The sequence below is a fragment of the Mastigoproctus giganteus genome, chromosome 8 (genome assembly GCF_048544385.1).
Source record: "Mastigoproctus giganteus isolate SK-2022 chromosome 8, ASM4854438v1, whole genome shotgun sequence".
Classification (NCBI taxonomy): Eukaryota; Metazoa; Arthropoda; class Arachnida; order Uropygi; family Thelyphonidae; genus Mastigoproctus; species Mastigoproctus giganteus.
In genome coordinates this window covers 61,671,911-61,743,999 of record NC_143582.1, presented here as the reverse complement: position 1 = coordinate 61,743,999, position 72,089 = coordinate 61,671,911, and the positions used below count along the sequence as shown (strand labels likewise).

The 72,089-nt window shown below is 39.2% G+C and overlaps 1 protein-coding gene across 2 annotated transcripts; it reads right to left on the bottom strand.

The window, feature by feature from the left end:
- Positions 1-55,233: 55,233 nt before the first annotated feature.
- On the bottom strand, positions 55,234-69,613 carry LOC150081565 (chondroitin sulfate N-acetylgalactosaminyltransferase 2-like). Of its 2 annotated transcripts, none has more exons than XM_090379406.1 (3): positions 69,522-69,613; positions 59,553-59,646; positions 55,234-57,071 (listed from the first exon to the last, which is right to left on the bottom strand). In XM_090379406.1, exon 3 carries the CDS (start codon positions 57,042-57,044, stop codon positions 55,428-55,430), a length of 1,617 nt encoding a protein of 538 aa, XP_090235532.1. In that variant the 5' UTR covers positions 57,045-57,071; positions 59,553-59,646; positions 69,522-69,613; the 3' UTR covers positions 55,234-55,427. The 2 variants fall into 2 exon arrangements, with proteins under 2 accessions (XP_090235532.1, XP_090235531.1); XM_090379405.1 differs by lacking the exon at positions 69,522-69,613 and adding an exon at positions 62,938-63,196.
- Between the last annotated feature and the right edge of the window lie 2,476 nt (positions 69,614-72,089).

The window sequence follows — 72,089 nt, the reverse complement described above, 5'->3', positions numbered from 1 at the left end:
GGCTGCAGCGAAATAATTTAATACCCCCACTAATATGTATCGCGTGTAAATTGTGTTTGTTTTTGGTTTCATGTAGGGAATATTTTCATTTCTTCTTCACTTTGAGGTCCCCCTTTCCTTCATTCTTTGTACGCCTTGCCTTTCCCACATTTGACTAGACCGTAGTTCAAGGCCGTGTGACTGCTAAATATGGTTAACGATTGTCGAAAAGATTAATCGTGAACTCCTCTGATTGTGCCAGAGTATAACGAGAACATTTATTATTTTTTTTTTTATATGGTTCCTTTCTATTTATTCACAGTAAAGATGGGTGCAGAAGGGCCGGCCCACCCGGAGAGCTAGATGTTTGCCTGGAGGCCTTGGAGAAATATATTTGGCGCCTTCTCAGTATTGAAACTCCACTGCACCCATTTCTGCGCATTAACTTTCCTAAAGAGGTTTTCAGACAGAAGCGCATTTGTAGAAACTGTGGATTCGGTTTTTTCTGGACAGAAACTAACTGTCCAGTGATATCTTGTTGTCAGAATACGCGGTTTCTTTGGTCGAGGTTCAACTATCGCGTGACCAGATTTCTTCCACCAGTACACAATGTGTAAGGGGCACAATATTCAAATCCTCCCTCAGGTTACAAAAATATCTCGCCGTGCCCTGTTCCAGACGGTCTTCAGAATGGTTATGTTCGAAACTCGTGTGAAGCAGAGTTTGCATTTCTCCTCCTGTTAATATTTAACTTGGGCTCTATAGGTCAGGGGTAGAAGTGCAGTAGCACACGCTCTTTGAGTTGACCTGGGTTCAAGCCACTGCTAAATACGAAGGATCTGCCAACCCCCACTGGACCAGCGGGGCAGCTTATGGTCCATTATCCTCAACATGAATTGTTTGAGGAGGCTTCCATCCTGCAGTGGATTAAGAATGGCTGTAATTTTTTTTATATGCAGTTTACAGTTACTTAGAATCACCTAAATCTTGGCGTCCTAATCGGATGCCATCCACTTATGATTAAATCTACCATTTGTTACCAATATGTTATTTTATTATGAGAAGTATTCTAGAATTGGTTCCCGAGGATGATTATAGACGTTCTTCCAGTGATGATAATCAGCGAGGCCTGTGTATGATTAACTAGTTGTAGAGGTCTAAAGCTCTGATGAAACTGATATTCAGGTAGCTGTACAGTTACACAAAAATCCAGTCTTTCTAGGAAATCTAATTCGAGTTTGTTGGTAAACCTGGGATGCTCGTATCTTCATTGTGGTTAGACTGTTGGTAAACTTGGGAATAAGGGTGAGTCTTCTGGGAAGTGTGCGCTGCGTTTTTCGACAAATTAATGGTTACCTTTGTTGGTTATGTGGATTATTTCATTGACCTTTCAAACTGTAGTTCGATTTTTCAAGTTTCCAATGTATATTTTGCTCTTAATCTAGTAAATTTGTAAATACAGTAACTTTTACCCTCAGCAAGTTTCTGACAAGATTTGACAATATTAGTAATAGTGCCGTAGCAGAGTGGTCAATTGCGTGGGTACACGTGCTTTGAGTGACCGTGGTTCGAGCCCGCATTATTACCAAATACGGTGTTGTTGCCTGTATTCTCTATATTGTGAACTCCTCTGGCCGCGTGGTCGTCCCGGAGTATAAACAGAAAAATTATTTATTTTATTTATATCAACGCTGATTTAGCAAAACCTCACGTGCAGTTTCAATGAACAAAATGAGTTCAATTCTGATAGCATTTGCCAACTGTGAAAAGTGTCATAGAAAAGCAAATCCTGATTGTCGCACGTTTCCTTTTAAAAATAAAAGTCAGTCTACTGATGTCAGGGATAAATCCCACATAAAGAGAGAAAAATCTACTCCTTCTGTTCTCAAACCGCTAAATAGCCCCCCCCCCCTTTCTTCTTCAGTGGGAAACAACGTGGATGTTTTCCCTACCCGACAAATGGCTCGAACGGCAAGAATCGTCGGTGGCCAGCGCTGCCACTGCTTGATATACACCCTTCTACGCATCAGTATCTCATTCCAGGGGTATGGATGCAACCATATTCATATAAGATACCAGTCTCAATGTTTTATACCACATTTAGATATAAAGAAGTAATTGTGACAGTGAAGTTTAAAGCCAGCTTAATTGATGTAGCTGAAATGTGATCTTCCAGCACCGGATATCGCTACCTTCGATGATGTCACTAGCTGGTAATTAGTAAACTAAACCCATCTGTTAATTGTCTATTCTGCAGCGATTGTCTTCCACCACATCTGATCCCATCTTCTGATGTTTGCAGAATAGATAATAACCCACGAGAAACCTCTTTCATATCCGTGACATGATCACATTACTATTATTACTGTCTGTGCTTAAATTCAAATAGCCTTGACACCATGGAGGAGAAGAGACTCATCACTTCTCCAACTTTGGTGGAATCCCATAAATGTTTACAGGTCGCCAAGTGCTAGTAGGATGTAACCGAATCCTCGTAAAGTGGACATACACAATATTCGGTCTATATACATTGTTCAAAACTCTTCTCATCTTCCTGTGGCTAAGGTATGGTGGAACACGATTGGTTCATGCAGATTCGACAATAAGCAGTCTGTTCAGAGGCAGGGAAAAATCTCTAGCATCACGCAAAATAGGATCCTATATTTCAGAGCAAAGAGATATCTTCAACTGAAACCAGGTATCGACATGTGTATATGTAAAGGGCGACATCCGAATAATTTGTTCAAATCCGTCTGGATTCTCTGTGAAGAACAGAATCACTGCAAAAGGGCAAGAAATCTGGCTACCCAGAAGCATTGGTCACCTGGAGAGATGAGATGATTCTGTCCACATCACGAGATGTTGAGCTAGTCCCAGCAGAGCACATACCGTCTCAAAAGAGACTCAAAAAAAAAAAAAATATATATATATATATACATACACACACGCCATAAGATCGGTCTATGGTAAAATTCTTATATTCACAAACCGTCGAAGTAGTCAAGTTAATTTTAATACAGTTATTGTTTAACCAAGTTCATAAATTACCCAACATTCCTTGGAAGTCTTTAATAAGTACTCGTTTTGCCATCCACGATAACTGTAAGGTCATACCGATGTCCTTTAAGATCAGTCTAATATACGAACCATCGAAGAAAATTTGCTAATTTTGATACCGTTATGCTTAACAAATTCGTGAGCAACGTAAGACTGCATAGAATTCCTTGAGTGTCCTCTGACACAGTGTGATAGTGTTACGACCAAGCGCCATATGTACGCTGCGAAGAAATACGGTATATTTTTTTGTGTTTCTTGTTCTTTTTTGCGATCTCCAGGGTTCCCCTCATATACCGCTGTATCATCTGTACTAGGTAAATTCCAAAGCCGGCTGTAAGTGTAATGTAGATTTTCAAGTGTTATGTTTGTTGTGTGCCAACAAGGTGTCTGCTGCCCCCTGCCTCCCAACCTTAGCCATATGGAGGCGCGCCCCAAAACTATGCAGGACGGGTCTCGCACCGGAAAATTCTAGAGAAGTCAAAAAGAAACATTGAACAGAAGAGGAAATAGTTGGTGAAGAGTGGGGTAAAATGGAGAGTAGACAGACAGGTAGGAGAAGAAAGAAGGAGACATCCCCAAGAAAAGTAGAAGTTACAAAATCAGTGAAGGAAAATAAAAGCAAAGAACATCTGGACAGTGGTGTCCGTTAATCTCAATCCCGATGGGGTCAACATAAGGGTCCCACCTCAGGCTACCAAGGTCAGCTGTTCTCTAAGAGGGTTGTCTATCTTCCCGCCCTGAGCTGAGAATCAGAACCAGCAAAGATCCCAACCCAGCTGGATAAGCAGGAGAGAGTTCCCACCTGTGAAGATAGGGGTCAGCAGTTGAGAAGTCCAGGTGATCTGAAATGGATCAAAATTTCAGTCCAGTGTGTCATTATTGATGGTAAAATCCAGGTCAGCATCTCTTTGGATCAATGTTTGTAATGGAGTCTGCCGGATGGTAAGCACAATTAAAATGGACAGCGAAGGCTGTCTATGTGGGTATCGGAGGTTGTCAGATGTAATCCAGTTCAGGTGGGTCTCTTCGGATAGTGTTTGTCACATCCGTGAGGAGTAGGCAGGTATATCTTCTGTAAAGACACAGAATATCCAGGGTTATGTGGTGTAGTTCAGTATCGGATGACTTCTTTTGAAGACTTTGTTGGCACAGTGTGAGAAAGCATTGTACATTTCTCTGGAGTCTAACAAAGAGATGCTTCTTGAAGTGAATAAACTTCAGTTAGCAACTGAAGTGGTTGCCGAAGATCAGCATAGTGTGGACATCCCCGTTTCCTGGGAACCACGTGTGCAATAGAGGTTTTGAGAGAGCTGGACAGCCGACCGGGCTAGCCGGGTGGGTCAAGTGCTTGCCTGGCAACCCAAAGTTCGCAGGTTCGAATCCCGCCTCAGGCTTGGATCAGAGTAGAAAATGCAAAAACCTTGGGAGGTGCCATATGGCCACAGAAGCCGATGCGCCAGCAACTAACAAAAAAAAAAAAAAAAAAAAAGGTAGAAGCAATGCAGCTTGGCATTCAGGCTACCGTGTCCTGTGAAGATATACGTCGAATACAGTTTTGGGTTGAAACAGGAGCAGAACTGTTTATCAAGCTCCTTGACTGAAGGGATGAAGTGAAATGTGGTTCTACTAAGTAGACCGTTGTTACAGTTCTGCTGCCAAATTTGGACAAACTGGGCACGGATCCTCCTCATTTCAGTGGCCAGTGCGACAGTCAGGTCCAAAGAGACACCATTGATTTGTGCTGGATTTCCAATTATCAGGTGTCATTTGAGATATGAATGCATGATCTCTTGGTGGATGGGCAATTTTCCACAAATAAATAATAAATAAATAAATATTCATTTATTGCAAATACAGCAAGCCCATCACAGCACATGGCTAGGGGCAGGTAAAAATATAACGGGAATGAATAAAATAATCGAGTATATGTACATAGCAGATTTTATATAGATATTAACAATGCCTAGGAATTTTAGTTATGAATTTAAAAATTGCAGAACAGTTATGAATTTAAAAAAGCTTGCAGCGCCGGGGTGGAGACACTTCTGCTGGCTCTAAACACCGTTAGGAGGATTATCCTCTGTGCTTGAGTTAGCTTTTTCTGAATAGACTTGTTCTCAGTGCAGTGTTCCCATGCGCCAGCACCAAAGGCCAGAATAGAGGTTCGCATTAGACCCACAGAGTACGGGGTTTAAGACCGCAGTCCCTCCGCGTGATTCTAGCCATCTTTCCAGTTATATTCTTGAATTTTTTTCTTTATGAAGTCACAATGCGGTATGAAAGGGTTGTTGTCATCAGGACTACTCCTAGGTATTTGTATATTCCTGTGTATTTGATCTGGGCATGTCTGCATTTTACAGTTGGTGGTCGCCTGGTGTTCATTGTACTCTTGCTGGGCATTTTTCGGGTCTTGATGGTGGTGGGGACTGTTAGTTTGTTTACTTCACACCACTCTGAAAGATCATCCAAGATGCTGTTGGCAGCAGTCTCAAGTTGAAATCTGGAGTTTCCATACACTACAATGGCAGGATCATCAGCGTAAGCCAGCTTGACAGTATTGATGTGGGTTCTTTTCAGAAATACAGTACTACTGTAAATGCCAGAAAAGTGTTCTATGCTGAATGAGTAATATTGTGTTGGGCTCGGTTGTTGTGTTCTGGCTTTTGGCCGCAGCGCCCCTGATGTGACACGACGTTGCGCGTACACATCGCTAGGAGGTAAGCCAAGTTGTCCATTATTCTCTGACTGGTGTCTGCCAGGGTCGCTTGAGCTTCCTGGACGAAGACCAAGCCAAAAGAGGAGAGTGAAAGGGGAAGAATAAAGTGAGAGGATGTTGATGACGGCATCTCCATAATTATCGGTAGGACATTGACTCCTCCAGGCGAAAGGAATATTCCCAGGGAGAGGGAAGAAAAGCAACCAGAGAGGGTGCTTGGTCTGGTCGCCTGTTGGTATTGGAGTAATCTTAAACCACTGGATCCTACTCAATCCGAGGACATGGTTAGCAGAATCCTACCCAGAGTATATCCGGGTTTAGTGCGGTCAGGTGAAATCCTACCCAGTCAGGTGGCTGGGTTAGCAAGAGGATACTACCCTGGATGTTTCAGGGTTAGCAATTCATGTAGGTGCAAGCAGAAGCAAAAAGACGCTGCAAATCCTAGTTAGACATAATAATAGAAGAGTCATGTCCGGTTTCAGTCAATCCAGGCTCAGTGGGCAAAAGGTTTAGGTGAAGATGCCTAGTTGATCCTCAGGTTGGGAAAAAGGTGCAGAGGGCGACATTAATCGCAGACATTAAGCAGATGTAGACTAAATGACGCCAGTCTTCTGTTTGGCTGCAGTGGCAGTAGAGAACTGCAGTAATGATTAAAGATAACGTTTTGTTGATGGGACCACGTCCTGTTAACAGGAAGGTGGTATATAGACCAGGAGAGAACCATATTGGAGGCATGAGATAGACAATTGCTATTTCTGATATAAACGTCTTTGTGATGTCTGGCTGCAGTGGATCCCTCGGTGGAGTTGGTCCATCGTGCCAGCCAGATTTGGTTAGTTTGCTAGAGAGAATCTGACAGTCATGTTTTGCCGTTCAATATAACTGATAGTCTAAATGATGTTCCACTCACACAGGTGCCTATGGTGGACTATTTCTTTGTCCTTGATTCACTTTCTACGAATGAGCTAAAAGATGGTTTTTATTCTGTAGGAGCAACAGCTCACTTCCAGGAGAGAGAGAACTGAAACTTCATTCTGAGCTTCACCCTAAAATCATCGAAGACAGCACAGTTAAACAGCAAGTGACTCCAATCTTCTGTATTACCGCAACGGCAGAGATGTAAGCCAAGCAGATGGAGTTTTTGATTGAGGGAGCCATGTCCAGTTACCAGAAAGGAAGTTTCCATAGCTCATACTACTGGTTACCTGGCGGCGATCAGTTAATGAGCACCAATCTGCATGGGTAGCACAGTGGTATTGTCACCGGCCTTCCACACAGGATGGAGAAGGCCCGGGATCGAATCCGGGAATGCCGCGAGGAACTTTAATGGGCTTCTTTCACTCCGTGGCTGAGTTAGTCCGTCTAAGGCGTAGATAGCAAGGTTCCCCCACCCGGAAAATGAAATTTTCGTCCAGAAAAACAGGCAAATCGACTAGACAACACACACAATGCACTTGGGCAGTTGAAGCGACTTTCTAGGTGACCCTAATATAAAATAGTTAGTTAATAAGCATTAGGTTTTAACTGATTTAGAAAGTAAGAAGCTCACACTGGACAGGAATTTTCTTTTGGCAGCTCCAAGTGGGGTGGTGTCCCATGTGGTCTGACAGATACTAATTAGTTGGTTAAAACATATGGATTTCTCTTTGAGATCTTCAAAATTTCGTTAAATTGGGATTTGTGGTATTGCCGAAACTTAGCAGAGGCCTAATAAATCTGTTTGTTTTATGTAACTTAATGACACCAAAATATACGCAAATCGATCAACAAATCAGTGTGCAGGTTACTATCAATCTTTCCATCCATTATTTTAATCTTTTTTTATTTATTCTCAGCATATCCCGATTTTCATCCTTTAAGATTGCAATTCGTGAAGATAAAAGTATCCGTTTTAATTTCTGGAAAGGGAGTTGCAACAGTTTCCGAAGCTACATGACATCTACCAACTGAGCAGTTAGCGCAGAGAGAATGAATAAATTAGAGCAGATATAAGTTGATCGGTAAAAGTACTGCAGAGATGGTTAGGCTGAGTAATAATCTTTACTACTTCTCAGAAACAGTTTCTGTGAAATATTCTCCACCAGAAATCTAGTTGTAACATAATTCAAATGTAATTATGGTGACTATCAATCAGCTACACAAAAAATAGGTCACGAACTTGAATCTTCTTTTAAAAAAAAACAAGACTAATGATTTTAAATTTGAATAATCTATATATTTAATACGAAAGCCGTTTTCTTTTGACAGTCAGTGTGAACCGATCGGGCTGGAAGTGGTCTCAAACTGAAGATATTTCTTCCTAGGTGTGCAGAAAGCTGTTAAAATTTAAAAATGCCGAATAGTTTATTTTACTGAACGAACCAGTTTTGTACTACAAACGTGAATAGTTCAACATTCACTTCATAGATGGAGCTACAGAAAGATGTTAACTGTTAAACAAACAGCTGTCTAAGTTGATGAGGCATTTTTTTTTTCTGATTAATAATTTACACCTTAACTATTTAACTGATTAACAAGGGTACGTTCGTACAATCGTGTCCTTTGCTCCTAAAAATAAATAAATAATAAAAACTCTGCTACCAATTGCGAAATTTAAACGGGTGCAATTAGCTGTAGTCATTGTGTACGATAGGCCTAACCAATTTGGTGGCAAATTGAAGATATTTCTTCCTGCAGAAACATGGGAAAATAAAATTCTTTATTCACATAATGATCAAAGTTGAACTCTTATGCTGGCTGATTCAAAATTAGCACAATCGGAATATCAGTAATTAAAATGCATTAATTCTTTTGTAAAAAGAAATGTAACATCTTTTCATCACTCAAATGAAGAATAAACATTTCTGGAGGGAGCAAGGAACTACCCTCTCCCGGGCGGGGGTAGCTCCCATAGGAGAATCTTGAAAGTCCAATACCCCTTAAAAGGGGCGTTGGATTTTCAAGAAACGCGAAGTGTAATGGTCTGTAACGTCGTGTGTGTGCCCGATCGTCGATTTTAGGTTTGTGAGGGGAAACCGGAGTACCCGGAGAAAACCTCACTCCACGGCCTGAGATCGACTAACTCAGCACCGAGTGGAAGAAGGCAAGAAAACTTCCTGAATACCTTCTGCTGGATTCGAACCCAGACCCTTCCACTCGGCGAACAAGCACGCTACAACTGTGCTACCGTGGACCGCACGAACAGTGAGTGCAAGTCAAGTTATATCCGCTACAGTTCCCCTTGATATTGAGTTCATTATAGGAGTATTCATCTTGCACTGCTACAAGCAAGTTAAAATAACCGAAAAATATCATTAATTAAATATATTTTATTTTTATTTATTAAATTGTTGCATTATCACAGATTTCAAATAGCATATACAGGGTCAGCTGAAATATTTTCTTACGTATTTCGTGGATAGAAAAAATTCTAAAACTGATTTTGATATTTAATTGGGGGGGGGGGAACAGACTGAAAATAAAATATTGTTACTTCTCAAGCTCAAAAAAAAAAAAAAATATTATAACACCTCTCGTGGGGTAGGGGGTGTATTCCCAATATGTTCTTGTTTAAAAATCGGAAAAGTGGACGAATCATTAATGCGAAACATTTGTATTATTACTTCCCTTTTCCGGGTGGTATTAGTGTAAAGTATTTGATGTCTAATGGCATCAGCGGTTCCCCCATCCCCGCGTTGTAAACTCTGTGAAGGCCAGAGATTCCTGGATGGCATTAGTAGACCCGAAGTTCGGCAAAGGAACGAAGCACTGGCGAATGCTGCGTTCCACCGCATACCACAAATGTTCGATGGGGTTGATGTTGGGGGAATTTGGCAGCCAAGGGAGTACATGATCCTAGAACTATTCCTGCACAATTCGGGCCTTTTGATACGGGCCGTTATCTTGTTTAAAGCGTCCAATGCCATCTCGATACACATTCATCATCACGTAGGACAGAACTTGCTCCGAAACAATGATGAGGTAGGAACTGGAGGCGAGGGTGTGTTCAGTGGAGATGAGAGAGGGGGGGGGTGTCCAATGATGTTCATGAAAACAATGAAGATGAGCATGCTCCGCTGGATGAAATTCAGTTTAAACCTCAATTTGAATTGGTGGCTCGGTGAAACCAAGCTCCTGCCCATAGGTGACTATGGGCAGGAGCTTGGTTTCACCGAGCCCTCAATTAGTCGGTAGCATGCGGATTTGAGGCAGTCTTATCCTGCTTTTTGATAAGACGGGGCAAACAGAGGGAAGGATGCCCTCAAGGACACATTTATTGAACAGCCAGAGCAGGTAGAGAGGTCTTAATTTTAACAGCTGGAGAATTATCATCATTAGCCATATGGTGCAAGGAAGCCTGAGGCTTTTGCTGCACCAACCGAAAAAAAAATTCTGAGTAACCCAGAGAGAGAGAACAAGGGTCAGAAGTAGAAGGGAATCACCAAGGAAGAGAAGAATGATGATATCCAGCTCAGGACCCTGGATGTGCTAAGCCTATACTCACCAAATGTGAGCCCCTGGGGATTAAACACATGTTCAATCATGTCTGTTCCTGGACATTTCTTCGTGTTGATATTCTTGACCACCCAAGTCAGTTCTTCTAAAGTAAATGGCTCGGTACGTTTTTCAGTGGTGTAATTGTTTTTTCCTCCCGAATTGCCATATGCTCTGGAGAAGGTTGTCCATAAGGAATAAGTTATTGAGAGTAACCGAATCTGTGCAGTCAGAAGTTTCGGTGATAACAGTGCCTAGGACATCAGCGGTCAATGTGATTTTCCCGAGCTACCTTGTACATAAAACACGATGGGTTTTGCTGTTGGATTTTTTTACAAAAATGGTCCCAGTTTCTCTCTTTCTCATTGCAATTGTTTTTTAAAGGTGTAATTGTTGACAATGCAGTCATTATATATTAGCACAACGTCAACAGCACCCAGTCACGTTGTTGTTGGTATAAACGTCAAGCACGATGAACTGATTTGTGAAGACTTTAGGGCGGATGGTCTTCTCCTTTGCTGATTTATAACAGGCATTTCTAAGAGACTGTTAAATAAGGTCAGCTGTCCGGATGGTTTAGCGGCTAGTCATTACTGAGGGAGACATCAAAAGATTCCCAATCAACAGTTTTTATGCAGAACCTGACGAATTCTGTTTTTCTAGACGGGATGCTGTAGTTGATTGGTACAGCGATACCGAACACAATGGCTCTGTGGTCGCTGAGTACCCAATCTGTTACCCAGCCGTTTAGGATTTAAAATGAAGTCCTCAAAAAGATCTTGGGCATCAAAAACAGCATTGAACAAGAAATAGGACTTTGCATTGATGTCCGAACTAATGAGGATATTCATAGAAAGTTCAGTGAGATCGGCAATATGGCTGCCTTCTACGATAGTCGCGCTGCTTTTATTTCTGTGAAAAGTGTTCAAATAATGTGTTTTAAGGTTAGGTAAATTAGTGAAAAGTGTTCTCATACCGCAAGCTTCTACAGAGAATCACCTGGGTGAGTTTTTTTTTTGCTGTTTATTAGAGAGTATTTTTGAAATCTCGTGCGTTATTTATTTGGATGCTTTGTCTATGGGTCAGATCACCACGCCGCCATAGACAGATCACCAGAAAGGCTGGATATATAACGATCTGAGCCACGTACGAGGTTTCTATTGACTGCAGAGGGTGTCATTTTGGGTAGAGACAGTGTCGCAACAAACTGTGAAGATTTAGTGCATTTCGACGGGCGAACATATGAAAAGGTGTTTCCCCCCCCTTCCTGCCATAAACTTAACATAGATGAACTACAACTTTGCAATTATTGTGCCTACGACAAAATAAATGTTTTCTACGTTTTCAGCGCCCCCGAAAACCTAAAGGGAAGTAACCCCTTCTCCCTACGCATGTTCCTGCAATTGGGTTCCCCTCCTCACGTGACTGTGGGGATATCCAAACCTTTGCAGCCGGAGTACTCTTCACGTAATCATCCTAAAAACTTGTGGCAACCACCAAATAGTGTCATTTCCCTACCTCTATAAGGGAACACCAATTCAATTTTGGTAATCCAAACTACATCCAATAAGGGAACACCAATTCAATTTTGGTAATCCAAACTACATCCAAATATGAAGGATGATAACACACAAAAATCACCAGTGGACACCCAGATGAAGACCGGCGTTGACCCTACCATTGGGGAAACGCAGGAGGAAAAGGAGAAGACTAGGCTAGTACGGATCGCTGATAAGAGGAAAAATAAAAAAAAAAACTGTCCCCAAAAGTAGTGAGCGGAAAACACGAAGTTAAATGGACCACTGGACGCCACCGTCATTGACATCACCGAGGATCCCAAAAAGCCGGAGCCTCCTTGTACATAACTTTACCAGAGGGCCCGGTACTTGATAAAATTCTAATAGTCAGAACTGAACTAGAAGACCTAACGAAGGATCAGAATAGACACTATTCGGCTTTTAGAGGCCAAGTAGTGTCCCTGTGGAGAAAACTAGAAACTGTTCTGTAACAGGCCAACCTTGAATGTGAAAGAGCCAATACTAAGCTTCAGGTCTACCTTGAAAGCGGAGCAAATCAAATGCAACAACGTGCTCCTACCTTTACTTTTGTAGACGCGCTGAGGAACACAACCAAGCAAAAACAAACAATACCAAAACCCGCAACGACTACGAGGAGAACACCCCTGAGCCTTCTTAGACAAGCAAACAGATTAAGGGTCAGCCATAACTAACTTGACCAGTGATCTGAAAACAACAAAAATCAAATCTATTCGAAAGGCCAGGAACGTCTGGGTCATCATCGAGACCTCAATAACAGCAGAAATTGAGTGCAAACTCCAAGAAGGTTAGTGAGTCATTGAAGTCTGAAGTAAAGGAGGGCAGCGGATTTAGAGAAAGGTGGGATGGTAATATAGACACAAGTTGCAGAGATCCAGGAGAATAACCACATCTAAATTTCTGTTTAAAATGATGATGCATGTTTTAGGATCCTGGGTCACCGGTCGCACCAATCGAGCATAAATGAAATAGCCCAATCCGGTCCTTCGAGAGATAGGCTTTTGGATGGAGATGGCGTCAACAGACGTTTGTTCTGCAGCCACCCGAATCTCATTCGCAAACTGTCCACTGATTTGAAGAACTTTGAGGTTCATTTGAATGCAGGAAAAAATGAGAGTGAAATCCGTCATAACATGGTTTTTTCTGATTCATCTCAAAATACTAGAGAGTTGTTTCAGTTACTCTCCATCAACCGTTCTGAGCCATATCATTTCCAGTGCAGGTTGTATCTCTCACCGAGTGCTATGAAGCCCTCTTGCGCCTCTTACATTTGACACAGAGGGGCTGCTCCTCTTTGTGTGGGCACTCTGCAACGATATGACTACTACGGACATAGTGACCGCAAGTTGGAGAGCTGTGAGTGCAATGTTGTGTGGTGTGCCCGTATCTTAGGCAAAAAAATCATTTAGTTATTATTGTAAATGGTCTAAACTTTTGGGACCCACAACCGAGGAACACCCAATGAAGGGGAAAATACTTCTTTATAGATCTTTGCTGCGAAGCTAACAACCATGTGATTAGTTGAGGATGAGGTTGACTTGTCGTTAAACTGGACCATAGCCCGCCTTCACTTTCTCGTACGAAAATCTTAAATTAATGAGATTCTTATTGTAAAGGTCCTCTAAGAAGTTCTCACTTGGGAAGTCTTTGGGGACGCTGTAGAAGAGAATTGCTGGATCTGATCTTTTTGGAGCCGATGCGGCGACGCCAGCAGCAGAGGAGAAGGAGATGGTATTGAGATCTAGCTTAGTCGCAAGTTTTCCAAGATGACTCCGAATTCCTTATAATAATGAAAGATTTTATTTTAACCGTTTTGAATTCTCCTTTGAGTGTTTTAGAGACAAGCTCCTTCACCTCATGGCTGGTTTTGAGTGTGATGGTGTCATTGGCTCTCAAGAGAAGGACATTCTGTGATGATTATATTTTAAGGATGAGTTGAAGACTGTTTGGTTATGAGGCTGTGACAAGTTTGTTAGCATCAGAAGAAGGTGTGGAGACGCCTTTCTTCAGGGCATCTGCAAATAATAGAGTGGAATTTAGTATATATGAATATGTAGGTGGGTCTAATTGTGAAAGTAAAGTGTAAAGTGTGTTGATGTCTAACGGCATCATGGGTTTCCCTCATCTTTTCCCAGGATTGTCGCCCTGGATCTTATCTCATTGTTGACGGTACGTAGCTTATTGGTGTCAATCAGCAGCGCCAAGGAAATTGTCTCCAGGTTTGACCACAAGTCCTGGACGTAGTTCTTCGCTGTTTCTATGAATCTGTTTGCATCGCAATTAAGAAAAGATGTCAGTTCTTTATGCAACTTAGATGATTGGGTGAAGGAGTGTAGCATCCACAAGATTTCTTTTCTGCATTCCTGGAATAAGAAGAAATACCCAGCCAGGAGGAGGAAATAAGACCAGAAGCACATGCGCGGCAGAGGTACAAGGAATAGGATTAGCTGGTATGGCAGGAAAACTGGAGAAGTAGGAGAAGGATCCTTGGATGCAGCAAGGTTGTTACCAGGAGAGTCACCATCATGACATCCAGCAGGTCTTTCCACTGTTTCAATAGGCTTTAGCTTAATTTGTTGGTCTTCAGAAGCGGCAGTCTCATACCAAGAGGATTGGAGCTAGAACCAGGTATCAGCAATAAAGAGATATGCAGAAGCTGCGCTGCTTGGCAAAATTAACAGAACAAAATGTTTCTCATGAATATTTTATTGTGAACAGTGTCGCCGTAGGCGAATATTTCATATACTAGGCATCCTGGCATGCAAATTCCGAGTATGGCAAGGTTTTTCTTTCCATAAACTCGTGGTTTGAAGTCTGGTTAAAATAGGAAAGCCGACCAGAGGGAACATGAATTGTATGGATATATTATACATGAGTGGATAAGATTGTTCTCGGGTAGCTCTAATATGACAGTTTTTAATGACCTCGCCACTGTTTCCGTTTGACAGAAACCAAGGTACAACAACTCAATGAAGCGGTAAATTCCCTCTGTTATATGAAGCATGCCAAAAAATGATACTTGGCATGCTTGATCTGAAGCTATTTCATAATTTTATCATGAAGTGCTTTGTCCCTACATTCTAAATGCTTTTCTCTCCATCTCCTCCACTCGTGTATTTCTTGCCCAATAGAATGAACACGCGATAATTCTACTGTCAAAAGTCCAAGAGTCAACACGCTTGAAAGGCTTTAGACCTATTCCAATTTCTTCTACCCTTCTAAGGCTCCCATAAAAGTCCCTCCTTCACAGTGACAAATAGATTAATTATAGCAAGCCTCTTTGCTTTTCAAACACGCATTCTTCAACTCTTTGAAACAAAATCTGAAGCTATTTCATAGTTCGATATCGAAGTTGCTCTCAACAGTCTGGACACCACAGCCTTCTCGAACTACTGATGTCCTCTTTCAGGATAAATGGGCATTTCTCTACTTCTTTATTGATGAATAAGAGATCGCCTCGCAATCACGGAGTTCCAGTATACCTGGCAAATCACTGCAAGAGTACTACAGGGTTATTGTTATTAATATATTTAGGAGAAATCCTGTTCATCTTGTATAATGCAATAATACTTCTTACTTTACTCACAAATGATAATGCTTTAGATAAAGAATAAATGTTGCGATCATTTATTTTTCATTCTTTGAAGAAAATGAATACATATCACCTGATGAAAGTTTTCTTTTAAGACTAACCCAAGAAGATATCATATGCTTGTTACGCTGTAGCCATACATGGTCATCCTTCAAGCCTATCGTTCTGGGAAAATAATAGAAATAAACGAAATTAATAACCCTAGACTCTGCGAACTCACTATTCTTAAAAACTTAAGATTCTCGCGCACACTGGAATACCAATGCAGCTCATAACGAACTACCCCATTACGTGATTACTCCAAATGGAACTAACTTTCAAAAACCACCAGCAGAAGACAACAGAGCTATGGCGGCAGGAATAATTTACTCCCCACACTTACAGGAAACTCGTGGGCAGACACCTCATCGGTACAGAACCACAGCTGTTGAATATGGATGTTTGCGCAGCTTGTCACTCGATACAAAAAGACATCGCCCTAAATGGAACTACTGACGTAACGTACTGTTGACTCAATAACTGAATGTGTCAGGAAATGAAACTGTGGTGAGGAAAGGAAAGAGAATTTAACTTTAGCTAAAAAGCGAACGAGTAAAAAGAAAAAAAGTGCAATAATATTGCTGTCGAACTCCCTCTCTTTTCAGTTGAAACAAAATTTACAATCACCAGGTTGTTTGCAATGGCAAATGAAGCTTATTTTACTCAAAAGCCAATAGAGAGGGAAAGAAAGCTGTTTCTGACCATATGAATACGTATGTTCTATGTTATTAAGGGTATATTGTTGGTTCCTTTGTGATGTACTTCTGCATTCATCCATTTTTTTCCACGAGAGTTAAATATACGAAGGAATAACAGCCTTCTTCGAAGAAATTTAACAATACTGGTGATTACAGCATTCACCTCGATGCTTCTGAAACATTAATCAGTGTCACGAGGAAAAATACTTCTTCCTTTCACGAGAAGAGTGTTGAAAATCCGCGAATAGCGCTAACTACATGACCTTGAGTTAGATAAATAGCCCTTATTTGCTTATCCGAAGCTTGTGATTTACAATCTCAATATCGTCGGGACCACTTAATAAACAGGAACTCTTACTCTCCGTAATTCGTCCTGTCTCTCCAAAACGAATAGCGGGTTCTATTTATCACCTACTTCGGAGCATCGCGAGACAACTCTCCAGAAGAGACCCAGATGTTTCTTAAGTGGTACAACGTTTTGTTCTTAGTAGTTGGGAACATTACCGTTCCCTGGTGGGCGGTTGATCGCATTTTGCACCTCAATCTACTTAAATCAGAACTCTCGTTAATGTTGGTGACGTCAGTTCCTGTAATGGAGAAACTGAGGATGTCGGGGAACTTCGATGTTTTCAAATAGAGATATACGATCACGGGGTTTGCTGTTAAAATTAGGAAACCTGGCGAAGTTTGGGTTTATTATAAAAATGCTCACGTATAGTGGCGCTGGCTTCATTTTTGTCTTTCAAGGATGGGAAATGAATAAAAGTATTACGTACTGACCAAAGTAAGTTGAAAAATATTTCCCGTATGGACGAGAATTCTTTTTTGGGCTCCCTTTTATATTGTGGCTGAAGTACTTTGTCATGAGCTGTGGGAGGGGTGTTTTACTGTTTATTTTACCTGTGCCTTAGAATTTCCATCAGTGGCATTTGTTGTTATATTAGTATAACCTCCCCTCAAGGTTCACAATATACCCCCAACTTCTTTATCAGAATTTCCACAAGATGAGGGATTTTTCCATATGTGTCTGTGTGTGAGCAATGACCCGAAATTAGTAATTTATTACCCAAAGCTGTTGACAACTTTTTACATAATACGTAATTGATTTAAAATTAAATTTAAATTAATCTTTTAATACATAATGCACGCTATCATTTCCATAAAATTTCTCTCAATTAACGATATCAACTCTCTCTACACCCGCAAACACTAATTTAATCTTAATCACTTCCTCCTATTTCTCCCAATCGGCAATATCCGTTCTCTTTACAACTTCAACCAATAAACCAACTCAATACTAAACATTTGCCTACATTTCTGGTAATTTATTCAACTTCAACTTTACCCTGAAATAATCTACAGTTTTATCTAAGCACCTTTTTCAATAGAACACAGTTCAGAGGGCTTACGTTCCTTCTCTTTCACTGTGGGGATCTTTCTGTGGATTCCTTCCGGTGGTCTCTCTTCTTAGTTGAAGTCTGCCATATAGCTCTTCTACTACTGGCTTATTTCGGGAACAGTTCTTTGATGATACTGAAGGAAATTACGACAGCAGTAGAAGACGCCAGGGGCATTTACTGATTGGCCTGTTACTCAGCTTCCGGATTAACTTCTAGCACAGGAGCATGCTCGATGACAGATAAGCTAAACTTTTCTTAATAACCTTCCTGCTTAAGGAGTAACTGGACAAGGCAGGCACCATTTTACTTTACTTTACTTTCTTCGATTCTCTCCTAACACTCAACTTCTCCTCCCCCCCGCCACACGCCACAAAAATAGTCTCGGTAGTGCACAGTGGAACTCTACCAGACTGAATCTCGAACTGAACTACAACTCAACAACCCTTTTTTCTTGGCGAAAATCTTATCTATTTTATCCTCATTTTCTTATCTCCTCCCATCAAATTTAAATCAGACCCACCACGTGTTATTGTTTAAACTCGTTCGAGTTTCGCTGATGACGTGAAGAATTTTTGTGTCCTTTTCACAACGTGGTTGAATTAATCGGTCTCAAGAGAGAGAAACACGGTTTTTTCTACCCTGAAACTCGACTTTTTCATCCAGAAAATCGATCGCAGAACACGCGCAATTTACAGACAGTATATACGGAGCAATATGTCCTTAATTGCTGATGCGCCTAAAACCCTATTGCAACAGCTACAATTGACTCGGCATCCATAAAATAATCTTCCCAAAAAGATCCAAATTTTTGCTTTTTTAGTTTCGTACAATTTGTTATTTGTACGATTTAGTATTATCTCGGATGGTATGAATTCCAGACGGATCGTAATCATCATGACTTCATTGGCCAGATGCCTTCAGCTGGCATTTTTGAAGCTAGTGCACCTTCATATTGGTACCCCAATATCAGTTTCTGAATGTTATACTTGAGCAATGGTATGAGCTAAGTTGCGACGCCAGATGGAACTCAAATACACCGATAGCAGGCCATAGAAGAAGCTTAGGATGCATAAAATGTATAATCACAAATGAGAAAAAGGTGGTGCACCTTTTGTTCCTTTCCTGAGGATTTTAATATCTTAGAACAATCCCCGTGTTTGTTTTGTTTTGGTGTGAATGGTGTGTAAAAGATGCACAAGAATGTGTCAAACTCACTATGACATCATTTTTGTGACAAAATCCGATAGACTACTAGGGAAATTGCTGTATGAATTCCAAACTTTTAGGGATAAAAATCTCTCGTTTATTTATCATTGAGATCCATATGTTCTTAGCGAATACACATCTATGCCTAAAAAAGAAAGCTTATAGATAAGGTCTTTATGGCAAAAATATAAGACAAAATCGTCTTCTTAGACGTCCCAACGCAGAAGGCAGGACATTATATCAGATTTCGGGCTTCCTGAATTGAAACTGTTCTGTAAAAGTACCTAAACGATAGCCTAAGACTTTCTCGATCAATTGACCAAGTCCAATAATAACATTCATCATAGAAAAATCCTCATCTTATATCATCCACATATTCAACTCAACTTGAAAATGCTCACCTTCTGTATAATCAACCCTTTATCCTGCAAAATACTGTTTTTACTTTTCTAAATAAATCGCTGTTCCATTTGAGCTGTTCTCCTTATTCAGTTAGTAATTTCAGTGTAGTAGCCCGACAGCTACTCCACTTATTAGTGGTCATTTATCACATTTACCTGAACTACTACTGCGGTTTTTTTTTGGTTCCTCTCTTTCCCTGGAAACCTGTTATTTTGTCTGCCCACGCATCTCCTCTTTGAGTAAAGACAAGTTAACGACCCCAGCGTTAAAGGAAAACTCGTTAAAGATCCACTAGTAGATGAGGGCAATCCCCCCTTCCCTCATGGTAGGGCAAGTAATACAGGTGAATGTCGAGAGTTAAACTGTATAAATCCATATAAACGGGACCATTATGGTTCATTGATATAATACTGTGGAATCTTATGAATTGTGTGTACTAGAATCAAATGAAGAGCGACCAGAATGCAAAAAAACAATGGCCATCAGTCCTCAGAGCGATTTAAATAACATACCTCGCATGTAATGGTTAAAATTATCATTTTCAAAGTTATATAACGCAATAAATGTATTTTTAAAAGTAAAACTCTCTTTAGGCTTCGCAAAAATTAAAACATTGAAGCCACTTGTGAATAATCACCCACAAAGCGATGGTTGGTTGAATTAATAAAGCGTCATTTGTTGTATAGAAAAAAATAAAGTATTACGTCAAGCATCTCTTCAATTTTTATTAGAAATAAATAAAGAACCTTCTGTGGTGTTTAATTAAAAAAAAACCTCCTTCTCTTTGCCATTTCAGAGTTGAAAAGAGAGCAGCGTGAGATTGTTGGACAGATTCTCCTCAGAGAGAGTCCACTGCGATCCGTGGAAAATAAAAGCGATTGTGAGTGATCCGATGGAGTTTACAATTGCCATTATAGTCAGATTTCTTTGACTGAGGGAGGGCATCAGATATATTGCCGTTTTATTGCTCGTGATTAAAGAAAGCAGAAAGATTTAAAGGAGATTGCGGACTCAATCAAATTCAATTTTTTTTCACGCTCTGCGCAGGAAGGGAAAATGAGGTAATATAGTTGGAATTAGCTCGGGCAGAAGAAAATCCAATTTAGAAAGAAGACGACTGGATTAGGGGAACAAAACAACCGTATCAATGTGGACGAAGAATGATTACCCCCCTTTTTACTCGAATGTATATTTCATGCGCTTTAATTTCTCAAGTGCGCTTTTCTTTAGGATGCCGTTGGAGGAGTCTCCCAATTTTAATTTACTTCTCTCTGGATGGAGGACTTATTAATCCTACCGTGGCAAATACTAAACAAAAACTGTCCTACGGTCCGAAAGAAATTGATATCGATTTTTGGTATTATTTTTTATTACTCTCGGCGAGTAAACGAGATTACTTTAAATGACGCAGCGCGAGATTAATTTTCAATTACTTAGATAAAAAAGATCGATATTTTAACGCTCCCAAAATGAAAAACAAAAATTTTAATAGTATATTCAGTACGTTTCCTCCCATCACGTGACATCTTTATAATAAAATCGAGGGAAAAAAACTTGAGATGCACCCACGGTGATGTGATTACGAGGTACTTCTATCAGAAAAGGCACTGAGGGGCTTCGGTGGAGGAAAAGAAGTTCTAACCTTTCGCTAACTTTGTATGTGTGGGTCTCTTGGGATGGTCATGCTGTTATCCATTTGGAAAAGCAATTCCAGCAGTGGAGAAATAAAGTCCTTGTAGTTGTTTGGTGTGCACTGATTGAGTAAAAGGCAATTCTCTGTTCAAGTGAAAGGGGAAAGAAGTCTAAAGGCACCATAAACGTTCAAAAGAAGAAAAGCTGCTAAAGCAAACACTGAGTTTATTACAGTTACAAACACCCGGATGGACGTGGAGCTCAAAAAAAAAAATCAAAAGTGTAGGCCCTGAAAGAAGCGAAAACACTTGATGCAAGAAAAGGATACGTAAGAGAGAGGAGCATCGTATTTGATCATATCACCCTATTGGGGACTTTTTTTCCTTAAACCAAGTAGTCGTTTCCTCTTCCAAGACATTCCCAGTTTTACAGAAATGCCGGTGTCCTATTTGTCCCCACGTTTACGGCAGATGGTGTGCGCGAGAGGTTAGACAGTCTCCCGGCGATAAGGCGATAAAATTGCACTAAAGAATCGATATTGAACTCAAACCTACAAGCGGCTGGAGACCGTTCTACGAAGAGGGGAGAGTTACGTAGGGTGGGGGAAGTGGAAAGTAAAATGAGATTAAAGTAAATATTATATTCGAAGGAGAACTTTTTGTTGAGAATTCTGATACACCCGTTGCTTTAGAATTTACTTTTTTTTTCTCTTCCAAGAGGAAGTGTTCAGAGGTTGCTGAAAAGTTTGCGAAAATGGAATCTAAGAGCTTTTTAACATTAAAAATCTGCTCGTTTTTGCAGCTCAAGTAAAAAGGCAATATTTTAAGTTTCTTTCAGTTCCAGAATAAAAAAGTAAACCAGAATTTAAAAGAAAAACGTATATCCCAAAAGAACAAGATGATGTCGAGAGAATAAATCAGTTCATAACTTAAAATATTCCTTAATTTTATAATAAAATCAGAAGCAAAACGATCATAAACTGCCATTTTGAATACTCGGTGGCAGCCATTTTGTTTAGAGTCAATTGTTGCTAATGGAACAGTTAAAGTCCTAATCCAATAAATATATTTTTTGTGTGCCCTCTGTAACATTAAAAACATTTAACCAGTTTCCTAATTAATGGGAAACTGAAGAGAAAAATGTACTTTCCTTCTATTTTATCCTCTTCGCTCAACTTTCATTTGCCTAGTGCTATCAGTTTTCGATATCTGCTTTGCGTGCCTCCCTTTGCAAATGCTAAATACTTCCAACACATCATTGAAAGAACTCAGCGATGAATGCTTAGATGCTGCCTGCAGTTTCCAGTAGTTTAGTGCAGCAGGAGGGAAAAAAAGCTATTTAACTTAGTCCGTGGGCTAATTAAATACAAAAGACACAAAGCTGCTCTGCAAAGAACCGATAACTGGCTCATTAGAATTTCAAATTAGAAAACCAAGAACTTCGAGAAAGTCTTATGAACATACAAACGCGATTTGAAATTTAAATTTTCCATTTTAAAATATCACGAAGACGTAATGAAGGGTTCCGGATTCTAATCGAATTCCAGTTACTGTAAAAGGGCCTTCGATTCGTCGTTCGCCCAATGATTTCTGCAAAAAGAAATGAAAGGCGCAGATCGAAGATTGATGCAAGATGAATATAAAATTCGGCTGTCTATGAAAATAAACACTCAGAATTATCGAAGAAAAATTTACCGTCTTGTGATGAGAGGCTCGTAAGAAGTCAATAATATTTATCGGTACTCGGTTCAAATCGCGTGAACCGGGTCAGTGCAATCGGATGCACTGAGACAACATGAATCTTTACACGGCACACTACTATCCATCTCTTGGAAAGTTTTTTTTAAGTTTAATCCGTTTTTGGATTTTGTCTCCTCGTGAAAGTGCATGCAGTGGTTCTTGAATAAACGCTTTCCAATATTTTTTTGGCCAGTGTGTGTTTTATCACTAAGATTTAAATACATTAACACGAAGACCAGCCCTTTTCACATTACGAAGCAATTACTTCTGAGGATTGCACCCTGCACTTAAAGAGTATTGACGCTTAGGAATTTCAATCTTATCGCACTAAGTTCGAACGTCTTATATGTTTGTTACAAAATATTTCGACCAATACAACCAACTGTGCGTGTGTACATCCCCTTTATGCAGACCCTTAGTGTCTGGTGCTTTGGAATGTGTTCAAGCATATCCAATTAGTCTGTTGAACATTTCGCCTGTGGGAAACTCCTCTTTCAAATATTACTTTGAATTGTTTGTTAAACATCTTCTTTTGTACCAAAATATTTAAATATAATGAAAGTGAGATTTGTAAAAAGTGTTTCTCAGTACTTGTTAAACTCAAATCGGTACATTCATCGACATGGTGATTAACCTGCACATAGATTATACCCACTCAACTGATTTTTGTTGATATTAACTTATTATGAAATATTTTTGTTTATAAAGTTGAACAAAATTCTAAAATTAGAATATATTCATGTAGAAGGAAAAACGAGCTTTCCTCTTCTAAACATTTATCCTGAAATGACTCAAATAAATCATGCATCTGTGTTTTCTTTTTAACGGGACAGTTAACTGAAGCCAGCATTTGTTTCTTTCTGAACTGATAAAACAATTCTACCTTGAGTTAAGTCCATGGCACGCTTTCCACAACTTTTTGGGTCCATGCAACAACAAATCCAGGATGTGTCCGTCTATTCGGTGTCCATAGCGCATCAGTTGGATGATTTAATGGCCTTTCTAATCCATTTAGAATTGCCTTAATTTTTCCTGTTTTCCGCGCTGAAAGAAAATGTATTTCAAACATTAACTTGAATAAATCTTTACTTTCCCTCAGCTTCTTTTGAATCATAATCTGGGTTCTTATCAGTTTTGTTGATTAAAAATAGTTTTATCAGAATTTATGAAATTCTGGATCAGTTTCTTTGTAACAGATCAATAGCAGAAAAATAACGGAACTGATAGAGTCGGGATAACCTAGAAGTGCCAGATCGATGATAGTTCTACTTGAACTATGGATGAGTGCTGGTTCAATAAATGTCAAGGCCAATTATCGTTTCAAATGCTTTTATAAAAAATGCTGATTGAAGACCCTGGGTTATTCCTGGAAAGCAAACTACAGTGACCTATTAAAATGGAAATTGCCCATTGAACATACAGAGACATAATGACTTAGACCCTAATGCACTATACAAAAGGCAGCAACAGCTTCCTCCATACCAGTATGTTCCTATCGGTGGAAAGAGCACGAAACTTGATACTTTGGGCTGCATATTTCCGCTATTCTACTTCACAACGTATGAAAAGGTACACGCGTGCTGTACCTGGGTACCCTTTGTCCTTTCTTCGCGTGTGGTGCTATGGATATGAGAAGAAAACATTCTTCTATCTGTGCTGATTGAGTCTTTTAAATGTATCATAAACATTAGAACGAACTTGTCTAAACAACCAACTGCTAAAAGTTCCTCAAAAAATGCCTCTTTCTCTATCTCGGAATTTTTTTCAATGTTCCATTAAGAATAGGGATGACGGGTGACCGCTAACTATTCCTCATTATACGCTGGTGAGCCGCCATTGTCCGAAAACAACGGCACTAAGTTCAGAAAAAGGGCCCACGTAATGTAGTTACCCAAAGTAAAGAACAGTTCTGTGAAAGGGGACAACTCACGTGAGTTCTTTTAGGCTTTTGTTCGCTAGATGCACGGAGAATACCTTATGAAGACGAGTGAAAAAAAAAGGGGAGGTTAAATGACGTTCTGACAGAGTCCAGTGAAACGAGAATTGCTTCTCGAGGGATCGATTTGACACGCAGAATAGGACAGAAATCGATCAACAGCAATAGCCGTCCCGCACTAGTCTACAGGTACCTTTGACATTTGAAAGGAAGGTCTTGGGGATAATGTAATCATTTTCCATATAAAGCACGCGGGACGGCAGCGGGTGGCACAAGGTGACTTCTGTTTCAACTCACCTAACCGAGGTAACGAGCGTAAGTTTCGCTCCCGATAACCTTTCGATAAGAATGACGATCGCAGAACAGTTTCTTTTGCACGCGATCAAGGTACTTTTAAACTGGATTCCTTTATTTAAATCGTGCGCACACTCTTGAGAAACTCAATCAATTCTTCACGGAATCGTTGAACTGAGATTGGACGACAGTTAACGGATCCGGTTGTTTGCGCCCAAGCTGCTTAGAGTGTTGACCTGCAGCTGATCTCAAACGGAAACTACGAATTAGGTACTGAGAGCTAATTCCTGAAGGTTCAAGTACTACCCATGGGCAACAGTTTTAAATATATTAGAGGACGATTGTTTTTCCACGCTGAAAGGAAGAAATTGATTCCAAGATATACTGGCATTGCAGGGAATGAATATGCGGACCAAATAGCCGGACATCCCCACCACCAACGATTGAACATAAGTTCCATTTATGAACTATCAGTCCATCATACAAAAAAGCACGCTATGATCACTGAACGCAAAATTGGCAAGCCCAAGTAAATAAGATCCAAGAAATTATAGAGAAACCACAATTATGGAAATCCATCTTCCTACTGAATATTATAATCTTGCTAAAGCATGTATTGGTCGCACCATTCTTCCGAAGCATCTTCCACGAAGCCTAAGTCCCTGATGAGCCTAAAACCAAGAGCAGTAACTCCACAGAAACACACGCCTTAGAAATAGTGGTGTTTTTGGTGCTAAATTACAACGATGTTTATCTCCGAGGTATTTTATACCATTAAGAAGTGGTTGGTGTTCTCCTAGTTTTCCGAGAAGCATCAAGAAACACTTAGGGACGGCGTATTGCGTTTGAAAACCGTTAAAAATAACTTAAAACTACATCTCGCGATAATTTATTGTTTTTATGGTCTGATGCAGAAATCATTAGTCTTCCCGAGTGCCTTGTCTGAGAGGTCTTCACCTGTTACGTAATGTGTTGCAGAATAATCCACTGTAGCGAGATCATAATTCTCTCGTTACCAACCTTTTTTATCACATAGATCCGCCGTGAAATATGTAACTAGATTACCACGAAGCTTCTGCTTTTTTATTCTAACTATTAAATTCTGTAAAGCAACTTTGTTTGCGAACTTTGCATGTGCTGCGTATTAAGTTAGGTTCTAAAGTCAGAGCCATTACAGGAAAATTAATCGTACTTTGGAAAAAGGGTGAAAGAGGAAAAATGCCTTTTTTTTATTGTAATGAAATAACAGCAAGTTTGCAAACAGAAACAGAAGAGGGGAGGTCCAATAATCCAGGATAGTGGACAAAGCCACCGATGTAAAAGAATTAAACCTTGAAAAAACCAGATCAGCTTGTTTTTGTTTTATAATTGGACCTTTGGAAAAGCATTATATATATGCTTAATACGCCTAAAACCTCATAAAATGTATAGTAAGATTAAGATAAGCAGGAAAGTGTACTTCTATAGCAGGTGTTCTTCTTTAAGAAGACAGACAAGAGTAACACATGGTTAGGACGAGTATTTGGAATTCATTAAAGGTGGAGTACTGTATTTGAAACTAAGGATATCATTCAGTTAAGTCAAAATAGCAGAAAATTATCTCTGTTTGAAGTAAATCCCAGTTAGATTACTTGACAAACAGTCCTAAAAGATTATACGAATTGACTATTAGTGGAAACAATGCATAATACAAATTAATGAGACTGATATGCCATTTTGTGTCTTGGAATTGTTCCATCGGTTTATAAGAAGCATTCAGATGTTTCTCTTCTTTCAGTATACGGGCTTTGTGAAGCGGCTCCAGTGTAAGACTCTTTGGAAGAATGCTCACGACACTGGGAGGGTTCAGAAGTGTGCCCAACTTGTTACCAATTTCTGAATCTTCTCTTTCGTGTTAAGCTCAATCTGCATCAATTGAAGAATGACTTGAAAATACTGTTACAGCTAAAGTACTTTTGACTCGGTTTGGAACTCCAAGACCAAGTACCCACCAAACATCCCTCTCCTTCACCTATAACTTGTACCCCCACCCGTGTTCTTATTCTGTGGCGATGCTGCGTTTGTATCCAAGAAAAACAACATCGTTTACTGTTTGTCGCGTGCAAATGATTTTTGAGAAAAGCAACGCTGGCATTGCTGGTTGGAGATTAAATTTTATTACCCTGCCCCCTTCTTCGTGTGGCGCTTCTGCACGAGCCGTGATGAGGCGATAAAAAAAAAGTGTGTGTGTGTGAGAGAGAGAATAAAGTTTTTCTTTTCTTCTGCACGTCCATTCCGGATGGAAATGCAGAGCTCTAAATCTAAGATATTCTCGATGAATCGGAGGAAGACGTTGGGTTTCCGGTAGGATATGACACTAAACCACCACGCATATGAGGAGAGGGTATTTACCGGGCATGGCCGCTATTTCTCTCAGAATTCCATGTTTTATTCAAGAGGACTACTTTAGCCTACATCACTGTATATTTCCCTGTTGACAGAGCCAATGACCAAGGGAAAGTGCTCTCGACGTGGCTCCAAAGACGGAAGGTGCGCATGCGTCGATACCATCACCGCGATCTAGATTTCTTATCTCTTCTCGTAACCATGGATACGGCAATAAAAAGACGTCACGTTGCCTCGAGATGTGTATTTTAGTTTTTTGAGGAAAAAAGCGCTCCACCTTCTGACTGAAACAGTAGTGGAGTGGAGTGGGGGCAGGGGGTGGGGGAACCTGGTCTTATTGTCTAATAAAATCTTCGAGGAGTTTGTTCTCGCTATAAAGAAATTACCGGAACCAGCAGAAAACTCGATTAGCCTCACTTGATAACACGCGTCTTCATGCCCGGTGATAACTCCCGGGATGGGCCTTTTCATCATTTCTCGGAACCCAGAAATTTGGAGGGACCGTAACTACTCGAGTGGTGTGTGTGATTGTGTGTGTCCTGATATGAAGGGTGGCTCCTAGACACAAGCCCATCTCCACCTTTTACTCCTGAGAAAGCTCAGAACGTCTGCAAGACAGGCCTGAAAAAAAGAGCATTATGTCAGGCCATTTTGCCACCAGGGATTAACTAACACCTGGATCCACCATTCTCTATGTGTGCTGTAATGCACAAATCCTGAGTGGTGCGTGAAACATGCAGCGCTGCGGGCCATGAATGTTTCAGAGAGAGTATGAGATCGCGAGATTGTATTCAGATTGTTTTTGTTTCGCCGCAGTCCGAGTCGCATTTATCCTTTAATATTGCAGTCAACGAAGGCTTTCGCGTGCAGCTGCTTACACCGCATTTATTCATCAGTAAGTCGTTAAACATCGCTAACTTGGAACACGGCTGAACATCAGATGTTGGTGGTTTGTTGTTTCATGCATTAGAAAGAAGCAGGCAGAGAATGGAAATGTCTGATGTGGATGAGATAGAAAGAATTAAAGGGGGATGAAAAGACTGAATATGAAGACATCAAATCCATTCGGTGGTCTATCCGCCAGATATAAGTTGAAATTGGCTTCACCATTTTAATTTTGTGTCGCTGCCTCCCAAGTTTCATCATTGGGACCCCCTTTTTTAAAATTACTACTCTTTGCTTTCATAAAAGGCAAATAAAATGGGATAATTGAAATAACTTCATGGTAAATATCAGTAAATGTTTCGTTAGCATTTATTAACTGCTAACAAAAAGAGTAAACTTCATTTTATTCTTTTGTTATCATTCTTCAGTTAAAAAGTTAAAAATAAACTTCATTAACTCGTGAAGTTAACTTTTATTAATTTAAGAATAAACTTCAGTTGTAACGCAACATCACAGCACATCTTCAGAGAGAATGAAATAAGGACTTGTGCGTTTATTTTTCATTTCCCTTCAGCAGATAATTCACCATCCATATCCAAATGATAACAATCAAAAAGAGTAAATACATTTCTATGTGTCTACGTACAAACTTTACTATTATCAGAATGGTAAAAAAACAGAACATTTATTTTACATTACTATTCTTCAGAGCGAGTAGGTTTTTCCAGTGAGATAGTCTGGGTGTTTCAGTCTACACAAGCGCACACTTGTACAGATATCTTACGCGATAATCAATACGAAATGGGCACTATGACAAAAGTAGTGATTCTACAGAAATCCCCAGAACAGTTACTATTATTAACAGTTGTGGGGATTACCCGAATTCTCTTATAGTAAATGGCAAGGAATACTAACATGAAACTGGTAGAGATTCATAAAAGAAATATTGAAAAGAGATTTCATTGAAGACTCAATTCAACGTTCTTCTATGGTACACGACCGTACCAAAGTTTGTCCAGCTTCAACGCAAGCTTCAATAGTTACACTACGTTTTCTATTATTTTTGTCGAGCAGTGTAGTACAATTCCGTACGTAGTTGTCAAGTTTTTAATCCTTTAGGATATGCAACTCGAGCGTTAATCTAGATGTTTATAGCCCTAATTCACACTACCCTATCTATTTTTGCTTATATCGCTGTTTATTACCCAATAAATAATAACAAATGGCATCCACAATACATCCCAAAAAGACCTGACATTTTCAACCACGAACAAGACGAAATTTCAGTCCGCGTAGCCTCATTTTCCTTAAGAATGATTCTTTACCCGACCAACCCGCTGACCGAAAAACACAGAGTACAATTTGTGTCTATTTATGTAAAGCATATCGATCCTGCACCTTTGCGTGTGAAGAAGTCAATGCCTTTGCAAACTATAGCAGAAAACATGTAACTCACACGAATGCAGAACCACAGCAAAGACAAAATCTCCCAGATCCAGTCTATAATTATGTATATATATATATATACACACACACAGAAGTTTTTACATAAATGCATAAATATTAACGTATTGCGTATTATCAGATGAATTATGGGAGAAATTTTTCTCAGTATTTTATAAAGATAGTTCTCACTTAAACAGAGGCGGTGCAAGGGTTTTTGTTAATGCCATCGAGGTGACATCAAGGGTTAATTTAGCTGAAAGCAATTATTGAACGCAGAGATCTAACTACAATTTTATTTTTGGCTAACGTTCGGAATAAAAGAGAACTTTCCGAAAAACCGCAAAAGATACTTAAATACCGCAAAAGCTGATCGTTCTGCACTTTCTTTCATCTTTGTGTTTACTTCAAACGAGATATTAATGTATGAGATTTGGTGTTTACTTCTCGGTGGTAGATTACTGCCTTCATTCTTTGTAGTGACAACAAAACCTTGGGTACAAAGCCATAACTATGAACGTGTGCACACGATATTAGGATTCTGAGCGGAAGTTAGAGGAACAGACTTAATGGCTCTCCAGATAAACGAACACAATATCTTCAAATACTTTGACCCGCAAATAGACAAGTCGTCATATAACTTCCCCCAAAGAACGAAGGTCAGTAAAAGGCTAATACTAAATAGGCCAAAAAAAGAGGCAGTGGACGTGCAGGAACATCGACCTCGTGTTATTTCACAACTATAAATTACAAGGGACAAACTTGTAATTTATACCGTTAATCTCTATAAGATTAACGGTAAACATGTTTTAAAATTCCTTCTTTCAGAGATATTAACCATTCATTTTAATTTACAAAACCTCGTAAAATTGGAAATGTAAAACGTTTTTATGCTCAAATTTCTGTAATAAAAATGACATAAAATGAGCTTTAAACAATACAGAACATACAGACACTGACCAACAATATTAGTCACTTGGTGTTTGGGACAAATAACAGATTGAACACGTTTATCTTTTATGGCTGTTTGCTTATAGCAGTGAGATTAGAATATACGGTTAACCTGTTTTCTCTGTTCACGAGTGTACCAGCTATGACTAAACAAGCAAGGGATTCTACACAGGAAAAGGAGAAGGTGCATTTGGAAGGTCTGAAGGACATCCTTTTAAAAGAAAAAGCTGAATTTGCTTGTGTTTCTTAGGAAATGGATTCCCTACTTGAAATATCAACCACAATTAGGCTAGCTCCACAAATATTCTCTCAACCATGTTCATGTTTCTCTCATGAATCTCTCAGCCATGTTCACGTTTTTCAAGAAATGGAATTCTAAACTCTAGAAACACACCTCGGCGGCCAAATAAACCCAGATGAAATTGCCAGTATTCATTATCCTCACCCTGGAAATAAGCTTAAATAGTCTTTGAAACATCTCTATGTAGAATTCAGCATTGGCTCTCTCCTCTTTGAGGTACAAATTCCTCGTGCATCACTCCCTATTTGTCGAAACACAGTCAGTAGGGTGTTGATTATGAATTTCTGTAAACGAAACGTTTTGGGCTTAATGATGATTTTGTAGTCCACTTCAGGCTCGGAAGCTTTGTCTTGGGTCGTACTGAAACAGCCAACACTCAGCTACAATGACAATACAGTCTAGGAAATTAAGATTGCATTGACAAGTGTGGATGAAGCCTTCGCATGATGATATTCTACGTTGCTGTCGCTCATCTGTGAGGCATAAATTTTGCACAGATCTTCCTTTCCCTAAACCTTTATGCAGAATTTGACAACTCGTCTCCTTATTATTATTATTATTATTAATATCAATTTATTTTCCGAAGAAATGTCCCTTTACAGCTATGCAGCTAGAGGACATGAGTTACATACAGAGATAATACATAAAATACAGACAAATACATTGTATACAGAGCCAGATACAATATACGGCCTTAAACAGCCACTGGTGAAGATACAAAAACATGAAGTTACAACAAATAAAAGTGCATACGGATACATCGGAGCGTGGATAGTGCGGCATCACAGAGAGTCCACCTAGAACATGACTAAGGAATACATGTCTGCAAGAATGGAAGCTCTGTATGTTCTGTCCTTGCAAAGTTTCTCAACGTCTATGGCTAATCTATTAAATATCTGGAAGGAGTTGTGTGGAAACATGTTGTCCAGGGAGGACATGCTACGCAGCTTTGATCTGTATGGGGAGATGTTGGACTGGCATCTTCTCCTGTCGGACGGTCTGGCGATGATATCCCATATATCGGGTGACTTCAGTTTTCCAGATAGAAGCTGAGAGAGGGTAAGAAGGTTCCTAGAGATGATGAGATACCTCCAAGGAAGCGTATTAAGATTGGTGACCAGAACAGATTTTGAGATTGTAGGTGTTAGCCCGGCAACCCTATTTAGCCATTTCAAGATCCAGAATTCCAAGGAGAGGAACCTGGCTTGGTATGATGAGGGTGCTGAAGACCATATAGTCGAGGCATATAATGGAATTGGGAAAATGCAACGAAGAATGTATTTGATGATAAGGTCCGGGTTATGGAAGTTGGAGATCTCTTGTTTAACTGCCCATAAAGCCGAATATGTTTTCGTTCGATTGGCATTAAAGTGAGGCAAGAAGGTGAGGTCTTTGTCCCAGATGATACCCAAATCTTTGTTGGGTGACTTTTTTAACTGGAGAGTTCGCTATAATGATGTTCACATCGTTGGTATATTTTTCTTCTTGGTGATAGAGAGTTGTGCAGTTTTCTCTTTATTAATGGATAGTCCAATCGCATGAAGGTAGTTTTCCAGTTCATGTAACTGTCGGTTGGAGCTCACGGTAATAGACTGGAGAGACTTGGGGCATTTTGTGATGATGAAGAACTTAATATCATCTGCGTAGGTGGTAAAATTAGTACGGTTTGATAGGAAGGGTTCTAAAGATGCGGCGAAGAGGGCGGCAGAGAGAACGCCCCCTTGTGGGAGCCCTCTGGAGCAGAAAATGTGGTGATAATGGTTTTGATTTATGATCCATAGGGTCCTGGACTGAAGGAGTTTCCTAAGGAGAACTAGGATGTTACCAGAGATTTTGAAGTAGTTGCACAGTATGGTACATAATGCATGGGTGGACAGATTGTCAAAGGCCGCCTTAATGTCGAGGAACACAATATCTAGTTGCTCTTTGTTGCTTAAGGTACTTTCAATTCTGAACAGTGTGTCCAAGAGGTTGGTGATCGTGGAACGTCCAGGTAGAACACTATGGAGGTATGGAGGTTTGTGGCTGAACATGTGATGGGTGAGAGCAGGAAGTATGGCTTTTTCCAAGATTTTGAGGAAAGTGCATCCTACGGAAATTGGTCTGTAGTCATTAGCCGATTTTGGGTTAGACTTTTTTGGAACGGGAGAAACATAATATGTGTTCCAGATAGCAGGGTACACTCCTGTTACGAGGACGGAATTGAATGCATCAAGCAAGAGGTCAATGATATATACACTACATATTTTAATCATGAAAATAGGGAATCCATCGGGGCCAGTGGTAGACTTGTTGGGAAGACTGTTGATGACCTCAGTAAGGCGTTCCTTTGTGATGACAATTTTATCCAGTGATGTCTGGTTAGCTGGTGGATTAACTCGAATAAAGGGGTTTGGAGCAGATAGGGGCTTAGTTGCGAGCGAGTTAGCCCATGCGTGGAAGATGTCAGTGGTCATGGGGGACTGTTGGTTCTTGTTGGTGAAGATTCTTTTCCCAAGTTTCATTCTGTGTGCAATCCAGTGGTTCTGCGCCTTCCTCCGAATGCGTAGGAAGCGTGCCCGATGTTTTGTATAGAGTTGGTAGTCGGCTAGATCCCGTGTTCTTTGCCACTTCCTGTATCATATCCGACTCATCAGTTATCATTCTAGGAGTCAAAGGACGATGTCTTTCCACAATTTCCTGAACATTTGTAAATCTTTCTTCATTTAGAGAGGTTCACGGACGCCCACTGACTGGCCAGTTTCATAGGATCGTGGAGGTTTGAGTTATGAACAATAATCCATAAAAAAAGAGATGCAATCGAAGAGGTCACGTGGAGGGTGATGTGTCCATCAAACCGCTATAAAGCGTTTTACCCGACTTAAATCATTTCATTGATCTCACTGAGTTCCAATACGCATGAGCGTTTGTAAGTGGCTATACGGCATGGTTTTGCACCATTTGGTTTTCATTCTTTCTGGGAATTCTCTAAGTTAATAGTTACTAACGAGGCTGGATCAAATTAGAGTAATCCAGCATTTGGAAAAGTTTTTTTAACAAAGCTGCTGTTAATGTGATACTGGAAAAAGCGAATGAAGAGTACTACAAGATTAAATGCTTAAGAAACCATCGAAGAGATACAGGTTGTTGGGTGGGTGTTACTTCGTATGTGAATAACTAATTCCTTAATGTGATTATTGGCCATGATAGGAATAATATTATAAGAAATTTCATAATTACAAGCCTGTCAGTTCTTCAAGAAAAAACAGACCAACGAGATAATTGGAATGAGTTAATGAAGTTGTTTTGTACATACAAATGATATTTTTTTAAATAAGATTTAGGAATACAAAACTTGTAGAATATAAATGTATGGCACTTCAACATCAGTGTAGATGCATGCCTAGTTTTTGCCTGAAAGCAGTAATGGTAGATTTAATTGTAAGTAAATTTAAGAGTTGGGTGGATGTGGGAGGTGTAGGTGTCTCTATAATTATGTGTGTTCATCGTTCGATTTGGGTAGGTGAGGGTGGGAAACACCACCCTCACGAGACTCGCCCCAAGATCGATTAACTTGGTACTGAAAGAAAAAAAACATTGGAAACTTGTCCATTTGTACTCATATGTAGTAAGCAGAACTCTGAATTCCAGAAGTGTGTGTAGTGTGTTGTTTTGTGCTGTGTTCTATTGTTCTTCTGTCTTTTGGCCGCAGGGCCCCTCTTGGGACTCTCAGTTGCCCTCCATCACCACTGGGAGGTAGCTAGGCAGTCCATTGTTTCTGGTTAGTTTCTGCAATGGTCGCCTGAGCTCCTGACAGAGACCAAAAAAAAAAAAAAAAGAGGGAAGATAGCGAGGGCATAGTTAAGACGGGAAGCTAAAGTGGGAAAGAAAAGGAAGAACGTTGTACATAGGCGGTTTCCAGTTCAGGGAGGTAGAATAAGAAGAACTCTTTATTGCATACAAAACGCACATGCCGTACACAATACCCTTCACGGCTAAAAGCCAGGGGTTTACAGTAAAGGCTAATACAAGGTTACAAAGGCTAATATAAGGTTACAGAGGCTAATACAATATTACAGTAAAGGCTAATACACTGTGATAAACAAGGATGAGATAAGAGAAAAAAATAATATTGCTAATTATACAAGTGTAGGAAACCGAATGAAAAATTTACATATGAACATATATACACAACAGATGTTAAATTTACATATGAGCATATATACACAACAGCATGTCATCATGTTCAATTATTCTCCAGGGAGCAGTCCTTTTACAGTGCTGGATTCATCTGAGCAGGCGCAGGTAGTATGGGAACAAAGATTGGAGATCCCCTTGCTTGGGAACTCACCCACCCAGGAGTTGGAAAAGGAAAAAAGGTTTCGAGGTTACAGTTACCCTACAAAGAGGGGTGGGGGGGGCTTATGGAATTTCGTACCCAAAGGCATCAATAGCACCTGATCCACCTTCCACTATACAGGTGAATGGACCACACTGGAAGGTGTTAGCATTTTTTTAGTTAATCCTACCCCGGAAGAGTTTCTATTTTATCCTACCCCGAACAGGTTTCAGGGGGTTCCTTTGTACTACTATCGAATCTCTTGCCCGGAAGATTCTTATCTGATTTGTACATCTGAGTTGCAATATTGATTGATTGAGCAAACTCGTTAAGGTACGAGCATGATCGTAAAGCTCATTTTGGAAATAACGTTCATGATGGTTTGTCTGTATTTTTGTGATCAGTCTTGTTCTGTAATGCTCATAATGAGGACGTCAGTACATTTCATGCTCCCAGCTTTTGCGATGTCCGTGTGTGCAAAGTGGGTTTTGTTATTATAGCCCAGATCTGTTAATTTTTTTTTTCCTGAAGGGTCCTGTCCAGTAAGTAAAAATGTTAATTGAAGGCCCAGTGAAAATAAGGGAAGAGACTTATTTGTATGTTTGAGCGGCAGAAGGTAGAAACAGTTTGGTAATAGCTCGTGTGCTAGGGTTATTCCATGAATCTTGTCAAATTTCGAGTTTGTCCGCAATGTTTTCTTTCTTATTTAGAATCGTTGGCGGGATATAGATGTCGGGGATCTCAGGGAATATCTTTCTTTGGCGGGATATAGATGTCGAGGGAATATCTTTCTTTAATAATTTTAATAGGCTTCTCTGGATCACCTTAAAATAGAGGAGCAGATATCCAGCCAGGACTTGAAGGGTCGGCGTACTAACAGACGACAGGTTCTAGTAACTGAGGAGCATGGCTGTCTGAATGGAATATAATCGTCCTGATGATGCTTAGCCACAACAGGCGATCAAAAGCACCAGCAAAATCCACTGTGATGACCAATGAGTATTTGTTAGGACTGTTTTTGGTCATAGAGATGCGCTGCTGAAGAGCATCTTCCCTACCAGTTCCGTTTTTGGATCAATCCGAATCGGTGGGAGGATGCCAGGTTTGAATCCGCGTAGCGTATTTCCTTCGGAATGTGAAACAGACTTTCAAGCAGTTTGGAGAGAAACTGAAACAAGGCAATTGGTCTCTACGAGTTGGGAATTTTTGGAAGTTTTTCTGGACTTTTAATGATAAATTTTATATTAGCCTCCCTCCAGATTTTGGGACTGTAGCCAGTTGTTAAACGTAGATAGTAGGTGGCGAGGGAATCTTTCGACAAACTTTAAGATGTTCGCCTCAAGAAGGTTATTTCAAGGGGTTTTATTGTCTTTGGTTTTGTGCAAAGCAGCTTGACGTTCGTCCAGTAAAACAAGGGTAGGGTGCTTCAGTGTGATCGGTTGCATATTCCTCGTTCCTGGTAATAATTGCGTTTTGATCAGCAGTCATAGTGTCGCTGTCACTCGGAAATATGAAATCCAACATATTGTTGACGGAGTCTTCCAGTTCAATTTCAATGTTGAACATACGACTTCTCCCAAGGGGAGCTTGTTGGTCACGATGTGTATACCACTCCCCAGGGATCAGTTTCGCAAGAGGAGGTGACCAATTTCTGCAACGAGTTTTTCTTGGATTTTCTGATATTATCTGTGTAGGCATTTCAGATCAATGTGTGGTTTCCTCTGTCACGTTAATTTCGTGGAGAGGTAGTGAAGCGCGAAGCATGTAAAGGTAGACCTTTTGGTTTTTATTTAATTTCATGAAATAAAATCGAAAAGTCCTACTTGGCACATTTTTGAATAATTTTTTATACTTGGTAATTAGTATTTAAGAAGTGGAAGTCGAGGGTGAGCTTGGTCAGCAGTCTGGTGAATGATCCAATTTTTTTTGTTGTAAAATGATGGATTCAGTGAAGCAGATGCCAATAAAATTAATGTACGCACCTAAACGGTTGTCTCAGACTTTAAAGAAAACGATAAATAAGAAGCCATCAAATTTTTACAGAAAAATTGCCTCTTTTCATATGCATTTGATCTCACTCACGATTTTATGCGATCTGCGTCAAATATAAGCATGGATATTTTGAGGTATTTGCCCGCTTATGTACATATTTTTAAAATTTTAGTCCAAATTTTCATAACTCTAGCAAGTACTGGTGATTTTTCTCATTTTTTTAAATTTCTGTCTGCGTAGAATTTGAATATTTGGTCTTGAACCAGCATGCAATAATAGTGGACGTAATTGTAAATAAGCGACATGATCCAGGAACAGTTTGGCAATAGCTCATTTGCTCTTGTTATTCCACGAGTCTTTCCAACTTTCGACGAGTTTGTCTGCAATATGTTTTCTCTCTCTTTTGGGATCGTTGGTCAAGATGGACGTTAAGAATCTTAAAGGGAATACCTTTCTTTAATCTTTTAAATAGGCCTCTCTTGATCACCCCAAGATACAGGGGTAGACGTCCAGCCAGAATTTGAAGAGCCGGCGTACTAATAGTGCGACAGGTTCTAGTAACTGCAAATAGCATAGCTCTCTGGGTGCAATCCAAATTGGCTGTGGTTCACCACACTGCCCCACAGTAACAGACATTTTGCAAGAAGGTTTCATATATTAGTGCAAGCGCCCTTCGTTTATAACCCCAGTCTCCTGTACTAATTCTGGATATTAGTGCCGTGTGTTTCCTAATTTTGGTTATCACGTGAAGAAGATGCGGGTAAAGTACTGAAGCGGCATAACAGCTGAGTAAGGGGCCACCGGTGGTTGCCCATATCTGCGCCGTAGTACTCTTGTGATGTATAGAGAATCCCTGTAAAAGCCAGAAAAAGTGTAATATGATGTATATGAAAAGTTTTGTGTTGGGTTCTGTTGCTATGTTCAGGCTTCTTAGCCCCCAGGGCCCCTAGTGGGACTCCACGTTGTCAGCCACCACCACTGGGAGATGAGCCAGGCTGTCGCAGTGCTGTACAGAAAAAAAAAAAAAAAAAGAAACGGTGAGATTTAATGGGGAAGAGTACGAGAAGTGGAATAAAAGTGGGAACACAGAGAAGGAGGAGGAAAGATGGCATCCTCCAGAAGAGGAAGAGATGGGTAGGGAAAATTGGGAATCACTCGTGGCATTGGAAGCCCACCCATTGCGAGGGAAAGGAAGTTTGCAGAACAAGGGAGGTCTGCAAAGCATAACGCCATGTTGGCATCACATATCTGGCAAACCAGATATGCGATGCCAACATGTTGATTCCAACACCTAACCAACCCAAAGGTATTCAGCTGCAAGAAAAGTGCAAGGAGATTCTGACGTCAGTTGGATTGTCCTGGAATTGGTAATGTGCGCCTCAGATGGGTAGAAAGCCTTTTCTGGAATACATTTTGAGCAAACTCAGTGACAGCTATGTAGAAGTTTTATTTCGTGAGAAAAAGGTGCTCAGGATATTCCTGTGTCGCTAAATTATCTAGTCCGGTTGTCCTCATACTGGGGACAGAGGTATGTGACATGTTCCCCGTTTACTTCATCACCGCAGACACAGAATGGGTTTTCTTCAATTTCGAGCGAGGTTAATTTATGTCTAAATGGGCTATGCCGTGTAAGCAGGAAGGTGAGCTAGAGTCCTGGTGCAAACCACGGAGGAGGCTTTTGGTATGTCAGTGATACCGTTAGAATAACTGTTTTGGTTACACCACCTTTTGTTGTTGAATTCCAGTGATCTTGCCATAGTTCACGCAGTTTGTCTGCTATCCTTCTCTTTTCTTGTTTTGGGTCGTTTGCCATGTCAAGCTGAATGCCAGCGACTGTGCAATGGATCCCTTTTCTGAGTTTATGGTGTAATCAGTTCTTGATGACTTCAAGGTGGAGGGGCATACAGCCAGCCAGGACCCAGATAGCGGGGGTGTTTGTGGTGCAACAAACTCGTGTGATTGTTAAGAGCATAGAAGATGGATAGAATTCAGGTTTTTCAGTTTTTCCGTTTTATGTCAAGGATGATTCTGTGACACCACACAGCTGCAAACTATGGGAAGGAAGATAACTCTGTGGATGAGATAGAATGCCCTCCGTTTAAGTCCCCAGTCTGTTTGGCTGATGACTGCAATCATGGCTGTGTATTTCTTTATCTTAGAGCCTAGGTACTGCAAGTGGCGAAAAATGTTAGCTTTGAGTCTATCAAAATTCCGACGTACTTAAATCAGAGTGGAGCCTGATCGGTCTGTTTGCGATCTTGATTGTTGGAGGTGTGGAAATCTGCAAGGTTCCTTCAACAGGATTAACTTGGCCTTTTCTCCGGATATGGACAGTCGATGAAGAGCAGCCTAGTTCTGTAGTTTCGTGATTGCACGGTTAGATCTGGATTCCAGCTGTGCTCTAGTCTCAGCATGAACTATCAGGACGAAGTCATCAGCAAAAGCCATAGAGGAGGCTTGCTGAAGATCCAACCCCAAGAACTCGTCCAGGATAATGGACCAAAAGAATGATCGCATGACAGAGCCCTGAGGGCAACCCTGTGTAACTTGTCCGGTGAAGTGCTGAAACTTAGTAGCAACAGTAATCTTTCTGTAGGCGAGGTATGATTGTATGCTTTTGTATACATTGGTTGAGATGTTGACCAGGCAGAGTCTCCTAAGGATGCTGGGCCACCATATCCTAAAGAAAACTTCCTCAAAGTCAATAGTTATTGCAATAGAGTACTTGGAATCTGTGGCTGTAGCTGGAGAGATCAGGTGGTGGATTGCATCTAGTATCCTGGTTCCTTGCTTGAATCTGAATTGGGTCTTTGAAGCTAGGTCCGCGGCTATATAATGGCTGTTGAGCCAGTAAGGTAACACGGAGAGGAGCGCTATTGGTCGGTACGACTTCGGGTTTTCTGGTAGTTTGTCTGTGCTTTTCAGGATCAATTTTAGATAAGCATTCTTCCAGGTTGAAGGAAACTCACCACACTCAAAATACCTATTGAAGGTGTCGAGGAGCCGCACAGGGTGGTATTATGCAATATTTTTGATGACGCCTGCCTCCAGCAGGTCATGGCGTGGAGTCTTTCCTTCCATAGTCTTGTAGAGGGCAGCTTGAAGTTCATCCATTTTGAATGGTTCTTCAACGTTGTCTGAAAAGTAGTCATTGTTCATGGTGACAGTTTGGTTTGGTCAGAGGATCACTGTGATCAGGAAAGAGCGTGTTTAAAAGATTCTTCACTGAGTCTTCAAAAGGCATTGTAGTAGCATTAAAGTTTCCCCTCTGGAAAGATTAATCAGGACGAGTCCCCAGGGGTAAGGGGTACTTATTTCCTGTTGTAGAGACTACTTGTATCCAGGAGGCTGTTTTGCTTTTACGTATTGCCTCAGTATATGTATTTCTACAGACTCTATGAACTTCCATGACTGTGTCTACTTCTGTCTGGGGTAGTGTGGCTTGAGCTCTTTGGAATTCCTTCCTGAGATTACTCAGTTCCACATTCTGCCAAGGCACTGCGTTCCTAAAGGGCTTCCTTTTAGGGATGGATTCAGTGCATGCTTCTTGAATGGTTTTAGTTATTATTGCAATGCATTGTTCTGGTGCATCCTGAGTGATAAATGGAATATCTTCAGATAGTATTCGGTTGAGGGCTTCTTTCTTAAGAGTCCATTAGCTTTCTTCGTGCAAAGGCAAACAATATCCTGTTTTATAGGTGGAGCTCTGTCAACAGTCCGACTAAGAGAGAAGGTGATATCTCGATGGTCGGACGTTGTCCAGGATTCTTGTATTTTCCATTTCCTAAATATTTGGGTTATTGCAGGGGTTGCCAGAGTGATAGACTCAAGTAATCAATCGGCCTGGAGATTTCCAGGTCGATTGCGTACTTGAGGGTTTACTGCTGTGATGAAATTTCCAAGGTCGTCACCGCTATGGATCCCAGTCCGATCAGGTGTGATACTGTGCCAAAGTCGAGAACGACAGTTAGCGTTCATAGCGACTAGAATTTTATAGCCAGGGAGAGTATCCAGAGATGTCTGAAGAAGAATTGTGGCTATAGCCATGTCGGCACCCGGTCTAGAATAGACTGAAAGCACGTGCAGGGATCCCAAGGTTGTGTAAAGTGAAGTGCAGAGGGATGTTATCTTAGTAACGGTTATTTCAGTATTTTTGACTGGTATTGCAGACCATGGGGTTTCAGTTGTACACTGGATTATTCTGTAGTAGGAGAAGTATATAATTACATTGCCATTGTACGTATAAGGTTCCTGTATAAGAATTATGTCAATGTTTTCTTCTTGTGCTTTATGCTTGATCTGGTCAACTACTGTTTTTGCACGCTACGCGTTAATTTGAAGATAATTTATCTCTGGATATGTTCTGTTTGTGGGGTGTCTATCCATAGTTAATTCTATTTTGGTAAGTACTCTTGGCTTTCATGTACGTGGGACAGGCTGGATCTGTGATGGAGTGATAGTGTGCCAGCTTGTTGCTTTTGCAGTTTGCACAAATGGCGGGTTGGTCTTTGTTAGGGCATGTGGTGAATTCGTGCTTGTGTTGGGCACAGTGGCCACAAGTTCATTGCCGTTATTTACACTTATGCGACGTGTCTCCAAACTAGGCATTCGAAGCTTAGGGACTGGTACATGTTCTTTAAATCGAAAGGCAACCCACGCCCACAAAGACTCTTTCCCGTTGGTTAAAAATGCGCCAGGTGTCATGAGATAATTCTACTGTCCAGTTTACCGTTGATGGCGAACTAGTTTTGGTACAGTACTTTGGAATAAAGGTATATGTGCTCCTCACTCAAGTGGAGCTGGAGGTCTTTATAGTATAATTCTTCTTTTAGTTCTTTGGGATTCATTGTTTTGTCAATACCAAACAAAACGATTGATGGTCCCTTACGTTTCGGAACCTCTACTTATAAACCGATTGTAGTGATGCTTGGCCTCTTCAAAATAGAAATTGCCTTCTCCCTGGTAGCTATTTCAATGACAAGTCCGGGTAAGCGTATATTTCACATACTCTTGATTTTTAAGGTCTTCATTTGCTCCTTAAAATTTGACGTGAGTGCACTTTTGACTGCTTCACTTGTTTCTCGCTTTGACATGTCTGTGGGATTTACTAATACTACTTTTTACTCTGGAGATGTAGTTGATGGCGAACTAGTTTTGGTTCAATGGTTTAGTGGCCTGGCGAATTTGTTCTTTAACAACAGCAGGTTCTGCTTGCTGTTCGCTCCTCAATGCCTCTGAGTAGAAACGGGGCGTTATGGCATTTTATTTTCCAATTCTGTGGTGAGCATTTGAAGTTTAGCTGTCAGGCGCTCATTATCTGTATGGAGGTGTAAGATTATCCCATACATCTTGAACCATATTTCTATAATGGCGGTCCTAGTGGACATTGTTATTCTGTTGGTCGGTTTTGCCATATGTTTTTCAAGAGTATCTCTAAGTTGGAGGAATTTATCAATTGGGTTCCTTGGAGTTCATCGTTTATTTTGGTGTCACCTTCTTCAGATTCGCTGGATACATCATCAAAGTCCCATACCCTGATAGGTGGGGAATACATACAAGATTTTAGGCTTTTTCCTTGTGAGCTGTCTCAAGGCCGTGAGGCGTGAAACCACAAGTGATCCAAGCTGAGGGATCAGCACGCTCCCTTTTTGTTGTATTCCAAGTCGAAATGGGACAATATCGCACCTGGCGTGAAAGTTTCCAAAATACGGATTAACAAGTAATCCAGATTAACGAGTCAGCGAAATTCCATTTTCCATTTATTTGTACGCACAAATATTACATTTATATACAAAAGTTACAAAATATATATACAATTTTATATACATTAACATTCTCGTTATACATATATAAAATACTGTATTATATATAACCTCCTGGTGCATAGCATTCGTGTATCCCAGAATCAAGGGTGGCTCCTAGGCAAAATCCTATCTCCACTTAGTTCAGCTGTACAGCCGTAGAACCTCTACGAAGTTGGCTTAAAAAACATGTGTGTGGTATTATACCACCGCCAATACAAGGCAGCTGATACCTGGTACCCTTCTCTAGCCCCGGGTTTACATTGTCTGTTTGTGCTGAACCCACAATTCCCGCACCCACCGGAGGTAGTGCAATACCGGTGGGTGCCTATCTCGCTTCCAGATTACCCTGAACTTGGAACGAGCGAATAATTAAATAAAATGAAAAGTGAATCACTATTGGAGAAAATTCCACAAATTATCCTCAGTCCACCAAGAAACAGTAATTATTATATAAACAGATATATATTCAACACTTGTTTTAAATGTGCTCAGAGTCTCAGAATTCCTGAGAATCCGGAAAACAATATATAATTAGTTTACATACAATAGACTGTTTAACTACAGAAATACTCTTCAAAGAAAGACCACCTCCACATTCAATTAACAGCACTATCTCGTCTTTCCGCTAGAACTTCCAAACCTGCTGACATCTTGTCAATAGCAATTGACCCAAATCACCATTGATTAACATTAATCGACACAATAATAATTGACAAAAATCAACACAGTAACAATTGACATATATAACATCACCCAAAATTGGATTCTTCTCAGCCACTCTCGCTGAATTTGAACCATTGTCAGTCATTTTTTGTTCTACTCTCCGTAAGCTGTACCCTTTTCAAGTATTCTGGACACTTAACATCCCTTACAGAATGATTATAATCTCTACCATGTCTCTTACAGTTGATACATCTTGGAGAATCTTCTTTATGGGGACACTCTCCATATACATGACCACCCTCTGCACAGTGTCCACAAGAAACTGCTTTATGGGACATTGGGCCAAGTGGCCATACCTCAAACAACGGAAACATTTGTTTTCAATCGTATACCTATGGAACCTGTGTGATGTGAATCCAAGATAGATTCTATCACTCTCCAGAATATACTTCATTATACGAGAACTAAATCCGATCACCCAATTAGCCACTATTTTTGTACCTGATCCAGAATTACATCTGAAAGTCACCTCGTCTTTAACTTAATCCTGCGAGAATCCAAAATCTTTTAAGTTTTTAAAGAATAGATCTTCAAGTATATCCTCCTTAACATAATCACGAGGGACACCATATATTAACACTGTTGGATCTGATAACCGAGGTTTCTCCATTGTAAGGCCTATCTCTTTCAAGGCAGGAGCAGAAGAGATCCTATTAGCATCCACAGAATTTGTGGTCTCCACAAGGATCCCCTTATTCCTAAGAAGATGAAAACCTTTTACTTCTATCTCCTTGTGGTCACGCTTAATGACTTCAGTCACTTTCTGCTTTATGTACTGAATCGAACTCAAGGAAGTGTGCTCAGTGGGCCTGAGAATAACCAGATTCTCAGGATTAGGCACACCTCTAGGAACTGATAAGGATCTATCCCGACTAGCACTGCCAGTCCCCTCTTTGGATCTTGGTTTATTCTTGATGTCCAAAGGACCAATTAACTTGAGACCCTGCCGCACTATCTCTGCATAAAACTTCTTATGAAGTTCAATCTGGCAATCTAAAATTTGATTTATCTGACAAGCACGCTCCTCTAGATCCGTAGCTCGTACCTTGAGGCGCTCATTGTCCACGACCAAAGCTGTTGTCACCGCCTCCAAGTTAGCCCAGAGACCAAAAATTCTATTGGACGCTGGTTTTGTTATTTTACTTGACTCTTTAGACATTATTTCTCCTAAAGATTTCTTATCTTAGCCTATGCCACATACACCTCAGAGGCATTTAATGATCCTCTCAAGTTTAAACTATCTATAAAAGAAATCCTATGGTCCTCCCTTCTACAAACAGTAATTATATTATCCCCTACACCACTTGGGGAATCAAAATCTCCATAACCCTCATCGTTCTCGGCTGTACTTGCTTGAACTACTTTAACGAGAGACGGGTGGTTCATATTTTCTTCATCATTCAAGGTCATATTTTTTTCCATATTTGTTTTATCAAGTTTCGGTTTGTCTTTTTCCCTTATTATAATAGTTTTAGGGGGTCTTTGATTTCCTTTTACATTTATTCCTTACGAGTGAGCGACAGTTAAGCGAGATTTTTGATTTCGGGTTATGTACGTATCTAATAGTTCACCGAGTAAACATACTTAAACTTGTAATGAATATGGCACGCTGTAATCAGTGGTTCTCTCGGTGGATTCGGAGATCTTTTCCTTGACAAGCAATTCGAAATATGCTAGGAGGTTTCTGTGTTTTCAGTATACTGACAACATCCTTGATTTTGTATTATAAAGCTAACACTGATGGTGGCAATGAGACAGAAAGAAAAATTCCAGTGGATTTTGATGTATTTGTGCGAATCCAATGCATCAATTTAGGAAAAAATAATTTGGGAATTCTTTTTATCTCAATAAAGCAAAGATAATTATTTAATATATATCAGTTAACAAATTATATCGTTTCCAATTAATTAACAATTGGTTATTTAGTTTACTAGAATTTGAACCTCGAAATTCTAAGAAAAAGTCCCATGGTAACACTCCGTCTAATATCTTGAATGCAGCCATCGATACTATTCGACGAACACGTAGAATAGCCAACAGCATTGTCCTTTGCAATGACACAAGTTTTAGTTTAAATCTAAAAATTAACGCTCTGTGGTACCATGCCCCAGCAGCATAGGAGGAAGACTGCAGAATAGCATAACTTCAATCTTTTTGTTGAAACTCCACTCTGCTCTTGATATCCTAAAAATAGCTGCAGTGAACTTCTTAACTTTACCATATAAATAAGAAAGATGTGCAGAAAAATTTAGCTTGTAATCAATTATCACTTCATTTACAAGAGGAAGTTGAGTCCCATTAATTTTAATTTGAGGTGTCTGTTTACATCTAATTTAGTCTGAAAATTAATCATCTTAGTTTTTAGAAGAACTAATGGTAAGCTTGTTTTGAAGAGTCCACTTATACAGATCCTTTAATACATGGTTGGCTAAAGTCTTCCGGAAATTACCTTCAATTAATTATTAAATCATTGGCATATGCAGTGTCTAGTCCTGTCAAAAGTTCATGCTGACCATTCCTGTAATATACCATATTCCACATTAACGGTCCTAAAGTCGAGCCTTGAGGACATCCTCGAGGAACCTTCCGATCTACACGCGACAGATAAATTTTGATTTCACCAGTATTCTCCCTTGCAAAAAATAAATTCGTACTGAATTATATAACTGCTGAGGGCATTTATCTTGACGTAGCCTTGCGATGGAGCTCTCCTAAGGGAGTAGAAAGCCTCTTCGAAATCCACGAAAATAGCAAGTACATAAGAAGAATTTTTTGTGTAACTCACAAACTCCACAAGCGCTTCCTCACTGAATCCAGGACAAAATCCATATTGCTGAGGAAAAATTCAATTACCCTCACGAAGAAGGAAAGTTATTTTGGAAGACATAATATTATTATTTTTTTCATTATTTTATTTTCAAATAAATCCAATGGATTTATTTGAAAATAAAACTGCCAATTAATTTTTCTGAGAGAAAATCTAATCAGCTCTGGAAGTGATTGAGAATGAAAATCATAGCAGTGGATTGACTTAATAAAATAAACTATCGCACGATGATCGCTAATAGTCCAGTATGTAATGACTGACAATTCTGATATTAGATTTGCAAAAGAAGAGGTAACCAACGTGACATCTATATTTGATTCACCAGTGTAGGTTGTATACTGGCTAGGTCTGTTAACTGCAGTTAAGTTGTAAATGATTAAAAAGACTTCCAACAGATGGCCTCGAAAATCCGTGTTGTTATTATACCATAAGCTCGAATTGGCATTAACATCCGAGGATATAAGAACCTTTGTATGACCTATAAGTGTAGTGCCATATTCCACGCAATTCAGAGAGTCATCAAAATCCTCAGTGTGGGCGCAAGATAGAGATATTTTAAATAAAATGACAAAGAATGGTATGTTCATAGAACACAGAGAGCACATACAGAGCGAAGCGTATTGGGCATCAATCCTTTGATTAAAAACAACAATACAAGTTTTTGGATTAACCGAATTACCCTTGCTTTTATAGAAAACCTGTTATTTTAGACTGCCCATTATTTACTTTAATAGAATAAGGTTCTTGTATAACTGAAATATCAGTAGAATTCTCCTTAGCAGACATCCTTATCTCATCAGCTACAACTCTCGAACGTTGGCCTTTTAGTTTTGGAAATATAGTACATCGATTACTTTCTCTATTAATTTCAATCTGTACAGACTCAATCATCAGAAATCCTTTGCCGTGCCAGTTCTAAAGCTCTTTTTATATTCGTAGCGGCTGGGATCTCTAAAGGAATGCTAAAAGTTTCTTTTGCAATTTATATAACAAGGGAATTCCTCTTTATTGGGGCATTCATTGTGCCAGAAATCGCATAGACATGGCGGTTTCTGGCACAATGCCTACAAGATGGAGATGTGTGGATACAGTACTGAGCCGTATCCCAAGCTTTAAAAAACACCTGGTAACAATCGTAAATGGGCGAGTGTTTATGCGTGCCATAGGCCAAGAAAATCCTGTCTATAGTTGAGATTCATTTATAAATTCGAGGGGGGAACTAATTACCAAGTGAACATTCGATGAAGATCTTAATCATGTCGTAAATCTGAAAGTAGAATCCTTTATGACAAGTGTAATGTACTGTTTTATGTTAGAGTAGTGTTATGTTCGGTTGTTCTACTGACTGTATGGCCCGTCGTGGGACTCTAAGTTGCCCGCCACCACCATTGTCTCTGCTATGGTCGCCTCAGCTTCCTGACAGAGACCAAAGAAAAAAAGGAGGGATAGTTGAAGTTAGCAAGTGGAAAGAAGGCGTCCTCCAGGTGAGGAAGGTAGGGAAGACCCTAAGCCTAGGAAATCCATCCACTCAGGGCCTGAGAAAGAAAAAAAAAGGTTGCAAGGGTTCTTGTGTAGCATTCATAAATAGTAATAAGCAACGTATTATAACCTGATGTATTACCATTGCTGCTTAGGCCTTCCATTCGGTTTTTTCACTTTGTATAAGTGCATTCTAACATTTTTGTTTATGTAGAAAAAATAACTTAAACCATGTTCTAAATGCAGTTAAAGAAAATTCATGTGATCCTGCAAAGAACTGTCTAAACTCTGACAGTATCTCCTATCTCTGCCATGGCCAGTGGTGATGGTAAATAGTCTCGCTTCATATCTCTAACGGCATTACATGCTCTTCTGTCCAACGAGAGATTCTTCTTTGAATACATTAGCAAACATTGGCCTGTCCAGAGAAAGAATGAACCAAGTGTTCACCAGTCGTTTCCTCTGCTTTCAATTTTGATTTCATGAAATTACAAAATGGTTTTTGATTATTTTCGAACAACTATTCTAAATCGCTGAATATATTACGAATATTGTATTCGCGTCCGAAAATCGGTAAGGTCATTCGAGTCGTATGGTGGATAACTATTTATGATTCTGTTCTGGTTCAGATTGAATAAATAGTTTGCATCTACGTTCAGGAATTAAACAGTGTTTACGAGTGAGCATACCACAAGTATAAAGTTTTAAATGGGAGGAAAGTGGAAAAGAAATTGTTGAAGCTAAAAGTAAATAAGACACCTGGAGCTGATGAGATCCATTCAGTTAAATTAAAAGAATCAGCAAAGGAGGTAATCAAATCTTTAGCCATAATTATACCATCATTCTTGGGTTCAGGAATGATTTATTTATACCAAGCAGCTCCAAAGCCACTCGCTTTGGAGGGATTATGTTTAGAGACATTTTCATAGGCCTGACATCATTCAACTTAGCAGTATTTCAAAAAGACAGCTAATCTTTTCACATGCGATGTAGAACCAACTCACTTAAACTAATTCCAGTCATTAAAAATACGCTGGTAAATCGCGTTCACGTTTACCAGTGGACATGAAACCAATTCAATAAATGCTCCTGGATTTAGTGGGGTGGTTACTTAGTCGACATACTTTTAACCTCGCACTGAGTCAGAGGGTAAAACACCACCACTGTTAATCGTGGAGTTCAATGAGGACAAGTGCTTTCCAGAATACTGATAATATAAGGGGGTGGTTCATACACGTGAGGCGAATATTAATTGTCAGATTAACTCAATTACTTAGAACGCTAGCGCAAATATAAGCGCAGAAATGGAAGTTACACGTACATTGCGAAATCAACTTTAAGGGAGAATAAACTTCCTTTATTACTCAAACATTTTGATTTCTTGTTAAGAAGACTGCTTTCAATAATTGCATTACTCTTTTACGAAGGTCATGTGTGCGGCCGCTAGATCTTGAAAGGTTTCGTGGTAAATATACTTTTATTAGGCGTTAACTTGTCTGTTTTGGGGGATGAAAAACTCTCCGGCCTTAGCCCATGAGTGATTAACTCAAGCACAATGCGAAAAGTCCCATAAAATTTTGTCCCGAATAGAAATTCAATCCAGGACTTTGTCCCAAGTGGCATGAAAGTATATTGACCACTGTCCTACCCTGACGGGCTGGAGTATCGATTTTATTATTAAAGTTTAATCTATACAGTCTGTCTGGAAATACTTCGCATTCTTAAAACTCAAGTTTTGCTGCAGAGCAAGAAAATATACAAAAAGCTCTTTCATTCGATTTCCCCAAATTCCATTTCTTCTCACCTTCCCGTGCGTAGTTCAGAGATCCTAATTCTAAGTTCATGTGTGAGATACTTCTCAGAAACAACTCTGAAATCGAGATCTGTCTTCGCAAATATTAACCATTCCCTAGATTACATAAATAACGTGGTTGGAGATGAAACGTAGAGCGTACGTTTTAAACATCCTAAAACTTCAGGCGTGGATTATTTAATGCGATTTTCGCTTTCTTACGGTCGGGTGAATGACACAAAAACTAAATTAAGTTTATGCGAAATTTTGTGGAGAATCAAAAATGGATTTTCCTCTTGGAATTGTAACGTGGGTGGTTAAAAGAAACGGGTTTAAAAACTAAATTATGTAAGCTAGCTTTCGTTTATCTAAGAAACTATTTTATATTTGCCTCGGGGCTTTTGAAGATAAAGTAAATACTGAGGACAACTTCGCTGGGTTTCTCTTTTATAAAACATAATTTTTCAGTTTCGACCAACGTTCTGTCTTATTTCCTTTTTAGGTTGTTTTAATCGCGAGCAAATATCAATTTTATCTTTGTCGAGGTTTCATCAGTTGGAAAATCTTCTTGGATATCACAAGACACTTACGTGTGCAGATATTATACAAGTAGTAGAAGAAAACAACCCTCTTAATCGCTGTTGGAAAGCTAGTTCAATCTGCCTTCACGCTTTTGTGGGCTTACTTTTCACGGTGCTTTTGTTGTTACAATTTATGGTGCTACACATTGGAAGATCCGGATGAGACGAAGATGCTTTCCATATGCGATAAAAGAAAGAAAAATTCAGATGCCCGCGATGTCTGCAGCAGCTTCTTAAGAGCCATATTTTCTTCCGCATTCTACGTAACACAACACTCGTATTTCAACCACAAATCACGCGTCCTGCATTTCCTCCTAGAAAGGCTGTCATTTGAGATTTCGGAATTGAATGGGAGAGAATTCAATGCATTTCTCTACCCCATAGCGTGACAGAATAAATCCAAATATTTTCACAGAAATTCCTTCATTTTACATCGAAGAACCTTCACTGGATGTCTGTCTTCTACGTTCATCGCTGTATCGTAATGTACCATTCGTAATAATTATAGGACTGGAGAATAATGAAAAGGCTGCCACACATCATTAAGGAATTAAATATTCATATCAAATTACATGAAATGAGAATTTACAGGGGTTTAGAAGTCAATGTCAGTTTACCTTATTGATCTGACAGGTATGAGTAGAAACAGAAGTCTTTCGAAGTTGAAATTTCCTTTTTATAAAGGTCTCTACTATCACAATGAGAAAAAAACATACTTCAAAATAGATGGCTGTTTCTTTTATACATGATATAAGGTCCTGTCACCTAGTTTCATGAGATTTCAGTGGCTAGGACCTAAAAAAAAATGAAGAGGGGCGCTAGAGGTTGGGCCAAGCCAAAGGAATTTTAAGTTATACAGTGAAAATTTAAGAATTTTGAGTGTAGGGCTAGGATAATTTTGACATGGGTGGAACGCTAGAGCGGACAGGAGACAGAAGTATAGGGTCGATAGAGCATAAGACCCCAAAATCAGTGAGGCAGGTCCATGGCCCACCAGGCAAAGAATGAGAGTGGTGGCAGACCAGTAAATCGTGGGTTAAATGTGAACAGGGCTAGACTGCCCTGCTCAAATCGCCCATATGGCGTTCGGCAGCAAGCTGCAGTTCATGGGATAAGTCTCATCCGAGGTTTCCTGTTTACATGTTCTTTTACTAAGTTGAGTGGGCCCCAATTTCATACTGTGACTACCAGATCTATACGTTTCCTTGCAGTCGTCCATTATCGGATTTTCATATAGAGAGATTTCTTTGAATTATGCTGTCAAATTTGAGTTTGAATCCTCTAGTTCTTGCAGTTATAGTCGGTCCTCAATATGAGTTTGGCTACCAAATTTTGTCGTACAAAACGTTACGAGGATATTAAGTCCAGATTGTCTGTGAAAGAAGCTCCCTTCAGTGATATTTAGCCAAGTTTAAGAGCATGTCCTAATCGTGAATCAGTTCGAAAAGGTAATTCAACCTGAACTGGAGAGGCCGTTGCATAGAAATACTTTTAATAATTTTGTCACTTTATATAGTCCACTACCTCAGTAACTGAAACAACGATCTGCTAAGATATAGAAAAACAACTTGTTCTTTCGTATAAAAAATCAACTTAGTCCAAGAAGTTTTGAAGGAAAACTCCAAGACTAATCGATTGGGAAGATGAACAATAAAAAAATAGATTCCGAGTTTCTTTTTTGAATTCCATCAACCTTTTCGGTTGCCCTTTAACATGCAAAAAAACGTTGCCTGTTTGAAAAACCGTCAACTAATATATCAGTATGATCGAAAGCGAGAGATCCCTGAAATCAATGCAAAATATTGGATGAATTTCATACAGAAATAGACAAAAGATCATCGTCTATTCGAAGTAGAAACTACTCTTGGAAACCCTTCATAATAAGTGCTTCTTTAATTTTAGCAACACTCAAAGTAATTAGAGACATTTCTGGTCATTAGTCAGATATCGGGATGCATTTACGAGTTTTACAATGAACCTCCTAGATGAGTCAATAACGCTCTCATCATTTGCATATTAAACTCCTAAGACCACAATTCTTACTTCTCCTTAGTTATTAAAGTGCCGGCTTCGCCTGGGGGTTGGGAAGGAGAATATTTATGAATCCCTTAACTATTAAATAAACGCATCGGATGTAAGGAATCGTCCAAGTTGTTCTCGTCTGTATGCATAAGTAATTAATTTATTCAGTAGGCTGGATGCAAGCGAAAAAAAACAGAACGGAGTTGGTTACTAAAGAAACTGCCACGATTTATATTGTGCACGTACCGATAGAAGTCTTGGACAGTCTGGGGAAAAATTATTAGAAACTTTAAAGCTGCTGTGTGGCATGAAAAGTGATCGTCAGTAAATCATGTCGATAGGTAGTACGTCAGTAGGTAATCAGACAGAGAAAATCCCATAATTAGTTTGCTGTACAGACGTGATGGAGATACAGTAATTAATTTTTTTCCTTGAAGTAACTGAGTTATTATGGAGGGCAAAGATAGCTCACTGTATTTCGTTCGATACCCACTATAGGCATTTTACTTCAGCTGGAGATAATTTCACCGATAACTAGATGTTCGCAATGCACATCATTACTCAATGTTTTCTTCATCGGATATCCTATTTTTTTTCTCCCCTTTTTGTTGATGAAAGGTATGGTAGTTCGTAGACGCTATGTGGCACCACCCTCACTTTGGGCTTCGACATTCTGTTTATCGAATAACCTTGGAGGAATAGTATCTTAATATCGCGTACAAAATTACTTTCAATTCATATTTCTTTGGTCTGTTTTACAGGGCGATTCCAAATACATGCAATGGAATTTGAATTTAACTGCTGAATCTGAAATATTCGTAATTATACATCCACAATATCCAAGGTTTTATGGGCCTAAACTAATTTTTATCATAATTATAGGTTGCCGTTCCATCTGGGGGTTGGAGATCAGCATAGGTTGTAAACATAATGAAATAATTTTTCCAGTTTTGCCTGTCAATTCCTTCAAGTTATCCAGCAGGATGATTTGTGGCATTGCATATTATTCTTGATATCTCATAATGTGATCAAAAAAAAAAAGTTTTTCTTGATTAGAGACAGCAATTTTCTTTCTCTGCTGACTGATGTCAACGCTTCCACATTTGTAACTTTAGCTGTCCATGGAATACGCAATACCTTCTATACATATACATTTTGAATGATTTCTTTAATGTCCAAGTCTCGCAGCCATAGAGTAGTGTGGACCAGATGTAGAACTCCATTAGTCGAAGATTTAGATCCAATTGCAGATTACATAAAACGCCTTTCATTTTGCAAAAGGCTGATCTTGCTATTTCAACTCTTCTTGCTATTTCAACTCTTCTTTGAATTATCCCCTTTGTCATTAATTTCTCTTCCTAAATAGACATATAACTGTGAGATTTGTATAATCCTTGGGGCCAACTACCATCTATTTAGTCTTACTGAGATTTATCCGAAGATCCATCTTATTACTTTCTGCACTAACTATTTCCACGAGTGTTTGAAGATCAGGATAACTTCTTGCAATGATAACTATTCCATCTGCTCTATCCTCCAATGCCTCCTTCATAATTTTATCAAAATATAGAATGAACAGTAGACACCTCTTTTTATCTTAATTTCTTCTGTAAGCTCATATTCCACTATCAACAGAGCACAGATTTTCAATTATAAACAGAAAAAGTTTTAACTTTTCCTTCCATCCTTTTAATTTAAATTTATTGCTGGCCTTTTATCTTTCTGATCGACTCAGTACACATTGGAATCGGCGATCACCAACTTCTACTTAAAATGCGTAATATTTAAAGTTTATTCAATCGAGAAATTGGATGTGGGATTGTCCTTTTGACGGTAAAATCTTATTGGTAGTAGAACGAAACAGCTGACCCGAATTTGATTCTTCTCGCTTGAAAACAGAACAGAAATAATTCGTTGCAATCCATACTCCACTGATGGTAAAATTGGACAATATTTGAACACAAAACTAAGCAGGAGTCCGCTTCTTTGATATTGGGTTTTAAAATTGCCTAAATATAGTTTTTTTAAGTTCTGCATTTTTGTTCTTAGAAAAGTAATTTCATCTTCATATATCGTACCGAAGTTTTGAGATGAAATAAAGTAATATTCCTTACATTGGGTTATCCTACAGTAGTCTAGAAACTTTAATAATGGACAGAAAGATGAGAATCCATTAAGATTTAAGTAATTTTGTTATATTGGCCAGACGTCTGTCAAGAAGCGAAGTACTCGGGAAGTTTAAGTCACCCGTATTTGGCGTCCGCCACCTTATGGAAATAGTAAGAAGGTTCTGTGTGAGAGTGTACACTTAGGTAAGTGGGGGTGGGTGGATTTGTTGGACAGTAATTCTTTGGAAACTTGAGTTTTCATCCAGCTAATCGACATGGAATCCATGTAGTTTACAGAGGCCTCATGCCCTTAGCTGGTTATATGCTTAAATTAAAAGAAAGTATAATTTTTTTGGTAATTCTGGCCGAAATTTATATTTTAGATAAAAAATAAAAGGCTATTAACTTTCATAGTTATATTGGAGCAGAATTTCCATCCCCTTTGCTTGTCTTTTAGGATCGTTTAAAATTTTGTAACAAATTGTGTCGCTATTTGCCAATTATCGGAAAAGTGTGGTTCCAAAATGGATGCTGTTTTTCATTTTGCCCTATCCTGATTAAAGATCCCTGTCTCGTTCCTTATACGGAATAAATATAAACGATGAAGGCTCTGTAGTTGGTAATTGCAAAGCACAGATGACAAATGATGCTAAGGAAAAGCAACATAAATCATCCGGGGACTGGGTTTCAATCTGTTAGTAGAAACCTTAAATATAATTAATGGAATGAAAATCGCGGCATTTGCATCAGATGGATAAAGAAAAAATTAATCAAGTTTATCTAAACAGAACTTCAGCTATCCATCTAAATGCATTTGATAGTCATATGTCTGGGGGAAGGACGAGCTAGGTCAAAAATGGCTGAAAAACTAGACGTTTACTTTTTTTAAAGAGAAAAAGGAACTGATTTACAACTCTTTATTACAATATAAAAATATTGAATTATTCACATCAACACACAATAACTTTGCCTCTGAAGGAACAGCGAACATCCAGTTCTCGTCAAATTTCCACAAGAATAAATAACAGTAAGGACGTTCCATGCGGACAGCTCCGTGACCCAACGAGAGTGTCCCACAATAACTAAAGCGAAGTTATTTATTCTACGGCGGGATCAGCAACATCGGGACTGTCCAGAACGTTAGTGCTGGGAGAAACCCCGTCCTGTTTTGCCGTCCCTTTTTCGTAGCGTTTCAGCTCGTCTTTGAACGCCAGAAGTCCCAGCTGAGCGTGCGACACTTCGCTAAGTGCCCTCGACCTCAAACAAGCCCGATGCTGGTCGACACTCAAGGTCGAGTCGCATTTCTTCTCGTGCCACATGTGAAAGATACCCGGATCGGTTGCTCGGATCACCGTCAAGGTGCTCTTGACATACTTACGATACAGCATCACATCCTCTCCTCCCCACCCGACGATTTCCTCGTCGAAGCCGCGAGTCTTCAAGAAGTCACTGCGGTACTGGCAGGTCATGCCGTAACCGAAGTCCCGCCAGAATCCCGTGTCACGCGATATGACCAGCTGCTCGGTTTCCGAAGGGATCTGCTTTCCCTGTAGCGAGTACACAATTGAAGGGTTGTAGAGGCTAAACACGATCGGGTAGTAGACTTTCTTCCCTGGAGATGTGTTTAGGCGACACCTTTCTAAGAATTTGGCTGAGAAGACGATATCTACGTCACAAAGGAAGAGGATGACGTCACCCTTGCTCCAATGCTGGGCCCCGACTTGTAATCCCTTCCCTCTTGAGAACGTCTCGTTGATGGTGAGGAGGTTGAGGTTCCTGAATTTCGTTTCTCGGGATATTTTCGTGAGAATCACCTGCACCTCGTGCAGGCCTTCTTCCCCAAAATAAACCACAGTCAGGAACACCCTGCGGTCGTGACGTATTCCCACTTTGACGAACTTCTGCATGAAACTGCGGAATGTGTCGATCCTGCCCGACAGCGGCAGTATGATGTTGATCAGCTCCTTCGAAGTTTTCACCACTTCGTCGTTGACCACTTGCACCTGAGCAAAAGGACGTATAAGCACCACCTTGTGATACGCGCGCGAAACGTTCTTTTCTTTAAAGTACAGCTCGTATTGTGTTCCGGTCGTGGGTTCGTTCCTGAAGATCCCCTCAACAAAATCGTCCACTGTGTAGCGTTGCTTTCCATGACGATCTTTATTGACCACCTCCAGTGTCCGAACGAACACTTCCAGCAAGTCTTTTCTCTTGAATCCAATCGGTTTTTCCACGACCCGTTTACCCAATCCCAGCTCTACCGGGTACACGCGACTGAAGGTGAACTGGCTAAAAGGGATGACCTCGTACTCATTGTTCAACTGGACGCCATGTTTGATTTCTGCCGCGTTGACCTGCTTGGTGATGAATTCTGCGCAGTCCTCGATGACAGGCATGTCGGACTGCACCATCTTGATCGGGATGGGATCGATGTTATCCTGTTGAGTCTGGAAGCCTTGCAGTTTCTTTTTCAGCTCGGCGATTTCTTGCTGTAGTCGAAGAGTCTCTAATTTGAACTCTTCTTCCTTCTGCCTCAGCGTTTCTGTGTAGTAATTCTGCTGGGGAGGACTGGATTCCGGGGACATCGGTCCCGATACGAGATTTTCAGCAATTCGTAGTTCCTCATCTAACTTCAGTCCACAGCGACCAATGAACACCACCGAAGCCAAAGATACGCCAAACAGCAAAAGGACCACCCTTGTTACAAGCCGCATTGTTCAAGGCTCACCTAATAGGAATATCTGCAAGAAGAAATAAATTGAAACATTATTTTCACTACAGTAAGCAGAAATTTGTATTCTTCATTACAAAAATTATTTTAAAACTTTACTTAGTTTTATATACACACCGTAGTGGGATCTTGAATTTGAAAAGATTTAAAATTTAGCTCCTAGCAGTTGTAAGATTAGAGAGATGGTCTTCCGATAGTTTTAGTACAAATTCATAATACACCAATTTGAGCGTTTGGATTTTAATTCTGAGAGAAATCGTTGGATATCAAACTGCCCAGGCGAAGTTTGGTCCTCACTACGTAGATTTGAAAGTTGATCAGTTAATACGTAATGCTAAAAAGAGCAGAATATTACAAGGAGAAAGATGTATGGTTATACCGCACATAGTAATCAGCAATTGAGTTTGAATTCCCCGCTGGCATTCTATTTTTTTTACTTGAGGGAAGGGGGGAAAAGATGATGGAAAGCTGAGACTGCAGAGAGCGGTAATAGCGAAACTATTCTTGTGCCAAGTATAATTGTAATAAATGGCTTCTCTTAATAGAAACGGAAGGAAGAAATCTCGAACGTACTCTTACGTTACTCGCTGTTCTTCCAGAGGAAATAAGACGTTTCTCAAGTACTCGGATAAATCAGGCCAACTTACTTTCAGGAAATGACGACAGAAATTCAGCCGCGTGGAACGAGCAAACAGCACTCCTCAACTTAGCTTTACTTTCTTCGTATCGGCCACAGAGGAAGCTACGAGTTCCTTTTTATTAAATGTTAGCGGATTCCTCAGCGCTTCGCGTTAAGATATGATTCATTTCTACCACGACAGCAACTCTGATTAGTTTTCTAAAAGTTTTCTGCACGCGGAAGAGTACCAATTGCCATTGGTATGTTCCTAATAAGCGATACAGAGTGGTCTTCATTTTTTAGATAGCCAAGGATTATTCCAGCTCCTTCAATTCAATTCAACGTTGCTGTTGATTTATCTTCTACATCGAGTAGGTTGTAATGTGGGCCTTGTTCTTCCTATCGAAGAGAGGTGAATTTTCATTTCTAATGGGCACCAGCACTCATTAAGTAGTAGTTGTTGTGCCTCATGCAATTAGATCAATAGATTTCTTCAGAATAAATGGTAAAGTGACCAGTTTGTTAGTCTATGTTGAAAAATAGCGTCTTTCTGTTTACATAGAATAAATTGTCTGAACAAATTGGGATTAAAACTAACATCTACGTGTTAGGATGTATCTAATAAAGCAACCATTTCTTAATATGTTTTCTGACTTTGGACGTTTTGAAGTTTTCTCAACAGGAAATAAAGATATCCATTCCGATAGAAGTGCGCAGTAGAGGATAAGAACTGCGGTCTCTGATGTAGTAAGAAACAAAAAATCTGTGGACGTACAACAACTGACTGATTCTTTTTCTCCTGCAAACATTCCCGTAAATCTGAAACCTTATTTGAAGCTACGCCAAAAACAGCAGAAGGCAGCTTCTTATAACATACGCTAGCATGATTTCAATCACTCACTGATGCACGCGGAAGCTTCTAAGCAGCACCACAAAAACTCTTATCTCGGGCCGATGACTTTTGCCGTATACTCTACTAATAAAGTTTCCGCTCTCTCTCTCCTTGAAAGAACTTAGAAATTCTTCGGCGTGCCTTGCCTTGTCTCTATGGTAACCATGATTGAAGTCGACATATGACAAATTTCCAGGTCAGTGTATTGAAGCGTTCACCAAATTTGGTCAAAGGAATGGATATCGGTTAACCCAACCAGGCATCGAACAATCCCCTGTCTCCTTCTTGGGTTCTTTCGTGCTGGGTTAGCAAAATATTCTGTAATGGCACGATTTCAATTGTGGCCCTACGTCACACGACAACATAAGAACAATTTCAGGTGGAGAACTGTACTCCAATATCCTGTTATACAAGAACTCTGATGCGTAATATTTGAATTTCATATGACGCTTTCTCGATTTTCTTAGAAGATGAGAGCACAGATGTTTTTCAAAGAAAAATATTGTACTCAATTTAGAACCAGTGTGATTTCTCTTCCACCCCATCAAGGAATAATAATTTGAGTAACCATGCATTCCTTCTTTACGCAAGACGAGTGAAATTTATTCGTTTACATTGAAATGAGAAAGCTTAATGGTCGCAAAGATTTTGTCCGTTCCAAAATAGGTCACATTCACTCGCCATTAACCTACCTTACGTCTCAAGATCATTGATCGTGACCTATTTTGAATACCAGAATAGATTGCAAAGTTCCGTCTTCACATGGCCTTCAGAGATTTTTTTATTCTTTGGCTGACGCAGTAAAATCAGGTGTTTTTAATGCTTTATTCTTAGATTAACAATATTTTTTTAATAATATTTTTAATTTAAAAATTTAATAATATTTTTAAACTTTTTAGAGCTTAAATCAGAGATTTCAATAGGTTTAATTAAAATAGTACGCGTTTTTATAAAAAAATGCTTTAATAAATGTCACTTACTTTTGTAGATCCTGGAATATTTTTTATCAGTTTCACTGCGAGATATATTTGAACTCTAGGTTCCATCTTCGTTTGTTTATACGAACAGCGCCATCTATAAAACATTAATTTGAATAGTGGTCATTTTTTTTATATACTGTAATATTGTAGACTGATCAACAATGATTTCTAAAGGCGTATTAAAACGTTTATAATTAATTAAATTGATCGGATGAAAGCGAGCAATTTTATACGTAAAGCCATTAGATTATGGAAGGTACATTTTAGTTTGAATTATTCATTAATTAGTTCTCTGAAAAATTCCTTTTAAATTAATCAGGTCTGTATTTACATATAATATCAGCTTAACCGTACGTCTGAACAGATTTTTTTTGAAAAGCCCTCAACTGGTTGACAACTCAACGCTGTCGAGGGCATAGACCTCCTTATATGGATGACTATTCTGTAGCAGGGTCCTAGGGACATGGCCGAGAAAGTGGGAATCTGTGTCCTCCAGTTTAATTCCTTCAATGACAATTTAAAAGATAAATAAAATTTCTTCTTAAAGTAGGCGAACAATATAATAAAAATAGTTATTAGCTGACATACAGCGAACCTCAAATATCGATACAAAGAAGTATTGATCGTCTACATCTTACATAAACTTAATAAGATGTGTTAATGACATTTTATTCCCTTAATTAACGTTCCAAAGTACTGAAAGTCCTAATTTCGTGATTGCTGAACTTTATTTTCGCTTTCAGAAACTAGATAGGCTCTTCGGTTATTATTTAGGTGGGACGTGAAGCGGAAGTGACCTGTCTTACGCTTATATTTAAGACTTATATCCATCACTACTGTCGGAAAGTACTTTATTTCGTACCCAGGTGAAAGGTTGCCCGCCTGAAATAACTGTTACGTTTCCTTACTTCAGATATCTTAAATAATAATTTATTTCGGGACCAAATTTAAAAGCAGCCGAGACGCTTCGAAGGATCTCCACACCAGCGTGTCTGACTGCCAGCATAGCTGTCTGCTATTGATTTATCGGTGATCGATCGTTCAAAGCGAAACGTGCAGACGTAGATTTGGAGTGTAATGGAGCGACATGATGTGTGTCGAGACTTTCATCTGTCCACTTAAGCACCTTTGAGGTCTGGCCAGGCCTTGTGTTGCGTCACCTCATTCCACAGGTCTCATGTCAGCTTTCCTATCCGTATCTCGTTTTCGATAAATGTAATTCGCTTCACCAATGGGAAGGGGCAGTCATACTTTGTATGCAAAAAAGCGGACAGTCGTCTGTCCGTTCACATGTAATAAGTCAACTTCCAATCTAGCTTTCTGGAACCATCCGAAATTTCATTAAAATCTGACCAAGATACATCCGGCAATTATTATTTCTTTTTCAAACATACTGGATATTACATAGGTTGCAGTACACTCATTGGAGGAACGAATGGCAGACCTTGAAGCGAAATATAGAATAAAAATCTGTCAACGATGGGCGAATCCTGCCAGTGTGTAAACACATACATCCTCTTCTCCCTTTCAGAAGCAGTCACACCAAATGATGAATTATAGTTGGTGCCATCAGATAGTTTTTAAACCCATTATATCTTTTACTGGTGATGCTTAATTAATGTTTGAAAAGTTCCAACTTTAAACTGACACCGAGAGTTGGCTTCGGTGCGAAAATTGTCTCCTTAGATGAATAATTAATTGAGCAAAACAGTCTTTCTGAAACGGAGTTGATTAATTATTTCTCTTATAACGTAAAGTTGACGTACGCGTCCTGTGGTGTGTACTACAGTAAATAATTTAGTAGAGCAAAGATTGCTCGCAAGCGTAGTTCATTTTTCTACACTCTAAGCAGAGATTGTGTTGTCTATTCACGTGAGGGAGCCATAATTCCTATTATAATAATTGTCAGCCTTCCGGAAAATGAGAAAATTAATTGTAACCGGCAACGTCCTTCCTTATCACAATACTTGGGTTGCGCTAGATCTCGTGGGAAATAACTGTCTTATCTCTGTTGCAAGGCAGTAATAAGCGGGGCCCACACTGCGTATGGCAGCAGTTTGGTTGTAATTAACCGAAGCTGTTGGAGGAAATGAGTTGCCTCTTTAGTGACAATAACAATCCGTTCTTTCTTCTACAAACGAGCTATAGTATTAAAGTATTAGCTTAAATATACGCGTGCCATTTTCGTATACGTTACACTAAAGTAAACTGCAAATGATGGTAATAAAACAGAGTATAATTCTAGTGACGTGCACGATGAGAAAACTTCAGAGAAGTTTTCTCAAATTAGAAATATATACCTGCGTAGTCTACCTGGATATTGACACAAACTCCAACTTACTGTTATAAGCTTAAAAGGGCTGAATATAACTGGATACTTGGGCTTTCTCCTACTCTGAGATCGAAGTTCAGACAATCCTTCTACCAACCTCCCTTTGTTTACAGTAATTATGCAGCCCTCCTTTATGAGCATTAGAATTCAAAAATTTCAATACAAACCATCTAAAGATTGTTTGATATTGGGAATTGATGTTTTCTTCACAATTCTGTATCATAAACATCATTTCTATTACAACAGAGTTCAGCTAAAGCATATTTTCAATGTCCTTCTCCATTAGCTTCCATACACAACATCTGGGACCTTCTGAAACGTCTTATCTCATCATCAAAGATAATCCGACAAAGTTTACGTGAGAGGACAAGAAAATTTTCTTTAAAAAACCAATTAACAGATGGTGAGTTTAGTATTAGTGTCACAGAGGATAAACAATGAACTGGGCTTAAGGGTTATTTCCTGCTGTCATTAGGAGAGTTCAGCAATATTCCTATTACGAATGGTAGACGTTCTGCTTTAACCTTACGTTTATTAAAACAAAAATTCCTTTTTTGATAATGTTTGTCTCCAGATCAAAGGTGATGACACCCATTTCTTTCAGTGAAAGGAGTGGGTTGTCAACAAGATGATGCATTTCTGCGCGTGTATGTCTTAAGAAGAATCCACCCACTTTCGCGAAAGACAAGTCAGATAGCGCTACAGGATACGCCTACCATATCTATGGAGAGAGGTTTAAGTAGGATATTGGCACAAATGAGAAGTAAAAAGTAAGGCAAGTTATTGGGAAATTCGCATAACTTTGAGGAAAAATCCAGATAACTGCTCTCGTAATCTTTAGGACGAATCTCAGTAGGCATGTAGTGCTCGTGTCCATCGGGACAGTCGACTGTCTAAAAGAAGTTTTTCTTATCACCCAACTACGCTTTATCTTTGGTGTTGACTTAAGACGTTTCAGGAACCTATATGCGTGGAAATAATAATAACAAGAAATAGTAAGGCTTATAAAGATAATTTTAAATTCTTAAAAAGAATATTGCTGTCAAAACTTACTGGTTTCTGGGCTACACTCAGCGGAAGTGTTAAAATCGCTGGCGGAGGAATCATTTGAAAGAAAACTTTGTCTCCAAATCCGCTCAGACCTTTTCCCATTTCCTCTCCTGTAGATGCAACTCTTCTCTTGGTCATACTCTCAACCTCAACGAACAAGCACGTTCGTATATTTCAATCTTTTTTTCCAGACTTTCCTCACCACCCTACACAGAGGTCACGTCATGACCGAGCTCACAACACACATCTGTGCTAGTAAAGTTGCCTACCGCTCTTCCCGCCAGGGCATCTCAGATTTCACGAGACTCACTGAATGCTTTGTGGAAAATGCCAAGCGAGCGCATGCGCGGTATCTGAAAATCAAAGAGAGGAGAAACTGCGACGGAATATCCCACGCACCCTTTCCTCGGAGATGTTTGCGTTTTTCTATCGAAGTTTAAATTCTCGGAGTGGCGCCGTTCACACATTAAAACACGGAAGTGTTGTTCTGTTATTCGATTACAAACATACATTTATACAGTCACGTTAATGAAGTAATCAAAACATTTAACAATTTTCCATCTTTTATAGGAACTTATGGAGCAGAGAGGAGGGGTAGCCTCTAGTCCAGTGAATCTCAACAGGGGATGAAGCGTCTAATGGTTATCAAAGAGACTCCCATGAAGAATGGACCTAAGGTGGTTATTACCAATAAAAGGATCCCCAGAAGCGTTAAATCTGTAAGTAACTTAGGATTCAACAATGATTGTTCCATAATTATACTATCTTAGTATAATTTTTCGAATAACCGAACTCAGCTAACATAATAGTTCCCCCAATAGAGAAAATGCAAGAAATCAACAACAGTTCAAATCCAAACAACTGGACAGAATGTTCCACAATGCATTTCTTGAGCTCAAGAACCATCATAACATAGATTGCAAAAAGATACTCAACTCACAGGAGTCAGATTTCCAATGAAATCGCAGTGAAATCTCCACGTATCTGTTTATATTTAAATCGTAAGCCTGCGTAGAAATTAGGAGACATTTCTTGGAAGAATAAGTTGACTGTGTCTTTAAGTAATTTTTTTTTCCTCGTCTTGCATGTACAGTGGAAGACCCACGTGGCAGTTAGACATGTTTTATTCTGTCTATGGCTCATGTAAAATGAAACTCGAGAAAGAATTCTTCCGTCTGCGACATTTGTGTCATGGGTATGAGCAGTTTCTAAAAAAGACAGCGCTAGTTTTGTGCTCTTTTATAATAAATTTAATATCTCTGGCTTAATAACAATCGCTACCTTCTTCCTGGTCCTACAGAAAATCAACCCTTTCTTTAATAGTTAGTTTTACATTAAGTGAAACGAGTATACCTATAGAAAGAACTGCATTTTCGTGCGAACAAAATAATTAAGTTTTCTTACCTCATTCTAATACTTTTTAGAGTTTGAAAAGCATTTCCCTTGCCCTTATATCGTTCCAAACTGACCAAGGTGAAATGCTTTCAACTATTTTCATAAATATAAACTGCGTAACATGGCGATCAAACATTACGGTTTGCTTATCTTATTGTGGGGAATGGGATATAAAAAGTTGTTTCTGTTTTGACTTCCACCTTACTGAAGTCACAAACCCACATCTGACTGCAATTCACAAATAAGTTCGGATTCTAGGGTGTTAGCAGAACATTAAAGACACACTGTTTTCAATAAAAATTTACAACCTTTAATGAACATTATTATCTACAGCATTTACAAAAAAAACTACTATTCTCAATTTACAAATTATTAATATCAGTTGTACCTTACTTAATATGAATCCTCGATCTCTTTCTCTTTGCACCTGGCCTAATTTAATGACGTAGGTTAACATATCCTTACAGTACTACCCTTATAAATATAATTTATTTACTCTTCCCCTGTACCAACCTTAGTAACTAACTTGCTAACACAATAGGAACGTTCCTTTTTTAAAAGACTATCACTTAATTGCTTACAGATCTAAGTTATGAGTCCTTGAGTTCAAAATTCGAGAGAAAAAAAAACAGGCACAGACTTACGTTCCGAAATTGCCGCTACTTACAATTTCCTTGCATTCCGACTTTCTTTCCTTTTTTCTTCTTCATCTGGCTACCGTGTGATGTGAACTCTGACCACCACAAAAATCTACTTCAACCCGCTACTCACGGCTTTTCTCTCCTCTTAACCACATAAAAGTCAGATACAGAGTGGACACTTCTTCCATTACTTCCTTCCCCGCCTGTTTAATTTTTTAATTCCTTCCTATTTGCTAAAACAACTCACCCCAGTTGTCTCCCTAGCGCAAAAACCAACCCTTTTTAGAAATTTCTTTTTTTTTCCACACTGCAGTATGGCCTTTTCGTGTTCACACCTTCTCTGCTAAATATATCGAACTTACCCAAATATCAGCCACTTTTCCCTGTTTACTTCCTAATAGTGACTTAGTTCAAAAGAGATGCTGCATAATCCAGTTTCACGTTCCTATTGTTCTTACCCTCAGCATTACTTGTTTCCATTTAGCCACTATTTAAGATATACGTGTATAACTTTCCCAGATCCAGTGTTTCTTCAAATTTTAACCATATTTACATTAATACTTCCTTTAAATCGTCCTTTCTGGATTTATTTTAGCAAAACAGATATTTGAAGGATCTAAGTCAGAGGTGTGACGTTATAAAGTAAACAACTGTTGCATCTCACCTTCTTCCTCATAACTCTACGGATATATGTTGCAGAAGCTGAGAAATGAGCTTTCGTGGGATTGAATACTGAGTTAGCCTTATAAACAGCCTCGCTTTGGGACCCTTCAACCGATGGTCCCGGTCCAAACCACAGTAATCAGTCTCACATGACGAAGCCAGAACGCTACCAATTTGATTGGAGTGATCGTAAGATGGGACAGGAATGAAATTGGTAGCGAAAAGATATCGAAGAAAAACCTGAGTCCAATAAGGATAATAAAAAGGAGTATCTTTTAATAGGCATTGCTTTCTAACGCTTACGTTTTAAATCTGTGTCACGTGTAGCTATGTATGTTCTTCTTATTTAAAGAAGAAAAAACTGTTTCCAGTTGACATTATAAACGGATTTTGTTACGCATGGAACCATTTGCCAGGATGGCTTCTGCCATCCTAGTTTCGTATGATACAGGAAAGAAACAACGAACCGAATACACGAAGAGAGAAAGCTATTTTGCATTCTTCTGCTTTAAAAAGGCAAAAAAACCTGTGCCATTAACAACGGTTTCTATTAAATATAAAACCAGGATGGTAGCGTCCTTAATACGAAATGCTTTTTTTTGTTATCACTTAATCGGTATAATAGAAGAAAGAAGCGAATCGATTTTAATTTTTCTAGTGCAAATGGAGAGAAAGCTACTGTGCAGTTCTGTTTCTTGTTTATAAAAAAATAAATTGAAATCCATTAAGTTCTGCAAATGAAATATAAGGCGTTAAATATCTTGTGCTGAAAAAACTGAAGTCACAGACAGGCACTGCAGTAATAGACCATTGGAGAAGCAGATTCCAGTTCATTAGCACTTAATATCCTCTTAGATGACATAATCCACCGATGAAAGCAAATAGTCATTTACTATTAAAGAAATCAGCATTTTATTTTAAGCTGAAAAACTCAGAGATTATTTAATCTTATAATAGATGGAATTTTAACTTTTATAATCAACACGTCATGAATGCAAAACTTGAAAGTTTTGATTATGAATTTGCCAAAAGAATAGCGGCTTCGTTGCAACGTTTACTAATTCTAAATCACCACTGGACTCTGCAATCCCTATTCATACAGATTCAAACTGTTTAGATAATAGAACTCGGCTTCAAGTAAACAAGACTTCTTGCGAGTTTCTAAGAGCAACATTTCTTGTAGTGTCCCAAATAAGCCGGAAGTGCAGACAACAGTTTTGTGGTAGTGACAGCCCGATTGATTACTTGTACGACATTGGCTTGGCACTCGTAATGAGGGCCAGCTGTTGTTCTGTCCAGCGAACACAGATCGATTAACCAAACATCTGGATCTGGGAACATGCTGTCCAACGTAGGGAACAATCAATTAGCAAGTGGGCGTGGAGAAGATTGTTTTGATAAACTCCCACAACAATCAGTTCAGATATTCGATGACATTTGACCGGATCGAAGTTTTAGATCTCCGAATGTTGTTGTCACTCAATATTTGTTCAAGTACTTTAATGAACAATAGGAAATCGCATTGTTCTTGTGGTTTTTCATCCAAACAGTAAGCTGACGCTTTATGACCTTAATTCACACCAAACCTTATTTTATGAATTGCATCTTTTGTTGAGCTACGGATATTTTAAGTTGGTTTATGTTTGACAAGAGTTTGCTCTGTAATGTACTGGCCACTGTATTTTTGTATTCGAACTAAGAAGATACTGGTACGAAGCGTAAACCGATATTGAATTACAAATAAAACTCGAACACATTTTCTGTTCCTTCTTTCCTCCCCAAAGGAGGCCGGGATAGGGTTCTGCTTACGGCAGAAACAGTAACCCATCTTACAAGGCGGATTAGCTGGCGCCAACGAAAGTACAATTTTATTTATAAAGAAAAGAGAATAGAATTGCAGTAAAGGGCGATAAAGTGTCATGGGGATGGCCCATAAAGTGATGTCAAGGAAAAAATTGGTCACTTTAACCCCATTTTAAGGACTATAGCTCATCAATAAAGAATAGCAAGCGGAAGAAATATCATTTAATCCTCTGGAGTTCATCCATAAAGTATATTACGCGGAGAACAGCGAAAGGGCATTTGACAGACTGCAGCCATCAAATTGGACACTTTTTGTCTGATGGGAATCGCTGATGAGCACGAATACAAAGTCAACGTTCTCCTGGTATCCCTTGAGCAAAAGAGAAGGCAGTATACTTTGTGATACGAAGTTTCACACCTCGTATATTTAGGCGAAATTCGAAACTTTGTGATCAAAGCAACCAACTATTTTAATTGTGAAGTTTATCGATTTTTGTTTCTATCAATTCTTATTTTAAATAAAAGTAGGGGATGTGCCTTCCGAAATATTAACTAACGATGCATTAAACGCGGCAGCCATTTTGTTTTGTAATCGATGAACACTCCATAAACTGAAGTTTGGTTTTAAAATCAACTAACAAAGACTTAAATGACCAGTGGAAATGTCATCCAATATTTGATTTCTAACCTACCTTAAGGACTCCTCAATTAAGTTTCTCTCCGATTTGAAATTACTTATTAGGATTTGTGATCGTAAGAAAGACTTCTTAAGTGGCTGGCGAACACAGCATTAAGGGTTTTCCATTAGTTGCTTTACTTGCATGTTTAATATGTCAAGTGTCGTTTTTACTTCAGTTAATTAGTGTAGTGTCGAGTTTCAAACCGTGGATAAATGACACGAAGGAAACAAAATCGTGTCTGATTAGTTTCGGTTAGAACACGCTCGATTGCTTTTGACATCTCTGAGGTAATTGCATTCTTTGTTGAAGACGGAAACATCTTGAGAGCAATAAGTGTCAAACAACAGTTGTTCCTTTCAAAAAAGAAACCGTAAAACAGAGCCTGTTGTACTCCCTTCTCTAGTGTTCTTGACACATTTCATACCGTTAAAATCCCAAGGAAAATTAATTTCAAAAGTTTTACAATGGCAGCCAGTCCGATCAGCTGCAAGAAGACCAACGTTTTCACCACTGTCCGAGTCCAGTTTTAAAACTCTTACCTGCATTTTATCACAAAGTAATTGGCCTTTGAGATAACTTTAATCTTATTTTAGTTTGTTAGTGAAATAAAATGTATTCAAGTATAAATAAGGATCATGAAATAAAAGACGTAATGGATTTTAGGGCCGGCCCATTGGTATAAACGTACTAGTTGAACGATTAGGGTGCCAAGAACTTCAACCAGGTTTTGGAGGTGGGTCCAATGCATCGTTCGACAAGGACTCCAGTTGTTGGTTTGGTGTCATTGGACACTTAAGACCTTGGCTGGAGTTTTATCGGTTAGTGATGCATTACAGAAAGATGCAAACTGCTTTGTTAGTCGTAGCTTAAAGTCCACTCCGTTCCTATTCTTTAAGGCAAGGAAGAAAACTTTCTCCATTTCCTGAAAGAACATTTTAATGAAGGGTGGACTCTATTTGCTATCATGGTCCACATAGGATTGGTTTTAGCAACCGTGCTCACCTGATCTGAAAGACAAGAATAATCCAAATACCGTTATAGAACTAAAAGGAGAAACAAAAGCGGAACTTTTTAAGTTTATTTGACATTACTAGTAAAATAAATAAAACTTAGTAGGTTTCTGTTACATTAATTTATCTTTCTTACAACAGTCGCTCATGGAATTCGACTCAGAAGGAATGAGATGTTTTGTGGCTTCGTGTAGTTTGAATGTTCAACCGGAGACTCTTGACCACCACTGGGCCATGGTCCGTTTAATAATACAGTGGGTTGGTAGCCCAGAACTTAACTACAAACTTTCAGATCTATGGTTTTATCGCCACCTACTGAAACGTATGAAAACACGATAAAATAGTAAGACGTCCAGAATTACACATAAATATAATATCATAAGTAGGTTCCTGACCTGAAACATGAAGATGCACAGTTTAAGATTCATCAAGAAAAAGTTCGATCTGCTTCTCTTCTTTTGAAGAGTCTGTTGAATGATCTACGTGACTATGTACAAGTATACTGGGGATATAAATCACTCTCCGGAACAAGACGTGACCCTGTTAAAGAAGAAGAATCGCAATAAGGAAAAAAAAATACAACAGGGCTATTAGAGAAGTAGTTTAAACTAAGAAGAAACTTACGATACTTAAGAGAGTATAATGTACATGTTCAACGTAATCGACAAAAGACTTGAACAATATATTTTCCACTGACTGCTAAAAGAAAGAAAAATTGTTAGCTCCATCTGCTGATACTTTTCTAAACTAAAGTTGACCATAATTAGACTTAGGCTATTGTATTTTAATGCTGTTTTCACCGTAGCTCCCTCTGTCGGCATTGCTTCAAACATTCAGGAATTTCTGCGCAACATATCTTCAAATATATTATGTTTGCATCCACAGAGACGAGCCGATCGCCTTTTCCATTACTGACCTGTTGCTGTCTTAGCTTGATATCCTGAGATTTTCTCCCAAGGGAATAAAGAAGAAAAACATCTACTTTTACTTTCCAGAGAGTTGGTGAAGCCACTCGTATTACAGCCGCGATTGTCACGTCAGATGGTGGCAGAGAAAGTGTGGTAGGAGATCACCTTTCAAGTTCTTGGAGTCGCTAATGGAAGCCACATCTGATAAATTGATCGAAGTGGAGAAAGGAAAAAGTGCTTTCCGGTCTGGGTCTGTATTTTCAGTGTTCTATGATTACTTCGTGCTTCATAACCTGTCAAAGATATCTCTTCATAAGAATCCGTAGTATTCTCATTTAATTATGATACAATATCATAGACAGACGCGTGGATTGATCTCAATATAATCGAAATATTTTAATAAAAATAATCCTGTGGTTTTTGTCCTTTGCGTATAAATCTTTACTGTCCAAAGTAAATTACAACAGTCTATCGAAGTAAACTAGCTTTTTTCTTTTTGGTATATAACAGATTCAGTTTCTGGCCAATCTCATACGATCTTTTATTCATCGAACGACATGGACGTGGCTAAAAAAACTTCATGTGAGTAATGTTTAAGTTGAGCAAACATTGTTGACCACACTATTGAAACTTTTAAAGAGGATTAACAAGTGCTGTTCCTCTTTAGAATGATATTTTAGCTTTTTGTATTGCGATTAGACGTGGATCTTCCACATCTAATTCAAAATTTCTTAGAATAGTTTTCAAGTCCGTTGTCCCAGTTCTCTTTGCTCAGAAGGAGGGGGTAAGTGGGCCTCTGGAATTAGTGCAATGCTGCTCACTGATATCATTATCGGAATAAAGCCAAGGCATATAAACTGCTAGTATTCGGGTGAAGGAGTCTTCACCCTAATATCAATCACAGAATCCATCTAGAATGGTTACTTCGTTCTTTACATTTTATCTGACTTTGAATAATACCTAAGAGACACGGAAAGGCATTTACTAAAGAACCGAATCTAATTGTAAATCACATTACATCTTGGAGAATATCGCTATTCATGATGAAGGAAACTTTTTGATTTCGTCCATAACATCAACTGGAAAAAAAAGCTTTGATATTGGGTTCGTGGATTTTCTGTATTTTAAAGAGAAATTCTTTCATGTTAATTAACTGCGCACGTTCTTCAGAAGAAGCTGACCAAATTACTGGAACCGGATGTAAAACTCCATGTCTGCTTTAGCCACTCTAGCAAATAAAATAGTAATTGCATGGAATATTCTCAGGCGTACGTATTTACTACATCTCCTGATCCTTTCTCAAAGAAATAACCTGCATGCTAAAGGATGTTCAGTCATCCTTTAATGGGCCACACTTGAACAGGGATAATTGGAATAAACAGCACGAACTACAGATCAAATAACCCACACAGATAGTTTCGTTGCTGGAAACGTATTTTATTTTATTTTCAACGAAAGCTTCCATTAGACGTTGCGAGACTCCACACCCAGAAGGAATGTAATTACTACACACATCTTAGAAACGATTCTAGTTTTGCGTCTTACCACCTTTAGAGATATTTATCTATTCACCACACCTAATTGTTCCTCAGAAATTTGTCTGACCTCAGCGAAACATTCTGAAAATGAGTTAAGGACTAAACCTACCCGAAAATCCAAGAACGTTGCTGTTTGCCACGTATGGAATATATATAGTCAAAGCTGTAGAAGAATGAGACTAGCTCATTCAATAAATATCTACATATCAGATAATTTATTTTTAAAAATGGAGAGTTCTAGAACAACTCATTGAAGATTAGCTTTATAATGGGTCATTATAAAGGCTCGTGGGATGTCTCTGACTATCATCCGATGAAATTAGGTGACCCAGGATATAAAGTTTAGTCATAAATGCCGTTTGAGGTAATTTCTGTTCTTGGTAGATAAATATGACGTAAATGATTTACCAGTATTAAACTGGTAATGTTATTTTAAGGAATAAAAACGTTATTGAACAGAGTTAAAAGAAATACTCCTGAAAAGGATTCCTCAAAAAGAATCAGTTCCTTTTTATGA

Coding starts and splice junctions, on each gene's coding strand:
- LOC150081565 (XM_090379406.1), bottom strand. CDS start 57,044: ATGCGGCTTGTAACAAGGGTGGTCCTTTTGCTGTTTGGCGTATCTTTG.